Source organism: Cupressus sempervirens, chromosome 6 (genome assembly GCF_028749045.1).
Source record: "Cupressus sempervirens isolate cs-2001-9-10 chromosome 6, ASM2874904v1, whole genome shotgun sequence".
Taxonomy (NCBI): Eukaryota; Viridiplantae; Streptophyta; class Pinopsida; order Cupressales; family Cupressaceae; genus Cupressus; species Cupressus sempervirens.
Window position 1 is genome coordinate 651,057,581 of NC_143123.1, and position 72,089 is coordinate 651,129,669.

Consider the following 72,089-nt stretch of genomic DNA (forward strand, 5'->3'; position numbering starts at 1 on the left):
TAATCAGACCCACCACACGAGTTGGCCTTCCAAAAGGCTCATGTCTCATAGACACAATACACTGTGAGTACAATAATATTTAAAGACTAAAACACTCCCCATACACACAATGTGGGATAAAGGATTTTAGAAAACCTTTGCCCCTATTTTCTCTTTGAGTGGGTTTTGCTCATATGTTGATTGCTCTCTTCAATGGCGTTTCTAACATGAATGTTGGCATCCACCTCTTACCATGGAGCTAAGTTTTTATTTGGTAATATCTTCTATTCACATGCCACAACTAGTCCCCTCGATAGCTTTCTTACCTGGCATGAATAGGGTTGCTCTGTTTTAAATGTGTCAATGCCCCTATTTCTTGCAATCATGTTAATGGTGTCCATTTTAATGGTGTGGATTTCTTTTTCTTTTAATGCAAGATTTCTCCCCATCTTTGTTGCTCTTCCTCACATGGTCTTTGACTGGTGTGCCATCGAACTAGGTTCTTCTACCTATTATGCCACTATTTTCATGGCACTTATGATACTTTTTATGCCACTCTTTTGTATGGCTTTTATGCATGGACCTATTCTCCTTCAGTGGTTTCTATTTAAATGACTGCGACTTCTAAGCTTAACCTTTAACTTAAAAGTGTGCTCCTTTGTTTCCTATTGTAGCTTCAAAATGTGGAGGTCTTCCTTTTTCTTGGTAGCTTCGTCTATCTTTGTTAACATTGCGTGAGGCATTTTTGTGGTTCCCCCAAGTTTGTACAAACAATTTGATAAGGTAAAAGAACATCATCAAGCTTAGATTTTGTCAAATAATCACTCACATACTCATTACCATAAGTAAGAGGAACCGAGGGACCTTTTCTTGGATTCTTAATTTTATATTCCTTGCCTCTCCACATTAGAATATTTTCTTTATCAAGTGAAAGCAACATGCAAGGAACCAGTCCCTTTAGGTTGGCACCTATTCTTCTAGTATAAGTTATTTATATGTCTTGAGTTGTTCGATAAATGGTGTGCTTTCCCTCCATTTTGAAGGATGATATAAGAACTCACCAAAGAGTAGTTCATAACGATCTATCCAATGCACTTATAACAAGTCCACGTAATCTCTGCCAAGATGACTCAAACCCTTCTCCATGCTTTATTTGATGTTAGCAGCATCAACCTATAGTGTTGTTGCATTCTCACGGACATAGGTTAATTTCTTTGAAAAATCACTCACTTTTGTTGCCAAAATTACCTTATTATGAGGTTGAGATTTGAGCCATGTTCCAATAAATTGATTTTTCCTTCCTTGAGTTTTTTTGTCCATTGGAACTGGTGGAATTAGTCACACCCCCAAGTCGGTCTGACTAATTTTTTATTTTTTTTGAACAGCTGAACTTCCAAACTAATTCATTGACCATATGATGTTGATTAGAACTAATTTTGAGCACTAAATGATAATTAAAACTCACTTCCACCCTTTTCTGCAAATTATCAACTTCATGCTAGGAGGTCCTTCGACTGGCTTTAGAAATTGATCTGAACCTCTGATAGGGATTTGAAATCAAACACGTTGATTCTTAGTTCCACATATTTGCACCCTTTCAAGTTTTGTCTCATGATGAATTCTCAGTCAAAATATATTGACTATCAAAGTTGCCCTCTTAAAATCACCTGTAAACAAACAATTCAGAAACCATAAATCATGTTCAGAATTGTTTTCAAAAACTGGGGTGTTGATTTTCTATCATGAGGGAAATATAAATTTAGGATTTGGGATCATGATGAATAATAGGACACATTTGGTGAGTGGTCAAAGTGGGCTACTTAGAATTTGCAAACTGGAAACACTAACAGAAAACATTTTTTGTAAATGGAATTGACTTAGGAAAGTGTGCAAATTGATTCTGCATGATTTAAAAATTGGCACAAGTGAAGTATTTTTAGAGTATAACATAGTGGTATAATCTATTCAATCTCACCTATCATAGATTTAGAGATATGACATCACAAATAGGGGTTCTAATAGATTTGTTCATGTTGATATCGGTAAAAAGTTAGAAATTGCATTTGGAATCGCATTAGAAAACTAATCAAACAGATTCGTTGTAAGCTCAAAATGGAAACATAGTAAGTCTCTAATCCCTCAAATGTAACACAATAGTAATTTTCTTATTCAAGTCAATTGGTCAAAATTTATAACTCATCAACTAGGGCCTCCTAGAATTATGAACAAACTAAATCAGCATGACATTGATAAACAACCAACTTTGAGGCATTCAAAACCTACTCAAACAAACTCAAAATGATTCAAAATATGAAACATAGGCTCTTAGGTATGGATACTAAACACTTCCAAAGAGGTGAGTAATAAAAAAATACTGGGTGTGAGATATTCAAATGCAAACACATATTCCTATTGTTGTTTGACACTTAAAGCAAAAATGTAGATTGTATAAATGCTCAAAACGAGACTGCACGAAATGACTTGGAATGGTAGTTTAACTTCATGAAACACATAGGAATACTAAATGAAAGGTGCTAGAAGCATTAAAAACCTCATAAGCTTCTCAAGTACAATGAGGTACATAGGCATCAAAATGCATTTATAGGGTTTGATTCTCTGATGGTGCTCAAAATCAAGGCTACAATTTTGAGCCCCAACACCTTCCATCATTCCTTTTGTTTCTAATTTTTCTTCCATTGTTCCTTCTATCTCATAATTTTCTATCCATTATACAATACTTTGTTGTATGTCTGAAATTATTGCATAACTAACATACTAGAGTTCTTCTTCTAGGATACTATTGATCAATAGGTGCATGACAATTCTAAGCTATGTATCAAAAGTTGTTACACTTATAACACATGATCTAATTTCTTTCATCATAAGGTCTTCCTTCTCTTGATGTCCTTTCATAAAGAATTACTAAGAGGAGGGGGGGCGGGGGGTAGGGGGGTGAATCAGTAATTTACAAACTTTAGTCACCAATTGAATATTATTTATTACTTTGAATCATACATAAGAAAGTAAACACGTAATGATAAATAGTAATAGTAACCATGCACAAAGATAACTCATAACACCATATTTTGTTTACTAGGGAAACCCTAGCTAAGGGAAAACCCCAGTGGGGATGATACCCACTAGATAATATACTGATATATATGTTCCTTTTTAGATGATAGACCCTATTAGGAGTCAATGAGAAAATTTAGTAGAGAGGGTCCCTATTTGGAGTCTTTGAATCCCTATTAGGAGATTCCAACCCTATTAGGAGTTGTAGTAGAGTAGATGCAAGATGAGCCCACTGACCAAACATGTACTTCCAAATAAAAGAAGAGCTCACTTCCCAAAAAAGTAATTAGACTTTAGATATATAGGTGTTGTAACTTCTTTCTTGACTGATCTCTAACCTCAATTCAATCTTGGATCACAAAATCAATTTCACATATATCACTTAATACAATACAATTGCTCACAACTTCACACTTGAATTCACAGGATGTCCTTTGCATAAATACCATAAATTTTCACAAATTACTACTAGGTTAGCTAAGACCATAATATACTTTTCAAACTTAGAGTAAATATCTAGGATGTTGGCACTAATTGGTCAAGTAATTATTTTGTAAACAAAAGAATTCCTTTCCTTTAATTTTGTTGTTTTGCTCCACTAGTAAAATGTGAATATCTCTTTTCTATATAGTTTTTATTGATGTCCAAGGTTATACACATCATCATCAACAAGTATAATATCTCCATCTAACTTTTCCAGTCATAATATGACATTAGTAACAAGTTACATATATAAAAATACACTGTTCTAAACCAATTTCATACTTAGATAATTTTCTAGGTACCAAAAGCTTAGTATCTTTATTGTTGAGGTTCTCTACAAGTATTTACATCACGTGTTTCCATAAGTGACACCAATAACTATTGGATAATGTTGTCCTTGATGTCACATAAATGTCATATCAGTCATTAGTCTCAAGTTCACCGAGCTCAGACAGTCTACAATGCAATCTATAGTGCCAACCGAGCTCACTCGATCATCAAAGGTAATGTGGAAGATAGTGTTAACTGAGCTAACTTGGTCAACAAAGGAAAGGTGAAAGATAGTGTTCACCGAGCTCACTCCGTCAATGAAGGAAATGTGGAAGTCAGTGTTAACCGAGCTTCACTCGGTCTCCAAAGGGTAGTTTCTACCGAGCTCACTCAGTCATCAAAGGAATCATGGAGAAGTTAGTGTTAACTGAGCTTCACTCGGTCTCCAAAGCATAGTTTCCACCGAGCTCACTTGGTCATCTCAGGAAACTCAGTACTTATTGAGTTCTCCCGATGATTGAAGGATTGTCACGAAGTTCGCTGTATTAACCGAGCTCAGTCAGTTAACATAGGAATTATTTTTTGAACAAAGTTCACCTTGCAGGGTTGGCCAGTATAGGGATTTGCTAATTAATTACTTCTAGCCGACTGATGTAATTGTTTGTTTAGTTAGTGATTTGAGCTAACTAAGATAATCTAAAAGGTATATATGGTCATTCAAGTTATGAATTAAAAGGTGTGTGTGATCATGAAAAAGAAGTTATGAATGTGAATTATAGTATGAAATGAAAAGGTGAATGTTGAGCATAGTCTGATGAAGGATCAGATGTGTTGAAGGAGCTATAAAGTTGCATTTGATCAGTAAGGATCCAATCAAGCATAACAAAGATCTGTAATCAGCAAAGATAAGTTGTGCATTATATCAGGTCACTTCACTATTGCTTTCTAACCATTGTAACACTAAATTCAAAATCTCTTAACAGAGTTGGTTTAATAGCCATTCAATAAATCTTCTAACAAGGTGACAGTTCAGTTGAGCTGTTCTAAAGACCTCTAGCAAGGCCACTCCTAACAAGGTGATTAAATCCTTTAACAGGGTCACACCTAACAATGTTTTTTTGTAACCTTTAATAGGGTTGGCTCCTAACAGGGCTCACTTCAAAAGACTAAAAAATAGTATCTAGTTACATTGGTAGTTTTTCCCATATTGGGTTTCCACATTAAAATTGGTGTCTCTTGTATTCTTAATTGTTGAATTGCTTTGTGCGTGATAACATATCAGTTCTTAATATTTATCATTTGCTACATTATCAAGTTTCAGCATTTTATATTAATCATATCAAGGGTATATTCAGATATCTTAGGGACTATGGAAATTTTTGTAGTAATTGATTCACCCCCTCCCCCTCTCAGTTACTCTATTCTCATTTCCAACAATTGGTATCAAAGCTTTTGGTGCTTGCAAGAAAAGATTTCAAGGATCTAAGCCAAAGATCAAGATGTCTTACAAAAGATAAATTCCAAAACTCAACAGAGATAACTTCTCTGCATGGCAATGATTGATGAGACTTCATCTGGCTATTGTTGGTGATACTGGACTGAAATACCTTGAAGAAAAATATGAAGAACCTTCTGGCACATTGTCTGTCAATGACATTGCTGAAAAGAAGACTCACAACAATATGATGATAGACATAGCATCCGCTCTTAGTTATGAAGAATTTGATGACATTAAGGACTACAAAACTGCCTTTGAGATGTGGAACAAGCTAAAAGAGATCTATGGAAGAGATGATAATGTGAGAAGAGGAAAAGCAGAAAGTCTAAGAGGACAATTTGATCAAATGAGGATGAGAGAGGATGAAAACATTACAAAGTATGTTGAAAGAGTTAAAGCATGTGTGAGTGCAATGAGAGCATCTGGAGGTGATATCAAATGAGAAATAGTTATAAGAAAAGTTCTCAGAACCTTGCTTCCTATTTATGCAATCATAGTTTCTACAATTCAGGAAAGAAGGTGTGAAGCAAATCATTAGATAAATCTTGAGGCCATAGTTGGAAGACTAACTGCATTTGAACTAGATAACTTTGACAACTATGTTCCAGCCTTTCAACTAGGTGTGAATCAGCATTTCAAGCCAAGCTCTCACTCAAGGAGAAAAACAAAAAGGAGAAGGAATCTCAGTCAAAAAGTGAAAATGAATCAAGCCAAAGTTTAAACAGTGACCTCAAAGTGATTGAAGCTCTACTAGCAAGGAAATATTCTAGAGGCAGAGGAAAATACAAAGGTAAAGTTCCTCTAATCTGTTTTTCTTGTGAAGAAATTGGTCATATTGCAGCAAGGTGTCCAAACAAGCAAAATAATGATGAAAAGAAAGATTACAAATGGAATGGCAAGAAAGACTTCAAATCATCCAAGAACAAAGGTAAGAAATCATGCTTCATGGCTGAAAATTCTAAAGATTCTGATAATAGTGAGGATGAAATTGTTTATATTGCCATTAAAGATGATTCTGACAATGATGAGGAAGATAAAATGGCACTTGTTTCTCATATAAGTAAGAATGATACATGGATTATAGATAGTGGTTGCTCACATCATATGACTAGTGATAAAACTAAGTTTGATTAGTTTGAAGACTATGATGGTGGTAGTGTAAGGTTTGGTAATAATGAACCTCATTTCATAAAAGGAAGAGGAAGAATCTATCTAACCAAAGAACTTGTATGTAATAATGCCTATTGGGTTGAAGGTCTTAAACATATTTTTCTAAGTGTGGCACAGTTACTCAATACTGGATTCAAGGTGGAATTCATGCATGGAAAGGCAAGATTGTTGAATGAGCAAGGAAAGCTGATAGGATCTGGCACCCAAACTAAAGGTAAGTTGTTCTATCTAGAACTTGGTGAATGCTCATGTTTTATTGCTCAAATTGAAGAAAGTTGGTTGTGGCATAAACGGTTGTGTCATGTCAATTTTGATAATCTGGTAAAAATAAGAAAATTCAAGAAAGTAAGAGGGATTCCTAACATTAAGAAACTTGAGGTTGGTCTATGCAAGAATTATCAGATTGGTAAAATGGGAAAGACTAGTTTTAAAAGTAAGAACTATCAGTCTGAAGATATATTAGAAATTGTGCATACTGATTTATGTGGACCCATTGGAATAGAAAGCTATATTGGAGAAAAAAATTTCGTTCTTTTTGTTGATGACTACTCAAGAATGATGACTCTCATGTATCTAAGGAATAAATTAGAAGCATTTGAGAAATTCAAATGGTATTTGGCAAGAGTAGAAAAAGAAATAAGAAAAAGACTAAAATGCTTAAGGTCAGATAGAGGTGGTGAATTCATCTCACATCAATTCAACAACTTCTGCATTGAAAAGGGTATTAAAAGACAGGTCTCAGCACCAGGAACTCCTGAACAAAATGGAATAGCTAAAAGAAGAAATAGATCCATCATGGATTGTGCAAGAACCCTGATGATAGAAAAGAGCATTGCTATCAAATACTAGAAGGAAGCCATCAGCACTGCAGTTCATACCTTAAACCAAGTACAGTTGAAGAAGGACTCATTCAAAACTCCCTATGAATTATGGTATGGCTACAAACCCAATGTAAGTTATTTGAAAATATTTGGAAGAAAATGTTATATTTTGAAAGAATCTAGAAAAGGAAAATTTGATGTAAAAGGTGATGAAGGAATATTTTTAGGATATTCTTGCAAAAGCAAAGCATATAGATGTTTAAATCTATCCACTCACAAAGTCATAGAAAGTGCACATGTGAAAGTTGATGAGTTTGCAAACAAATGTAAAGAAGAAAGTAAAAAGGTACTTGAAGATTACAGAAGATTTGTTTACATTGAACCAGATACTATACCAATCATACCATTCACTCAAGAATCCTCAACTCCTGAATCATTGGTAATCGAGTTGCAAAAAGTTCAAATCGAGCCACAACAACATTCAGACATTACCAAGCAAGTGTCTATCGAGTTTGAAGTGCCTGAGCCAATTCTTACCAAGCCAGAATAGCATAACCATGAAATTGAAGCACAAGGAGATAGCAATGAAACTCATTCAAGAGGCAAAGAACCTGTATTAGCTAAATATGTCAGAAGACATCATGCACCAGATCATATCATTGGAGACAAGTTTGAAGGAACCTTGACAAGAAGCAAGCTGAAAAATACTTGTTTAGTTGCTAATTTTGAACCTAGAAGCATTAAAGATGCATTGGCAAATGATAGTTGGATTGAGGCAATGAACGAGGAAATAGAACAAATAGAGAAGAACAAGACATGGACTCTTATACCCAGGCCTAAAAATAAGAATGTAATTGGAACCAAGTGGGTATTCAGAAACAAGTTGATTGAAGATGGTAAGGTATCCAGAAACAAAGCTAGATTGGTATGCAAAGGATACTCTCAAGAAGAAGGCATAGATTATGGAAAAACCGTTGCTCCTATTGCAAGATTGGAAGGAGTCAAAACCTTACTTGCATATGCTGCTCACAAAGGATTCAAAGTTTATTAGATGGATGTCAAGTCAGCATTCCTCAATGGAATACTGGATGAAGAGGTTTACATTGAACAACCTGAAGGTTTTGTTGATCCAAATAAAAAGAACATGGTCTGCAAATTACACAAGGCACTGTATGGTCTGAAACAAGCCCCTAGAGCATGGTATGAAAGATTGCATAACTATCTTATTTAGATTGGTTTTCAAAGAACTAATGATAATAGTAGCTTGTATATAAAGGAAGGATCAGATAATAAGATTGTTTTGGCAGAAATATTTGTAGATGATACTATTTTCATAGGGCATGATGATCTTTGCAAAGAATTTTAAGAAAAAATGAACAAGTAATTTGAAATGTCTATGTTTGGTGAAATAAAATTCTTTGTTGGTCTTCAAATTCAACAAAATAAGAATGGCATCTACATTACTCAATCAAAATACATCAAGGAGATATTGAAAAAGTTTGGTATGGAGGACTGTAAACTTGTTGGAACTCCTATGTGTACTAGATTGAAACTTACCAAAGATGATGAATCCAAAGAGGTAGATCAAACATTGTATAGATCTATGATTAGAAATTTGCAATACGTAGTTCATACCAGGCCAGATATTGCCCTTGCAGTTGGTATTGTTGCAAGATTTTCAGCAAAGCCAAGAGAAACTCACCTAATGGCAATCAAAAGAATAATGAGATATTTGAAAGGAACTGAAGATTATGGCTTATGGTACACAATTGGAGGTAATTTGGATTTGAAAGTGTTTACTAATGCTGATTGGATAGGAAACCTTGATGACAAAAAAAGCACAAGTGGAGGAGCATTCTTTCTTCGAAAAAGATTGGTTTCTTGGACAAGCAAAAAGCAGAATTGTACATCCCAATCTATTGTAGAGGCAGAGTATGTTGCTACAGCAGTAAACTGTTCAAATATTGTTTGGTTTAAGTAGTTATTGCAAGGAATGAAGATGGAAATCAAAGAACCAGTTGTCATGTTCTGTGATAATACTAGTGCAATCAACATATCTAATAATCCAATGATGCATTCCCAGACCAAGCATATTGCAATAAAATATCATTTTGTCAGAGAATTGGTGCAAGACAAGGAGATTAGATTGGAATATGTCCATATAAAGGAACAAATTGCTGACATATTCACAAAGCCTTTACCTAAGGATGTATTTTTGTATCTTAGCGGTAAGTTAGGGATCATTCCCCTATCTGAAGTCCACTAAAAATAAGTTCTAGTGATGCATCAATGCATACAAGATTGAAGATCTATCTGTTGATGTAGTTTAATAAAAAATCATTGCATATGAATCAGTACTAAAGGTACATTATAATTCACTTAACTTCTGTTGTCTTTGGCATGTGTTGTCAAAGAGGGAGAGATTTACTATCATATCCTTATTGAATTTGTGAGATTTGAAAAGTTTTCCATGAAGTCCCTTAATAGAGGGAGAATATTGAAGGAGGGAGAAGTCTGTTATCTTGTTGGACTTGTTTTCAAAATTTCATTCTATTATGACATGTTGTGTTTCTATCAATGCCAAAGAGGGAGATTGTTGGATAATGTTGTCCTTGATGTCACACAAATGTCATATCAGTCATTAGTCTCAAGTTTACTGAGGTCAGACAGTCTGCAATGCAATCTACAGTGCCAACCAAGCTCACTTGATCATCGAAGGAAATGTGGAAGACAATGTTAACCGAGCTAATTCGGTCAACAAAGGAAAGGTGAAAGACAGTGTTCACCGAGCTCACTTGGTCAACGAAGGAAATGTGGAAGTCAATGTTAACCGAGCTTCACTCGGTCTCCAAAGGGTAGTTTCCACTGAGCTCACTCAGTCATCAAAGGAATCATGGAGAAGTCAGTGTTAACCGAGCTTCACTCGGTCTCCAAAGCATAGTTTCCACTGAGCTCACTCGGTCATCTCAGGAAACTCAGTACTTACCGAGTTCTCCCAGCGATTGAAGGATTGTCATGAAGTTCACTGTATTAACCGAGCTCAGTCGATTAACACAGGAATTATTTTTTGAACAAAGTTCACCGTGCAAGGTTGGCCAGTATAGGGATTTTCTAATTAATTACTTCTAGCCGACTAATGTAATTGTTTGTTTAGTCAGTGATTTGAGCCGACTAAGATAATCTGAAAGGTATATATGGTCATTCAAGTTATGAATTAAAAGGTGTGTGTGATTAGGAAAAAGAAGAAGTTATGAATGCAAATTATAGTATGAAATGAAAAGGTGAATGTTGAGCAAAGTTTGATGAAGGATCAGATGTGTTGAAGGAGCTGTAAAGTTACATTTGATCAGTAAGGATACAGTCAAGCATAACAAAGATCTGTAATCAGCAAAGATAAGTTGTACATTATATTAGGTCACTTCATTGTTTCTTTCTAACCATTGTAATAGTGAATTCAAAATATCTTAACAGAGTTGGTTTAACAGCCATTCAATAAATCCTCTAACAAGGTGACAGTTTAGTTGAATTGTTCTAAAGACCTCTAGCAAGGCCACTCCTAATAGGGTGATTAAATCCTTTAATAGGGTCACACCTAACAGTGTGTTTTTGTAACCTTTAACATGGTTGGCTCCTAACAAGGCTCACTTCAGAAGAGTGAAAAATAGTATCTAGTTACATTGGTGGTTTTTCCCATATTGGGTTTCCACGTTAAAATTGGTGTCTCTTGTGTTCTTAATTGCTGAATTGCTTTGTGCATGATAACATATGAGTTCTTAATATTTATCATTTGCTGCATTATCAAGTTTCAGCATTTTATATTAATCAAATCAAGGGTATATTTAGACATCTTAAGGACTGTGGAAATTTTTGTAGTAACTGATTCACCCCCTCCCCCTCTTAGTTACTCTATTCTCATTTCCAACAAATAACATATCTTCGTTATCTAATTGCCAACAATCTGCACCTAGGATCCTTCCACAAAATGGGATTGTTGAAAGGAGGAATAGATATATAATTGACTATGCTAGGCCACTTATGATGGAAAATAATATTTCTTTAAAATACCAAAGAGAGGCTATAAGTACAATTGTCTATCGCTTGAATCATTTGCAAGTTTAGAAAAGTGCTCATTCAACACCTTTTGAATTATGGTCTTTACTCACCCAATGTAAAATATTTTAAGTTATTTGGAAACAAGTGTTACATTCTTAAGGATTTTAGGAATGGTAAACTAGATGCTAAAAATGAAGAAGGTATATTCCTTGGCTATTCCGCAAGAAGAAAAGCTTTTAAGTGTTTAAATACTAACACTAACAAAGTTGTGGAAAGTGTAAATGTGAAGTTCGATGAATATACAGAGGTACATGAGGCTAAACCGATGAAGCAACTTGAGGAGTATAAATCTTTTGTATACTTTTATGAAGATATGCTTGCTAATGAAGGTTTTGTAAACCAAGTTGCAAATCAATACCAAGTTTTAGTGACTACTAAGTAACATTCAATGAATGCCAAGTTACATTTAGCAACCAAGTTACAGTCAAGAACTGAGTTGTAGATAGATACTAAGGTGCATTTTAATTTTAGGATAAGTGTACATGAAAGAGATGTTGAATTACTTGATAGAGAATTGCATAGTGATTCTTAAGTTGATAGACTTAATGAGGAAAGAAGAACAAAACCAAGATTACCAAAGTTTGTTAGAAAACATCACCCTCTTGAAGAATTTATTGGAGATAAAGATGCTAGACCAATGACAAGGAACATGCTAAGAAACTATACATGTTTGTTGAGCATGCATGAGACTAAGATAGTGAAAGATTCCTTATAAAATGAGGACTAGAGTAAAGACATGAAATAAGAGATTGAATAGATTGAGAAGAGAAAAACATGGACTCTAGTTCCTAGACTAGAGGACAAGAATGTGATTGGAACTAAGTGGGTGCATAGAAACAGGTTAGATGAAAATGGTGAAGTCACAAGGAATGAAGAAAGATTTTCTTGCAAGGGGTATGCACAAGAAGAAGGAATAGACTATGGAGAAACATTTTCCACTATTGCAAGATTTAAAGCAATAAGAATTTTGTGTGCTTACTTTGCATACAAAGGTTTCAAAGTTTATCAAATGGATGTGAAATCAATATTTCATAATAGCATATTAGAAAAAGATGTTTATATAGAAGAACTAGAATGATTTTTTGATGCTAACAACAAGAACATAGTATGCAGACTACAAAAAGCTTTATATGGTTTAAAGAAATCCCCAAGACTATGGTATGAAAGGCTTCAAAACTGTCTTGTGAAGATTGGTTTTGAGAAGACTAATGATAACATCAATCTATACTTGAAGATAGAAGGAGGCAAAGGTATTTTACTAGCTGAAATTTTTGTGGATGATATCATATTTGTAGATCAACATACTTTATGTAAGGCATTTGCAAGCGAAATGAAGAAAGAATTTCAGATGTCTATGTTTTGAGAGATAAAGTTCTTTTTTGGTTTGCAAGTATATCAGATGAAATATGGTATATACATCACTCAGTCTAAGTATGTGAAGGAAATATTGAAAACTATTAGATTAGAAGATTCTAAACTAGTTAGCACATTTGTGTTGATAGGACACAAGTTGCCATAGAATGATGATTCAACTAATTAGGATCAAATATTGTATAGGTTTATGATTGGCAAATTGAAATATGTAGTGCTTAGAAGACCTACCATTACATTATCTACTGTGATTTTTGAAAGATTATCTTCTAATCCTAAGTAGAATCATTTAATGTATATTAAGAGAATTATGAGATATCTAATAGGAACATAAGACCATGGTCTATAGTACAAGAAAAATAAAAAATTTGAGTTGAGAGCCTACACTGATGTTGATTGAAATGGAAACATTTATGATAGAAAGAGCACAAGTAGTGGAGCATTTTTCTTAGGAAAGGGGTTGGTCATCTCGACCAGAAAGAAACAAAATTGCACATCTCAATCTACTACTAAAGCTAAATATGCAGCTATTGTAGTAAATTGTACAAACATTGTATGGATCAAACATCTATTCAAAGACCTATGCAGGAGGAAATCACTAAACTAGTGGTACTTTATTGTGATAATATAAGTTCTATAAATATATCAAAGAACCCTATGATGTACACAAAGACTAAGCACATTAAAATCAAGTATTATTACTTGAGAGAGCTAGTTCAAGACAAAGAAATGAGGATGGAATATATGAATACAAAAGAGAAAATTATTGATATCTTCACAAAAGATTTACCTAAGGATGCTCATGAGCATCTAAGAGGTAAATTAGGGGTGATACCCTTCTCCCAAGCTACTTAAGAAGCACGAGTAGTTCCCTACATTAACTAAGTTAAGTGTTGCATCTTACAAACTTGATGCAGTGGATATTACTATAGGAGCTACCTAAATTAATGAAGCAATTGAATTAGAAGATTTAAAGTCACATGAAAGGTCACAAAGGGAGAATATTGAGTTGATTATATCTACATACAGTGATGACACATCTTTGGAATTTTTTTCAAAGAGGGATAAAATTACCTATTCATGGAGAAATGGCCTATTAAGCAAGAAATGACTAAGACATAAATATACATCTACCTAGTAAGAGGGAGAAAGTAATGAGGGAGATATAAGTTAGAGGAAGAAGGAGTAAAGGAACTTGAGAAAGCTCACATTACCCTATATAGAGGAACGACATATACTACATTGATAGAGGGAGAAATTGTAAAGATTTATTTTCTTTTTGGTATTGTTGTTGGTATTGGCTTGCCATCAATGCCAAAGAAATAGATTGTTGATATAAGATTATTTTGAAATGAAGAACCTATAATTAAACATTCATTATTTTTTCAATGATGTCAAACCTACTACTTGTTGGTGAGACAATTTCTTTTTGGTCTGAAAACTATCACTTTGTTGATTGATGAAGATGATTTGAAAAGAAGAGATAACAATAGTACCTAGAGAAAGATTGAGTTATTTGGTATGTAAAAGAAGCACTAAGACCAAGTAAGACATTGATACTATAGTTTATTTTTTATCTACTTAAAGTATAAAATAAAAGATTACTCAAGTTAATACTAGAAGAAGATCAAGTATGAAAAATGTCTGCCAAGCCTTGTTAAGTAGTCTTTTCAAGCTGAGTGGAAATTAGTGGAAGCCAAGTGAAAAAAATCCATGTCGACAAAAGATGAAGAATAATGCAAGCTAAGTGATTCTTAGTATATGTTGAGTAAAGTTTAGTTGATGTCAAGCATCAATAAACTTTAGTGTTCATCAAGTAAACTAGTGTTGGTTGAATGAAAGAACACTATAGAAGTTGAGTGATAACATGTTGATGTTGAATTCCAATATTTATGTTTATTCAAAGATTTGATGAATCTGAGCTTACTATTTTATTTTCTTGAATTATGTGAAGCATGTGAAAGATAACTATGATGAGCTGGTGGCACAAAATTCAAGCTAAACGATTTTGTGGAAAATTCAAGGAATATTGTAGAAGAATTTTCTAGATGAACCAATTGGAAAAGTGGGTAGATTCATTGTATCCTACCTAACCCTAAAATTGATTATTGTGGTTAAGAGGAAAAATATATTAATTCTCTATTTGTAGAGAGAGTTGGTCAGAAGAAAAGGTTGTCATCTATGATAACCTAAGGAAGGCAAGAAGTCTAGGGTATTTCTTTATTTAGTGGCCAAATAGAAGAGATTTTAGTTGGCATGAAAAGCAAGGAGGCTTATGAGTATGAATTATTGAAGGGTGAATGTAAGTTATTTAGAGTTGAAGAGTCTGAATGCCAAGAAGAATGGATGACTAAAACAAAGATCTATAATCTACAAGTGAGTTGTAATTTATTATCATATCAATCCTTACTATTACTTTCTAATCATTGTATTAGTCTAGGGTAAATCCTTTGGATTAAGGTTGACCTAATAGTCATTTGTAAATACTTTAACTAGGTGAAATTCTAAGTGAATGGTTTAAAGTCCTTTAACAAGGATCACTCCTAATAGGGTGATTGAAATCCTTTAACCAAGTCACATTTAACAATGTGTATTGTAACCTTTAATAGGGTTGGCCTTTCATAGAGAATCACTTTAGAAGAGTGAGAATTAGTAGCATGTTACTGGTAGTTTTTTCCAAATTGGGTTTCCACATAAAATTCTTTTGTCAAATGTCTTATTGAAGCTATTATGTTTCATGTTTACATTTCTGCAATATTTTTTTGACCTAGGATAGTAACTTACAAAGTTTATGTATTGTATGATCTAATAGATGCATACATGATAAGGTTTTATGGATATGGGTCTACTAAGAAATTAAAAGTTTTATTTGTACATCTAGAACTTGGATAAATGATTCATTCCCCTCTCAATTATTCTAAAGAATTCCAAAAAAACCATCTTGAGATGGATTATCCAATGATCAAATAATTGTACCAATTAAGAGGACTATGATTCAAAAATATATCTCGTGACTATGTGAATTTAATGGGCCTTCCCCCTGTGTACGTAATGAGGAAATGAAAAATTTCTACATATGTCACTTGTATTTCAAGAAGTTACTGTAAAATGATGATCTTACAATAATTTATATTATGAGATAAAAAATGAGTAAATGGTGAATGTCTTCTATCTCAACATTCTAGAAGGTTATTACTCAAAGATTATTTGGTGAATATCATTGATATTTAGGGAGACCAATACTCTTGATATCAGATGTGATATAAAACCTTTTTAGTACATGGTGAATATAATTAATATTCTAGGATGCCAAAACTCATGATATTAGATGTGATATCAAAGATTTTTTGAGTAATTGGTGAATTTATCATATATTATGGGAGATCAATACTCATGATATCAAATATGATATCAAAATGATGGATATCTTTTGATCAAAGTTATCCTTAATATTGCTAACTTGGTATTACTTTGAGGTAATATGTGTGTTTATCCTGTCTAGCTAAGATGGAGTTTTGATGTTTGATAGCTTTTGTTAGATAAACATATATATAATTATATGAAATTTATGATAGAAAATTACACACACACACACACACACACACACATATGATTAAATATATTATTATATTAATCTTTTGATTAACAAATAGACATGTCCCATTAAGGGACATGCTCATTCATGGCTTATACTCAATATAAATGTAAGTGATTGTTGCATTTGGAAGACATGTACCAAATACAAGGGCACTGTTAATACATTTTCAATTGATCCTCAGAAACATAACAATGTTAACAAATATAGCATGTACAAGGTTGTGTGGGATCTTTGAAAAAACTATGATATTTATGTGAATGACTTCTAGGAGATTAAGTTGGAAGAATAAAAAGTAGAGGTTGAGAAAACATTGGCAGACTGAGGAGAGTGGTTAGGTGATCCTCTCTACCTAAATAGCATCCTTGACATATTTTATGACCTAAATATTTTGTGTTACGTTCTTTTTTATTCATAGATAAGTATTTTTGAAGGGTCTAAAGATATTTTTTGCATCTCTTTATTTTCTATAAGAAGTGGTACCAAGACCCTAGGATAGGATATAGAAGAATATAACAAAAAATATATGTCAAAATTAGAGCATAGTTCCTAAATATACAACCTATCCAAAATTTCGAGTAGATATTGCAACTAGTCATGACTTAATTGTACACTTTTTTTCTCTTCCAACATTGTGCAAAATAATCATCATTAGTGTTCAAAAAATTTTGCTCTTTGATTTATATTACCATTAAGAGATTAAAATTTGATGCAATCTCTTGATAATAAATAATTACAAGCATTATGCTTTTTCTTCAATTGGTCTTCCAAACTTGAAGTTGAAAATGATTGAAATAGGGTTTTGTGTTAAACTTATCTATCTAATGATTGATGGTATGCACATTGTCTCTTAAGAGTTTTGATGTTCTTAAAGTTGATATTAATTTGAATCTATTATGGCCAATTAGACTAAGGAACTAGTCCAATTTTTCTCATTTAGGTCCATTATTAATTAAAGTTAGTGGATTAGTCTTTTATACTCAAGTGTTCTACATTCTGAAATTAATACATACACATTAAGAAATTCTAAGAATTCAAAAGGTTGATTTCACCTTGAGAATAACTTGCAATTTTAAGACCATCAGTTAAGAAAATCTTTTCATAAGGTATACCTTCCTAGGTTGGTAGAGCCTGAAGAGAAGAGGGTTTGAACATTAAGTATCAGTCCTAGTTATTGATGAAATTGTGTTGAATTATTAAGGATTGAGAAAAAAAGGCTAATAGGTTTTTCAAACAAAAATTCGAGGAACTAACATGTTGGAGACTCTATTAGGGAGAGTTGCTCACAATTGACATTGTGAAGTGACCTAGAGTTTTTAATTTTTTTAGACTAGAAGGAGTGAAAGTTTTGAAGTGTACTTCATTAAAAGAAGCCCAAGATATCTACTAAAGAATTTCCTCAAAAAAAAGGTGGCAAATCTATGTAGAGTTTTATGAATGATAAGAATTTTTTCAAAGAAAGGAAAGTTAGAGGGATTTGTCCACAAAGTGTATGTGAGATAGGAGATCTATACATAGAGGAAAATAATTTCTATAGAGGACTCTAAAGAAATGACCTAGAAGAAAAAAGAACCAATCGTAAGACATATTGTATACACAATACAAGTGATTTGTTGATAAGGAAAATAGACCTTTTACTGAAGAAGGTGATAACACTGGTGATAGGACTTCAAAAAGGGATAGAAATCCCTTCTATAACATAAAACCCTTGATAATGAAAATAATCTAGAAGCTTACCAAGTTGAAGATGAAGTTGGAGAAGAAGATGAAGAAGAAAATTAATAAGATACTCATAAATTGGATACAACCTTTTATATAATGTCTAATATTTCACCCACAAAGACAACCAAGGCTTTGAGGTGGGTTCTTAGTGAGATGCTAGAAAGAAATGGCATAGAATGAGATGAGATCATTACTCCTAAATGAGATGATGATAATAAGAACTAGGTGGCCATTACTCATATGAATATAATACACCTCATAAGAATAAGTATTTAATTTTCAATAAAACACTATGTATGAAATAAGTAGAAGGAGGAAACTAATAGACATTGGGCACATGATCGAAATAAGGGAAACAAATGCCATAATAATAAAAACTATAATGTGGTAATTAGAAATAGGAAAAATACTAGGAACAAGTATCAAAACAATCAACAAAATTTAGTGAATAATGAGAGGGGGGAAATTAGTGTCAATTGAATATAGAACAAAAGGCCAGAGATCTTATGGTGATTGAAAGGCATAGGCAGTTTTATTTCACGAGAATTGTGGGATACCCAAATCCTATAACAAATGGCTTAAGGCTTCTGATCCCTAAATTCTATGGAGAGGAGGCTCAATCTATTGAAGCACATGTTATCAACTTAAAAAATACCATTTAATAATTACAATAAAATAATGAGTATGTGTTTATGAAACTATTTTCTCAGTCCCTCACTAAGGATGATGTTGAATGGTATAGAGGACTCCCTAATGGTTCTATTTTAAGTTGGCATAAGTTTGTAGATTTATGTGTTGAAAATTATGGGGATCATAGTGATACATATTATTCTTCTCATGAATTAAATAGAATAAAAATTAATTCCAATGAAACAGTGGTTGAAATCAATAATAGCTTTAATAAAGCTTTGAATAAAAGACCAAGAGATATCTAACTAGTATACACTTTTCTGATAAATTTCCACCTAAGTCCCTTTTATAGAAAAGTTTAGTATGAGATAAGATCTCATAGGCCCACCACATTGCAAGAATATTTCAAAGTTGCAAAAACCATTGAAAATGATAGGAATGTTATTAAAATTGGAAACAGATAAGACTCTAGATTGTTTAATCATAAATATAGAAAGAAAAGTAAATATGTGGATAATATTGATAAGTTGTTGAATACAATCAAATATTTACAAATAAAACAATATAGAAGTGATTCCTTCAAATTTAACAAAAATGACATACCCTTCAAGTTTATATTGCACGATATTCCATATAATACCAATTAGAAGGATGGAAAACCTATAAGGATAAATACAACCCCAAACCCACTAAAGAGGAATAATAATTTTTTGTAAACTAGTCCTTGGTGTGAAATTTTTATGTTTTGACATGCTCCTATCCAATGTTTGATTTCTCATAGTGTTTTGGAAGAGGAAGAACAATAGGAAGAACAACCAACCATTAACACTTTGTTATCAAAACCACTTTAAGAAGATAATGATTCATCAAAAGATGAATACATTTTTAATATTAACATGATGAGAATGAGTCATTGACATTAAAAAAATGTTCTCTTTGATGAAGTGGAAAATCCATGGGTGAGGCACTTAACTAACAAAGAATGATGAGCTTCCACCATTGTAGAAGTGGAAAAAGCAAGAAGTAGTTATAGGTTGAGAAATAGGACTATGAATCTTTAAAATAGGAAACCACTAGGAGTAAGTATCAACCAATAGGATTGCATAAAAAGGATAATTAGAAGACAACATGAAATCAAAAACAAAAAAATTTAACTCATCATCTTAATAATCAAACAATATGTGAGCAGATGGTGAATGCTAACTCATTTATTTCAAATACCTTGTCTCAAATAAAATTTATAGTCTGTTTCTTTGATTTTTTAAAGATCTGTAAGTATGAAAAGGAAATCTTAGACCTCTTCTCTAAAGTGAACAAGGAAGATAATTAAAGAGAATAAAATTTTAATGATGCACTAGTTATTTATTTGGAAATGAATATGGATGATAATTCACCACATGTAGACCCCTTCTATCTAACATTTTTAATCAACAATAAATTATTGAGAAATTACATGATAGATTTAGTTGTTGCCTTGAATATTATTCCAGATAATGTCATGAAAGAGTTTGGTTTAAATATAAACACATTTTATGTGAAGTTTTATGAAATGGATAATTGACTAGTACCAATAGTAAGAATTGTGAAGGGCATTGAGTTTGAGTTTTTCTCATCTTGTAATGTATTAGGATGGATGTTACTGTGATTGATGGGGACACAACCCAAGCACAAAATGGACACAACAGTAAAAGGGAAATTGTATTAATTGTGAAAATAAGCTAGTACATTAAGTACAGAGAAAATAGACTTCAAAACATGCCCTATGGGCTTACAACAACATAAATTTGGATATAATTTCTCCTTTTAGTACCTCCTCTCAAACTCCACTCTGAACTACCTTTTACAATGCCAAAAATACATCCTTAAATAGACCCTGGAGGGTTAAGGACTAGGAGCACATTCTATAAAGTGCTAGTAGGCATCCACTGACCAAGTAGAAGGCTCTAGAAGCTGCGTTAGAAGTTGGTGCAAATCTAGAAGAATCCAAAAATGGTAACCGAACTTCTGGGAGGCATAACTTTTGAACCATAGCTCTGATTGACAAACCGTTTACATTTCTGGAAAGCTCTCGAAGCACTCTATAGCCTTGTGGAACAACCTCAATTGTCCCCCTTTTTTGGCCCTTTTTGAGGTCATTTAATGCCCCTAACCTGAATTTGAAGTACTCTTAGGAGGCCTCCAAAACTCAAAAAATTGCGATAACTTTCAAACCGTGGGGCCTTTTGACCTGATTCTTTTTCTGGAATGCTCTAAATTGCAATTATATTAATTTGGCCAATTTACACCTTCTAGTTCACCAAAATGATGGCCCAATTACATAATCCTATTTTTTTGGCATTTACACGTATCCCAAGGTGTTCAAATACTCTATCCTAGAACACTGATAGTAGAACTATGAGAGTTGGAACCTTTATTTGACCCAAATGGGTATCCAAAAATGAAAACACATGAAATAGAAACTAAGTCCAAGTACATTTTTTTTTGGATGACACAGGATTGCCCTTATACCTCTGGATGCTCCTGCATCAGTGATGGAAATACCAACTTATTATTGTATGTTACTTTCACTGAAATGGTCTAACTTGGTTGGGGGGCACATTGAGTTAGAATTATCTTATGTATTGATCCATGAAAATGGAAGATATGTTAGAATTCATAAGGAACTGAGATTAACATATTTGGTGGAAAGATTCAGTCCAAATTGTAGAGTTAGCTTCTATCAAATTGATATAGACAATTTCAAGAAAAGATTGAGTAAACTAGTTAAAATGCATTGATAAATATAATGAAGTATGTCTCCAAGAAGAAATTAGTGGAATATGTATTTTTATAGAGCTTGTTGTAGGGAAGTTAATGGTGGAGGAGTTATTCTTACATCTCCCTCTAAAAAGATAATTAGATATTCTTTCTTGTTGAATTTTGAATGCACTAATAGCGTTTCTTAATATGAAGCATTAATGATAGGATAGAACTTGATGATGCATAAAATCATATGTGATACCTAGAAAGACAACTTAGTACAAATAAATGAGACATTGCATAGATCTATGATTGGGAAGTTATAATATGTAGCTCATAGAACATCTGATATTACTCATAGATCATATGAGTATTTGGATTTTTGTGACAAATATGGTATTGGCATATCAATATCATCTCCCTATCATCCATAGGGAAATCAATAGGTTGAGTCTAGTAAAAAGAGTCTCTTAAAGATAATTATGAGGATCCTAAATATAAATGACACAAGGAGGCCTCATATTGCCTAAAAGTAATGCATATTGACCTACTCCAAGGTCTTATCCAATCCAAAGTATCCTGCTAGGGATCCACTATATTTCTCCCTAACTATGTCCTCCATCATGGAACATTTGGGAACGCATAACTGATTGTCCTTTAAAAAAAGTCCACCCTACAACACATAATCAAAAAAAATGCATGTTGTTTGATTAATGAAATGAGATATGAAAAATCTTATATTATTATTTAGATCCTTTATAGCCCTATATATATATATATATATATATATATATATATATATATATATATATATATATATATATATATATATATATATATATATATATATATATATATATATATATATATATATATATATATATATAGGCAAAAAGTGGTGTGCCACTGATTATCTATTTATTAAGATAAAGTTGGTTCTATGGCTCATGAAGGGAAGAATATAGTAAGAAACCCTTCAGTCATTACCAAATACAAAAGAGAAAGTAAGTCAAATGATAGAAGTAACATGGACATAGACTAACTAAAGAGCATCTAGAACCCTTATAAATATGGGTTTACATTTTAATTAGCTCAAACAACCCCTAAAATCTCCCAATACAATTAGAACCCTATAAGGGCCTAATATTTTAAAATATTAGCTCATCAATCAAAGCCCAATTTTTCCTACTATATTTCTCAAAAAACTAAGCCAACCTCCTTGCTTATATCACTCATGAAAAAAATTTATTATGCAAACTTTTTTACCTATTCAAGCTTTTCCTCATTGCACAAAAATTTAGCAAAAAGTAGCCCATGCTTGAAATACTGCCTAAAGCCAACCTCAAAAAAGCCAAACATAGCATCCCACTCAAAAATACAATTGAATTTACTCTGCTACAAATCTACCAAACCATTTAATTGCCCTAGCTAAAAACAAAACTGTTTACCCTACAAGATGGTTTAAACTATCTCCCACTCCATTGGTGAAGGATCTCCTCCTTCTGTCAACTCCGAATGCTCTAGTGGATTATCAATTTGCATTATATTTACACTGCTCCTCTCTAAAACACCCAGTGTCTCTCTTCCTACAATATTGTTAGTAATACTCACCAATTCCTCATGAATATTGTTAATTAAATAATCTATAGCCTACACCTTGTCCCTCAAATTTTCTTTAGCTTGTGGAGAAATAACATCTCTATAACTCCATATAGTGTGTTCAACCAAACCTTATTTTTCCTTACCCAACACTTTCCTGACCAATGATAGGAATTGAACAAACTTTGCTTCACCCTTCACCTCCTGACTGGAAAACACTCCCCCAATTGGGACAACACCCACAACAAGGTCATAGTTTCAAATGGCTTCCCTAATCTCTTCCTTCCTAGCAATACTACTTTGAAATACCTTATGTATGATGCTCTCAACTTTTTCATGTCCCGAAGAACATCAACATTATAAGTTAGAAAATAGGGTAAAACTTATAAAGGAAGGATGGTCTGCTGTAGAGATGGATAAAGCACCTTAGATCCTAGAACACACACAATGCTCCTCTAGCAGATATCACAATCCATTTTAAAAGCCTCCTGTAGAGCTTGCTACATCAACCAAACTTGCAATAGAATTTCCCAAGCTTTACCTTGTATTTGGACTCTAAATTCTTTTCTCATGTTCTCCATATTTCACTCTCTTTCAAGCACTTGCCTAACACAACAGTCTGGCTACTCAAAAAACTTGGCAAGAAAAATTAGTTAAACTACAACACCACAACCTTACATAATTCAATCACACATGCAAAATTAAGTACAATCACATTATGTTGCCACCTATCCCTGGCATGATCTAATAAAACAGTGAAGGAAATCCTTTTATTTGTTGTGATGATATGGCATCCCTCTAACTCATTAAACATATTGTATTCCACTGCCTCCATAGTAATCCATCATAAAAACCAAATCCACTAACAATTCTGACTAATCATGACTAAAAATGCCACCTTTCTACTTACTCAAAACAATAAACAACCTATCTTTAATTTTAAAAAGTGACTCACATGTTGATAAGTTCTAATATGAAATAAACTAATTGAAGTAGCACTCAAATTAGTAATACATGCTTAATGTGTGGAAACATAGTTTCACAATCCAAAAGTTTACTTACCTTGAATCTAGTGCAAACCAAATGTTTACAACTCTAAACCCACCTTCAACTATTTATTGACTACCACCATTTCCTTAACTAATCTACCACAATAGATGAGATACTCTATTTTTCTTGAGCAATTTTCCTAAATAAATTAGGAAATCTCTCCAAATAAAAACTCCATATACTTCTTTCTTCTCCATGTAAATCATAGCCTAGATGAGACAAAATGTTTGCTACATGGTTCCCTTATCTCACAGTGTGAGAAAATAATGTAACTTTAAACAAATCTATGATGTTCCAAGCTTTCTTCAAGATATATCCAAACTTCCAATTCCCTAATTTTCTTTGTAAACATGCATTAATCACTAATGTATAATCTCCATCAACATGTATATTTTCTATCTGTAATCTTCTTGCCAGTTCTACTCCAAATAAATTCACCAAAGTCTCTGCACTATTATTTGTACCTAACAGAAACTTTTGCGCCAACCATTCCATGAATCCTCCCAAAAAAGTGTCCTTTCCCCATTATTGATTTTCCAAGATAAATATCTAGTAACCAAATCTTGTGAAGCGACCATAAAATTCTAGATTACTAAACCTTTATGTAACTTTTCTAGAGTAAAAATTTGAGAAGGATTTGAGATATCTAAATACTTCTTTCTACACCATTTTGCTTCGGCTTTTTCATACAAAAGCCAAATTAACTTACCACCAAAAGCTTTATTTCTTAAAGTTAGATTTGGAAAATTAATCCCATTTTCATATTTCACATATGACATTTCCTTTAATTCTACTAATAGAGTTTTCCTCTCCTTGGACATATTCTTTGTCCATAAGAAACCTCGAATTATAGCTTCTATCTACTTAATAATGGTACTAGGTGCTGATAACATAGAAAATTAATAATTGGGAGTAAGAGTAAGGAAAAACTTTCTTAGAAAAATTCAACTAGATAGTGAAAGCCATCTCACCTTCCAAGACACAGTTCTAGTTTTAATCCTTCTAATAATTTTTTTCCAATAGGATATTTTATTACTACACATAAAGAATGGGACACCCAAGTATGTAGAAGTAGTTAATTAATATTATAAATAGATAAAAAGTAATTAAATAACACAAGTACAATAAAATAAGATAAAATAGAAGAGGAATACACCATAACCATTTTAGAGACTTGAACACTTGAGAACTTAACTACCAAGCCCACTATCTACCATCTCACCTATTATACTCATCAAGGACCATGGTAACAAGAATAAGTTGTAAGTTTTAATTGATTAAGATGGAGGAGGAAAAAGAAATAATAAAATGTAAAATGAATTGAAACCATGAACTATGAAATAAGATGGTAGAACTTAACCAATACAACACTATAAATATTTGGACTTGAATCTCCTTCACCACTTAGGTAACTATCAACTAGTGGGAAAGATTAAACAATTTTCAAAACATAAACTAATAGGTTGTGTATACTAAAAAACTAACTATTGGGAGCATTCTTAAAAAAGGAAAATGTTATTTTTAAAATAACATATGCATATATCAAACTCAGGAAACAAGAAAACTTATAAACTTGAGTTTTACAAAGAAATTCAACCAAGGAATATAGTCCCACACAATATCATAGTAGCCCAACTAGGGCACCCAAATAGACATTGTTGGTGTGTTCAAGATTGATGGATGTGGATGTGTTCTCCTTAAACAGAACTATTGAATCCAAAAATTTAATAAATGATATGCAATGTGAGTATGATCCTATCCTAAAATAATGAAGAACACTTAAAGAAAAGACTATGGAAGAAACCATGCTTGAGAGAATTCAAATTAAAATAGAGATGGATGCAAGAATAATAAACTAAAAATATAATACTACCATGAACATGGAAGAACTAATAATAAAATAAAAACAACTACAAAAGGATTATCTCTAAGTATAAAATATCTAAAAGCTCTATCAATAAACTAACATTAGAACAATGCAAATAAGGAGATGTAAAATGCTTGAGACAACGACTCTATTTATAATATTAAGAGAGACCTTGAGGAGACAACATCTATGTGGCATCCACATAGGTTCCACAAGGGAGATACATGGGCTAAATGTCAAGACATGAAAAATTCAAAAAGAACCTTTAAGGTTTGAGTGACTCAATATGTGCTCACACATGTGTGAGAAACCACTTAGGGCCTAAAAAGGGGTTAAAAGGGTACTTATGAGAAATAAGTGGGATTAACTAGTGGGTAGGCTTAGAAGGATAAAAGTGATAGGTGGTAGGCTAGGATTTAGGCAGGACATAGGATTTAATTAAATAGGATTTAATTTAATAGTGAATTTAGAGAATTTCATAATATATGGAGCATTGTGCATTAATAGATTTAATACATTAGAGGAATGCATTTAAATCAAATTCAAATACTTTGGGGAAGTGAACTTATTTAATTAAATAGATTCTATTAAATAAGTAGAAGAATATGAAAAAATAATTATTTAAAGTGTCACATGAAATGTTAAATAAATTAATAAAGTGTTTGGGACAATTTTAAGTGTTTATATTTTGCCCCTCTTTGATGCAGTATTGGAATGACATTGTGTCAAAGAAAAATATATAAAAGTTTCCCTAGAGAAGAGGGAAATGCTAAAAGTCATACTGTAGAAACAAAAAGGTAAGAGGGTTCCACCTCAAGAAAATGGGGGGCTAGAGTTGGGGGGGGGGGGGGTGGGGGGTGTCCATTTTGCCCAATTTTCTTGAAGAAAAAGGTACATGAGGAAAAAGGCATAAAACATCATTTTGCATGACTTGTGAGATAGATAGGGTTGAACAGGGAAAAGATAGGGAATGGAACAAAAAGGGATCCCAAGGGGATTATATAAGACCCTAAGGGTCCATAAGAGGGCTCATTTACACACTAAGAGAGAAAAGTACCAAAGTGGAGGATAGTCCCTATCAAGAGATTACATCTTTGAAAGTATGTCCAGGTATACTAGAGGGTAGCCGACATGGGACCACTGGTAAGTTAACTATGCCAAGTTATCAATTCTTAGATTTAGTTTCATAATTGCCATTTTTTGGGGATAGGAACTAGAGAGAACAAGAGTTGTGTTGGAGACAAAAATTCATGAAATTGTCATTTGCATAGAGGATAGAATAGATGATCAATCTCCTCAAAGATGATAGTTACTAGAATAGAGTTTGCAAAGATGATGGACAATGTGATGCCATCATTGGAGATAAAAATTTATAGGTTTTTGTCTTTGAAATAGAAATGAGGACAATCATCTACATAGATAATTGTCATCTACATAGACACACAATATGCCAAATCAACATTTTCAGTGATTGGCATCTCTATGAATCAATGTCTCTACCAATTTGCATCTAAGCTATTTTGGAATAATAAGTGGATGATGTGGGCTGAGATGGTCAAGTGCTACAAGGTATGATGCCCTACATTAGGAGAGTCAAATAAGTAGGGCTACAAATTGACTATGGATTGACTAGTACATATCCATGTTGTAGGAGCTGACAGTAATGTTCAGATCACGAAAGTGTTATCCTTATGACATGTCACTAGCATACATATTGACATAGGTTGAGTGGTAAAATGTTCAACATTGTGGGCTCAAGCATATCCATTAGTAGTTAGATTGGAGGGTGTACTTGGCATAACTTTCAACATTGATCAAGAGGTGTCACATGATGACCTCCATCTTCCACCTACCGACTAGGGGGACTAAAGATGAAACTGCTAGATGTTTAAAAGATATTCTAAGTCCTAATTTGGGAGACATATCTACAATATTTTTTTGATTCCATATATTTTTATCTATGTGATCCCTTTAGGTGATAGAGACATCACTTGTCGATTAAAAAAAAATTTCTTTCATGGAGGGAGGTAGTGGACTAGAGGATATCGTGACTAACCCTATATCTAGCTTTATTGATCTTGAGGATGGTAGAAGATGATGTTAGGTATGTCTTTCCTATTGGTTGGACTATAGTGTTGAGAACTCTGTTGGGGACACACCATCCTAGCCCATCTATATTATGAGCTACACATGTGTTGCTATAGGACACAGAGGAACATAGGATCAAGGATGATACTATTGTAAATCTTTTCATAGGATCTTATAGAATTGCACAACCTATTTCATAGCTAGAAATATGATAGCCAAGGGAGTCATACATATGTCAATATAGGCCACCCATCCAGTATACCTCTATTAAGTCCTTAGGATTTTATCGATGATATTTTGATGAGATTATCATATTTGACTAGACACCATACATAGGTTGTGAGCATTGGGGGCCACACTTCCTATGGGTGGAGAGGCTACTATAGATGATAATATCTACCTTTACTATGTGTAGTTAGACTATTGGTTGATCAGTCAGGCTGTGCATGTCTATATCTAGTACATATCCTTTAGGGTGTGACAATAGTTCAGATGGATTAAAGATACTATATTATATAGGTAGTTGTATCCATTACTATCTTGGGAGGTGGGAAGCCTATGGGTATGAGGTTATACCATCCAACTAGTGAGGGCCTTATGACATGGGATGAAACCAATACCATTGGTGAGAGGCTAGTTTTAGGTAAATGCAAGGATGATGCTTGCATATACACATTAGTGGGTAGTCCATTACCCCATTAGACTAATGGTGCCAGAGCCACCACCACCAGTAGAGAAGGAAAAAGGTAGAGGAAATGGAGTAGGAAGGGGAGATGGTGGAGATGTAAATAGGGTTGAAGGGGATGGAGTGGGAAAAGGACATGGGAAATAATTTTTCCAGTAGAAAATTCAAGCACCACTATTGCCAATGCTAGTGCCAAGCACACAATAGTAGCCATAGTAGGTACCACATCTAGCTCAACAAATATAGAGTCTACAGGTAGCACCACTATCATAGACAATTTAGGAACCACATGGACCACCTCCTAAATAGTAGGAGGATTATGACATAGTGAGGGCTCAATAGGATAGTTTATAGACTGAGGTATCCTAATTACAATGATTTGTAGTAGCAAAGGACATTAGGGTCAGTAGTGGACAAATAGAGATACTCATATTATAGGTAGAGGTCACCTATCTACAAGGATAGGTATAGGTTGAGCAAGATAAAGAGGAAATCACACATGATTCCTTGTGGCCATTATAGGATAGGATATTTTTGGAGTTTTCAATGATGTGAGAGTATATGCTAATGCAGAGGAGCTAGAAGAGTTAGATGTTCTATTTCAGAAGGTGATCACCCTCCAAGAAGATAGAGGAACCCTATAACACAAGGTGAACTAGTATGGTGGATAGAAAGATTTGACATTGCAAGTGACATAGGATAGGTTCTAAGGAGCAATTAAGGAGGAGAATGTGTCCACACAACACCAGGAGTCATTAGCTCCTATGGAGGATGAGTATTATCGTGCAACTAAACTCACAAAAACCATATTTTTAGGAGACATCCACCTTGTGGACCACTAGGGGCCAATAGAGGTCAGAGAAATAATTCGGAGAGATCAATCCTCTACCAAGAGGAGGCACATGAGGAGAAAGGCCCTCTCAGCCTAACACTTGATCCATAAAATGATAGATTGACATAGTGAAATACATATATGCATGTGAAGATGTAGATATTTCTCCATTTTGGATGTACAATTATGTACTATTAATTATGTAATATTTTTTATTAAGTAAAAAAGGTTTTTTACAAGGGTTCCTAAAACCCACCAGTTAATAACATAAAATAACCTAATAGTTCATGTCTAACTACTAAGCAATAGAAAAAATAATAGGCCAGGCTTGACCAACACACAAAAGCAAAAAAGAAAAGGCCAAAAGCTAGGAAAGTAGTAAAAATTAGGAAGAATGATCAGGGAATGAGATCTTTAGCTAGGTCCTTATTCTTTAACTCCAAACTCTTCTTTCACATTGACCTTATTAGTCTTTGAGTGATTTTCATCTTGAGAAGCCAACTCAACCCTCTTTCTCTTTTCCACTCTATTCCTCTTCTTAGGCTTTCCTCCTACAAGGATTCCTCATCCTCATTCACCCTAGTCCCATCAATGTCATTTTCCTCCTTACCATTTTTATTCTCCTCCATCATTCTGTGTAGCTGAATGATGTTATCATTTAGGCCTTTTATAATGTTAAGGCTTTGATTAGCCAAGTTGTGAAGCATAGTCTCCATCCTTTCCACCCTTTTTTAAATCTTTGAAGCTATAGCTTCTAGATTGCCAAATTTGACATTCTCTCCCACCCCATTTGGCCTATCTCAACCCTGCATTATGTATTTTTTCCCCTCAACTTCATGAAATATCCATTTTAATGACCAAAAATTATCCACAAGGCTCTTTGTGGCATTGTTCAAGAAATTCATACCCATCTCCCATGCATTGTAATTTAGAATAACTAGACTACGATCAATAAGCTTTTCTAGTTAAATAGTACCATCCCTACCCTCGAGCACCTTCAGGTTTATGTGTTCTTTGACTAGCCCCCATCTTGGCTCTACTTGCATGGAAATTCCTCCAAACTATTTTTCTCCCCTTTTCATCCAAAGAAACCATTATTTTAACCACACCCTCTTCCTCCTTCCTTTCTCCCTGAACTTCAAAAAAACCCCCCTTACACTTGCCATAAGCCCTCTCTACCTCCTTATTCCTCCCTCCTTACCTATTGGCCGAGCTTGCCTCCTTCCTACTTGCCTGAGCTGTACTATGCCCAACCTCTCTCACATTTCCTTCCCTAACCAAGTATATCCCCTCTTCTTCATCATTATACTCTTCCTCCAATTGCTCCTATTTTATCCTTTTCTCTAAAGCTCTTCTTTTCTTCTTTTTATTCTTCTTACCCATATCCTTCATGAGTTTTTTCACCTCCTCCTCTTCTTTTGAGCGTATTCTTGCACTATCCTCTATGTCTAATGGGAGGTAAGAGCTCTTAGTTTCTTTGAAAGAAACCACCTTCTGGGCAATAGCCCTTCCATGAGTTTCAACTTTAAAATTCTCATTATACTTTGATTAGTCAAGAAAAACAGATAGTAGGGAATGGAAATCTTGGTACCATACCTAAAATGATTAAGGATAATGAAATGGTGGGTTCGAATCTTGTCAAAGCTAGTGTTGAGCATGATATAGGATATAATTTCCCTAAGGAAAAATCTCCATAGCTTTTTAATAAACACAGCCTCATAATAGGCACCCTTCTTCATAAGCTCCCTCATTTCCTTTGAATCCCTAGCAAAATCATTAACCACATTTAGGGAAATTTTCTTGTCCCTATAGAATTTAATTCCCTAGTTTGGGGAATTAATCATGTCAGCAATAACCTCTTCATTGATCTAAAACCACCCCATCAATCTTTACCTTCCCCTCTATCCATGTCTTCGTCATTAGGTCAATGATCTTCAAGTCCCAGCCATGAAGCTTTTCAATGAAGGAAAAAATAGTACCTACTTCATTTAGTTTCTCCCACACCTTCAATCACCTCTTCTACTTCTTAGCTTCCCCCACTGGCTCTCTTCTATGCCTCTCTCCAACTATGTTATTGCAAATAGGATAGGAACATCTCTAAGTTTTCTAGTTGCCTTGAGGTGAGACCTAGTTAATCTCCCCAAACTTGTACTTGACATTGTCCTTAGAAAATAAAATGCTATAGTAATTACCAAAAACCCTTAAGATCACCTATAAATCATGCTAATAAATTCTCCAATAATGAAGCCTCTAGGTTAGCTTGTGTCAATCACTTAGTACAATATACAACATATAAACAACATTGACTACCATTATTACCCTTAATGATGCCCATTTTCCCTTGAATCCTTTCTAGATCCATAATGATTTTTACTTTTGCCAACAAAACCTCTCCCCTTTCCAATCTTTGTGACATGTCCCTCCTTATAGCCTCATTTCCCATCTAGTTAGCAACCGCATTACCTTCACGATACACATGAGACACAAAGACTTATTGTATGGAGACCAAATCCCTTCCAAGAATTATCCCACTACCTTAGTGATGCAGAGTATGCAGCAAAAGCACCAACTCTTCTTCCAACTCCGATCAGCACCTTAACTTGCTTCCAACCTCCAAACAGCAACTAGGCCTTCTTCCAAGGTTAATGACTAACCCAATGGCTTCTAACATTGGTAGACTCTACCTCAAAGTGGACTCCACTTCACAAGCCCAACCCTCAAACCTAGGGTTCACAAACAACTTGGGACAATCACACCTATTACGGATTCACTAACACAAAATAGGCTTAAAATAGAAAATATTTCTTAGATTGGGTTAGAACTCCATTCCTATGATAGAAATGGTTCTTACTAACTCAAAAAACAAGAAAAAACCCCACTTTGAAGTTTCTCAACACCCAACACTAAAAATTACAAATTGTTACTAGCACTTGTATTAAAACAATTCCTAGTTTCAATGGTAAAACTCCCAAAAAATATAAAGAGCCATAGAATATTTTCACATCACCAAACACCCTTCAACTACTCCTATGAGATTCCAAAAGATCAATTTCCAACTCTACTCCAGCATCAAGTTATGCCCGCTTTGTGTCACAGTCCTAAATGGCCAGTTTAGGCTGGGTTACAAGGAAAGCATAAATAAATGGGTTCAAAGACTTGGTTCAACCCATTGGATCTCTTCTACACCTTTTATTTTTCCTTCTACACCCTTCACTTGGGTCAAATCAATCAACTTGGGAGCGTGATCCTTCGTTTTCCTTGAAAACTAGACTAGACATAAGACTATGTTCAGCCTAGGGCTTGCTGGTAAAAATAGGTGTCCAACTCCTACAGCCCTGAAACTCTTCCATCTTTAATTCACCTCTCCTAACTTGCATTCCACAAAGCGGCATTGAAATCCCACGGTGGGTTTGCAAGTTAGGAGGCCATCTTGTTGAAACCCTCAATGTGCAGCAATTTCAGACCTACCTCTACTAAAACAGGTATAACTTTTAACCCAGAATAGATAAAAACTTCAAACCAATTGCATTAGAATTCTGACTCAGTCCTCTTTCCAAAAATATAAGATTTGTACCACTAAAAATCCGTACAGTCCGTACGGAATTGAAAAAACAGAGAAAATTGCAGAATTTCTGAGTTTTATTCACCAAATGCTGTCCACCCGTCCGTACCATGGCCTTCCCCACTTGTGGAGACCTTAAATAAGTGTCTTCAAACAGTTATAACTTCCATTTGGATGGTTGGAAGACCATACAACTTCCTTTTTTTAAGTTTGACAACAAATTTGCAAAAATTGCTCTTTAGCAACTTTTTGCATTTTGCAACTTTTTGCACCTTTGCATTTTTTTTACACACCTTCAATTCAAACGTGTCCTAATGACTCAAATCCACCTAAAACATCCTAAAAATAGTAAAATACTCAAGAATTCATAAATAATGACTCCTTGGTTACAAATGGTCACTTGGCTTATAACCACACCAATGTGCCATTGTACCTTACAATTGAGTCTTCATTACAAATATGGACCAAATTTCATTCCTAACAACTCTAACGTACTAAACACCTTGAATTCATGCCTAAGAGCCTTAGGTGCCCAGTACCACTTAGGAAGTCAATAGCTAAGCTAGGAGCACACCAACTCATCCCAAAATCTTGACTAAACAAAGACCAAACCTCTCTTGAAAATGAGTAGTGGATAAATAGATGTTCCATCAACTTAGCCTAGTTTTTTCAAAGGACACACCTATTAGGAATAGGAGGTCCCCTCTTGCATAGTTTGTCAATAGTCAAAATTTGGTTTTGGATTAAAATCCAAAAAAGAATATTGATTTTTTGGGTAAGGATAGGGTACTAGGTTTTAGTCCATTCCAGCCTCAAATCCTACTTCATAATAGCTTGGTAACCCAAGGCCACTGAATAGGTTCCATCTGAAGTATACTCCCAAACAATCTTATCTTGATCCTCATTTACAACCAACTAGATCATAATATTCATAAGGGTTTCAAGGTCCATTGAAATGATAGTCAGATCCCTCTAGCCTTGATCATTTCTATACTTTAAAAAAAATCTTCGCACCCTCTAGATGCAAATGCCAACCCATCTCTCAAATTTAGGGATGGCAATAAGAGGCCCTTGAATCAACCAATTATCCTACCAAAAAAAAGTTTCCTCTCCAATCCCAACACACCATTTCAACCTTCTGATAGCTACATCTCTAGAACTAAGAAGACCATTCCAAATATTAGAGCCTCTAGAAATTGAATAAAGTAAAAAAAAAAATTGAAAGAAGGTCTACAAAGATAACTGAGAGGGGGGCTGAATCAGTTATCCAACTGTTATAACATTTAATAATCTTATTAATCCTTAACCATTTGATCAATATAATTAGAAGCCATAAGATAATACACACAAACAATAATACCATATATATTAACAAGGGAAATCATTTATCAGAAGAAAAACCTCAATGGGGATGGTACCTGCAAAATGATGTACTAAAATATAAGTTCCTTTTAAGATGATGGGCTCTATTAGGAGTTGTTGAACTGCCATTTGGCACAGAGCTAAATGACATAAATCCTTTGAAATATATTTCTTGAAAATTTGATCATTGACCAACTCCAAGGTTTTGGATGGATTTTTTCAACTTGGTGGGTAACTCAATTGAACATAAATGTGTATGTTCACAAGGAGGCCTTTGCTAGTACGAACCAACCTGCACATGTGTTGCTCAAATGTAACCATGAAAGAGATATATTTTTGTATTTTATGTTTTATGATGAATGAAGTTTATCAATGTGACTATACAATATCATATTTTAACCAAGTGTTTGAAAAGAAAATAAAAAAGATAGAGTAACAAGAGAATAAAGTAAATTTCTAACAAACATAAGCCAAAGTAACATCATGTCTAGGAACTAAATTACCAAAAGGATTTGGTAGGGAACCAATGGAATTAAGATAATCACTTCCTCAACTCCACATATGCAATTATTGATGGGAAATTTAATAATAAAAAAATATGTTTCATGTTTCATCAAATCATGAGGCCATAGTAGGTGTGCTCACACAAGACAAAATGTGATGCAAGAATAGAGACAATCCTTTCTCAAATTTGTCACAACAAAAGAATTTGTTAATATAAGGAAAACAAAAGAACTAAAATATTACACAATCATAACAATACAATAAAACCATTGGCTCCATTATTATTTGTGAACATGTACTCACAAAAATAACACACTCTAGCAAGAATCACTAAACTCAAAATGAGAGCACTAATAACATATATTACTACATTAAAACAACAACCTAGAGTACATATTAAATCCATGTATTTCAAAAAGCATCTCCTCCCTTTGTGTCAGGAATGGGAGCTCTTTTAATGCAAACTCATGCTAAAAAATAATAATAAAAAGCTAATTATATACAACTTGACTCTCTAAATGGTGCTAAGTAGGCCTCTAACCTTTTTTATATCAATTAATGGGTGCTTGAGCCTTTGCACAACTTTAAAAAATAAAAGAACGAGAAGATAAGAAGATTAAAATTGTGAGATGATCTAGATGTCTCTTAGAGCTCTATAAATGGAAGCTTGACCTTCACTAGGTCTTTCTAGAAATCAAACTATTGTCAAAATGCATTTTTTATGAATGGAATTCCTTAAAATAGCAACTAGCAATTAACTAGTGGTGCACTAGTTCAATATTTTTTCTGCACCTCTAAGAAAAGTGCACTTTCACACCTATGCACCTTGGTGATAGGACCCCAAAATCTTAAAAATATTTTAAGTGTCAAAAGTGAATTTCTAGCATTTGGGTTTTCTTCCCCTTTATACCAAAATGATGTCTGGATGTTTTCCTTTGAACTTATCTATTATTTCCACAACTTCACTAGCCTTTGATAAATCCAAATAATCATGCTTATCTTTAAATACTTGCTAGCAGTTTCTTTCTTCTATTCTTATATATGCAAAATCCTTAAGCTTGGTGTCTAGTTCCAACAATGCTTCTTTAGTTTTAAATGCTTGTTATACATCATCTTTTGACAAAGCCTTCTCAAGTGTATCTCTAAATTGTTGAACAACTATTTGTACTAAGGAGATCTTCATCTTTTAGTCATCTTCAAAAATCTCAAGGCTAGCAATGTCATAGTACTTATCCACTTCCAAAAATTTCTCTCGAGCTTTATTCTTTATCTATTAGATTCATTCATGTATTACATCCATACCCTTATTTCTCAATGATATCTTTGCTATCAATCATCTAGTTTATCCATCTCTTCGTTGGAGTATATCTCTATTATCATCTAGTACCCTTTCCCCTTTATAGATCTAAGTGCTTGCAAGTCATTGGACTAGGTACACACTTCATCCATTATCCCAAAACCTTGGTTTGTAATCAAAAACAATTTACCGAATTAGTTTAGATGTTGTGCAATAGATTCAAATTGCCTTGCATTATTTGCGCTCCCCTCTTCTCAAAATTATGATTCCATTGCTAACATGCATCCAAAAATGGATCTAATTGTGGTCCTCCCTACTTTCTTCCAAGTCTATCTTCAAGAGACATTTCAAGATTATCTAGGTCTATAGGTCCCACCACCTTTTTTACGAATCCTTTGAGTAGCTTGTTCTTCTTTCACAATTTTATTATCTCTTATTCATCTTGATCCATGTATTTGAACACTTTCTTGAGGCCTATAGTAATCAAGACCTTTTTCGTATCCACCATGGGCTTTCCCAATATGACCTCCTTCATCTAGTAATCCATTGGGTTCAATTTTTTGGTGTCAATATGAGGAGGAGGAATGGTGATATGTGCTAGAAGGTCCTAATATTGATTCTTCATAATGAAGGCAAGTGTTCTAGCATCACCCTGAGGTGGATTAGGCTTCTTTATCACTTTTATCAATTCATTCATCCCCTCATTTTTAATCAACTTCATCTACTTATATTGTCAAAATATGACCTCTTTTTTTATCCATGATGGTGTTATCCCCATCAGTGACATGTATTAGTGTTGGTGTAAATAAGTATTCACTATTTACACTTAAGTTTACCTTGGTTAATGCATTAGTTTATTATTTTGCATTATCTTATTGTTTTATTTTGTGAGACAATTAGGAGTTTGTGCACCCTTTTGAGTTCTCATTTGACAACATAGGAGTATGAAACTCTATTTTAGCACATGGTATCTACAACATTGATTTGTGTGTCACACCTTGTAGGCTTATCCTCTCATCATTGCACATACTTTTGTGCTTAATGGAGGATAATCCATATCTAGTGGACATGTGCTTGGTTGTATGACATATCATGTAACTGATTATAAGGAATTCTAGATGTATCTTAGAGGCCTTTATATACATGCACTCCTAGTGTACTTTGAAATTGCATATTGAATGAATATATTTTCATTTTGATCATAGTCTCTCCTTCTGTCTACAATTATGCTTGTGTTTGAGTTCTTAGTTCCTGGGTGAATTTTTCCCTTAGGAAAATTCTTACATGGTATCAGAGCTTGGAGAATTTCTCATCACATAGTTATTCAAGACCATTGTTGCTTCAACACCTCAACCTAAATATAGAGTACTGCAAAAATTGGGAGTGTCTAGAGCCAGATCTGACCTCACCATTATGTCTAGAATGCTGAATCAGTGAAGATCAACTATAAAGTCAATTACCTTGGCCCAAAGTGAACTGTAAGGAATTATTTTTTTGCAAATTAGAACTTGGAGGCCCTAACTTGCAGTTTAGGTATGGTCATTATTTGTAGATTTAATTAATTTTTGAATTTGCATTTTAATTTCTCTGCAATTTTTCGTTAGAATTTGTCAAAAAAAAATTTCCCCTTCAGGCACCCAACAGAGAAATTTTTTTTATTAGAACCAGGCTATTAGATACCAGCTTTTTATAAGGTTTATTATTTGTTCATAGGCTATACCATAAGTTCATGGGCACTGTACACCATTTATCGACTAAGTCTGTGGGCACATCATAGTTAAAGGCCAGCCAGTCCAAAACTTGACAGCATCACCAACGTATAGTTCTCCACATTCGGAGGACAACTTTTCTTCATTGATGACTTCCACATTCATTCTATGGATTTGCATTGTAACTTGTGGCTCTCATTATTTAAAAACCTGTAGGTTTACTACCTGGATGCATATGGGGTTTTATATAAAATTTGGTTGGCTATCAATTATTTTTGGTGGCCTGCATATTCTTCTCTATTTGTTGTAACTATCACAGCCCTTGCCCATTAAAGGTTTTAGCATTTATTTCCCATTGGCAATAGTGATCTTTGATGATGCATAACAAATATTCCACCCATCTAAGCATAGATCTAGTGCCTATAAACAATATTTTGGTGCATAAAACTTTTCAACATCACACCACCATAGACTATACAACTACCATCTGCATAGGTACGACACCATCGTATGGCCAACTTCTACTCCTTGTAGTGCCACATGAAACTCCTAAACTAGACATGCATTTTTAAATTTTTCTAGCACACTGTCGAACATGTGTCTACATGTCCTTCAACCACATTAGTTGACAACATGTAGACACATTAGCACGGCTGATCCACCAACCAAGTTAGCACATGACACATCACATTTACCATACTTTTCCATATGGGTGACATTACCCCTTGCCACACATATAGCCATACATGTCATGTCATCATTCATATAGTTCAAACATTGAGTCAGCTAGACACATCAGCAGGGGATCATTTTTTGCTGACGTCAGCTAGTTACTAGTTTAAATTTGATAGCCATTTGATCATCAAACCTATTCATTTTACAACTAATTTGATGGCCATTTGACCATCAAATTTAAGATCGAAGTTTTCTTGCTAGACCCCTCTCCAAATTGCTTTTCAATTTGGCAGCCTGACTTTGCGAGCCCATAACTTGGTCATCCAGATTCCAATTCAGGTGCAATTTTTTTTGAAATTGGGTAGAATTTCCTGAACTTTCTAGTGGTGTTGTTGTTTTCTAGTTTTATATAATCCTACATTTTACAACTTGAAAAACTTAGTACGGGCACATCTATTCACTTTTGCATGTTCCATTTTTTTGAAAGTGCATTTTTTTGGTCTAATTTCTAGATCTCAAGTTAAATTCTAGATTTGTGTGGACTAAAATCTCACTTTTACAATTAGACCTTTTTTGGCATTGTAAAGCTTTGATTACTTGTTGTATATTTGAGCTATAATGCTTAGTGATAGATTTGGGCCTTGTAAGGTAGTTGTAAAAGCAAAATTAGAAAGTCCACTTTTTTCATTTTGACAAGTGGCCCATTGTACATGCACTACTTATAAAGTTCCAAAAGCATCTTTTTTAGGGGGGGTCTTTTGATTGAGTGAAAAGGGGGATGTGTACTATGTTTTTGTGTGTCTCTATTGCACTCTTTTCATTTTTTGCATCATGGGTTTTAAATATCCTCCTCTAACTTCACGCAACTATTCTACATGGAAAGATATTGCATGGAGTAGATTAATGGAAAAAGGATATAGTCTTTATGTTGATGGTAAAATTCCTAAGCCTATTGATGCTAAAGAACTCATTGAATGGCAAAGACAAGACCAATAGGCTTTAGGAGCTATTAGGAGTTGTGTACATAGGGATCTCCTCTTTCACATTACTAGTTGTTTAGAGTCTAAAGAAGCTTGGGAAAAACTTGAATCATTGTATGGTAAGGTGGATGAAGAAAAGGGATTTCAGATTGAGGATGATCTACTTCTCTTGGATCCAAATAACTTTGACACAATTCAGGATTACATCAACAAAGCCAATGAGTATAGGACACTTCTTAAATATTGTGGAAATCTCATTAAGGATGACAAGTTGGTTCATCATATCTTGAAGAGACTACCTTCAGAGTATGCTTCCTTTGTTTTGATTATCAATACTCATAGGTTGACCATGGGATCTTCTTACCAGAAGCCTACATTTGATGTATTTGTGAAGATGGTGATTGTTAACCAATCTCATATAATGGATTTAGGACTTCTCAAGTCATCAAAGACCAAAGCCTTGGTGGCTAGTGATGAGCACCAATCAAGTCAAGGAGGGAAAAGCAACAAGAAGAAGAAGTAGTGGAAGCATAAAACACAATCTAAGACACAAAAATCCTCCTCTCAACAAGGTAGTTCTTCCAACAAGAAGGGAAGTAATGAAAAGGACAAACTCTTTTGTGCATACTGTAAAAAGCCAAATCATGATGAGCATTATTGCAAGATGAAAAGAATCAATGAGTTAGAAAATCTACTCAAGAAGAACAAGATTCAAGTGCCAGGTACTTCCAAGGATTCAACTCCAACCTCTTCAAAGGGTAAAGGGCAAGCACTTATTGACAACACAAGTTCTTGTTCATAATGGATACCTGACTCTAGTGCCTCTTACCATATGGGTTCTTCAAAGGGAGATTTTTCTTCATTAAAGTAGTTAAAGGTACCACACATCTTTGTGAGAGATGATACTAAAATGGAAGTTGAAGGGAAAGGACATGTGGAAATGGAAAATGGGGAGTTCAAAGATGTTCTCTATGTTCCAAACCTTAGCTCCAATCTCCTGTCAGTTTACCAAATCACTCACCTTGGAGATGGTCATAAAGTTGAGTTCCTTCCCAATTTAGTGATGGTGTGAAGTCTTAGAGATGATTCATTAGTTGCATTTGGGAAAGTCAATGATGACAAGAGGCTTTATTCCTTCTCCCACTTTGCGCCTAAGTCTCCTTCTCAACCCTTGTTCACTCACTATACTTCTCAAATCAACTTATGGCATGAGCGATTTGGTCATCTTGACTTTCGCTCTCTTCAGCAACTTTTCTCAAAACATATTGTCAAAGTTCTACCTAACATCATCTTTTCTAAGGGAGAGTGTTCATCATGCTCAATGGATATGCATCTTAAGGAGAAGGATGATAAAAGGAAGTCTTCATGAGCTCCACTTGTTCTTCAATTAGTTCACATGGTTTTAGCAGGACCCTTTGTAGTAACTTTTTTCAACCAAGGTTGCTACATACTCACATTTGTTGATGACTTTTCAAGATTCATTTGGGTTTGCTTCATTGTAAGAGTGAAGTAGTTCACAAACTTCAAGACTTGAAGACTCATGTTGAACACAAGTAAAGGAAAGCCATCAAGGTACTAAGGGTGGACAATGAGAATAGATATGTAGATAGAAGACTTAGAGACTTTTGTAGACTTGAGGGAATTTTTCTTTAGATCCCACTAGCATTCAGTCCACACAAGACAGATGTTGCAGCAATGAGGATTAGAACTCTCAAAACCATGGCAAGTTTCATGATAAAAGCCAAGTCTCTTGATCCTACACTTGAAGTTGAAGCCATTAGCAGTGCTACTCACATACTTAATAGGTCTCCTCATAATGCATTAGATGGGAAGACTCCTTTTGAGGCATGGTGTAGTAGAAAACCGGTTGTGAGTCACTTCTAAGTTTTTAGTTGTGCCACATGGGAAAACCTATCTTCTAGGGATTGTAAGGCACCAACACCTAGGCCTTGTATCTTCATCAAATATGAAGACAATGTGAAGGCATACAAACTTACGGATCCAGAGACTCATGAGATCTTTGTGGAGAAGGATGTTCACTTTGAGGAAAGTTCACGCAACTTATCCTCTACTCCTCTCTACATTTCATACACAGTGAAAATTGATAGTGACACCAGAGATAGTGCTTCAATAGATTTAGACATGTGGGGTTCTATTGATAGTTGCAGTGAGAGGTCACATCATTAGTCTAGTCCACATGCTTACATTGTCAGAGTGAAAGGTCAAGCATAGAATGGTACATCTTGTCTTCCAGCTATTACTTTAGTTGTCTTAGGAGATAGCATTACAGACTTACATCTTCTCATTGATGCTGATGGTCCTTCTATATTTGTTGCAAGCACTCACTCTGACCCTCATGTCCATTCTCTACATGATCAATCCTCATAGGTTGGTGTGATTGTGGATCCTTATGTACAACAATTGGAGAATGCCTCTTTTTTAGTAGAGGAGATAGATTGTTCATTGGAACAAGTACAATAGACATACTTGACAAATCTACATTCATTCTTTTCAGCACAGTTGGAAGGGACCAACATCAACATCAACATAGGGATACTTGAGCAGGTTTTAGGGTCACCATACATCTTTAGGATTGTACCTTTTCCTTTGTTTCTTCGAAAAGGGAGGAACACCATTCTACATTCATGGACTAGCTTCTTCATTGGAGTAGCTTTCACTTGTTAGCATTCTTCCTTTTGGGGAGGGAGGCTATTTTGTCTCTCTTCCTCCTCTCATCATTCTCTTATTTATATATTGGATGTATGTCATAATAAGGGGGTCTTGATTACTTTATCCATCCATGCATCCCTTTTATCTCTCTTTTTGGGGGAGGGTTTTTCCCATGAGGTTTTCCCTCTTTCTCCACTTTATGAAAGATTGGATTTCATTATGTGCATGGGTACCTAACATGGTCTAGTAGCTAGGACCCATCCTACATCTTCATCCTAGTTTTCATAAGCTTAAGGGCATTCCCCTAAGTTTCACTTAAGGGGGGGTGTTGGTGTAAATAAGTATTCACTATTTACACTTACTTAAGTTTACATAGGTTAATGCATTAGTTTATTATTGTACATTATTTTATTATTTTATTTTGTGAGACACTTAGGATTTTGTACACCTTTTTGAGTTGTCATGTTCATAACACCGGAGTATGCAACTCTATTTTAGCACATGGTGTCTACAACATTGATTTGTGTGTCACACCTTTGTAGGCTTATCCTCTCATCATTGTACATACTTTTTGTGCTTAATGGAGGATAACCCATATCTAGTGGACATGTGTTTGGTTGTATGACATATCATGTAGCTCATGATTATGAGGCATTCTAGATGTATCTCATAGGCCTTTATATACATGCACTCCTAGTGTACTTTAAAATTGCATATTGAATAAATATATCATCATTCTAATCATACTCTCTCTTTTTGGTCTACAATTGTCCTTGTGTTTGAGTTCTTAGTTCTTGGGTGAATTTTTCCCTTAGGAAAATTCTTACAATTAGGCTAAAGAAGTTGGTTTTGAAGTAGGCTCCTTTCCCTTATCACTCCTCTCTAGAACCTTCTATTATTGAGGGAGATCTTTGGAGAGATTTTTTATGATGTGTTGGGCTAAGGATCTAGCCTTTGTATCTAGAAGAACTTGTGAATTTTCTTTTTTATATGTCCTTCTTCAAATACTTCAACATCCTATGATCATTCATATTCTTCTTCTTCTATTTCTTGAATTTTTATTACTGCCTCAATTATTAGAGGAGGTGGTGCTACTGACCCTTTATCCATTACTTTCATGTCCTATGCTGGAGGTGGAGGAATTATGAGAGGTCCTTGAGGTAGAGGGGGAACTAGTTCCAATCCTCTCCTAATGGCTCATTCCTAGGAGTACCCCTTATTTTTTCTCCCATCATCTTGGTGCCTATGGGAATGGAATAAAAATATGAGAGATCAAAATTGTTGGCTCCCTCACCTCCATTTCCTCTATCCATTTTTTTTTTTATCTTCACATGTTTCAACCTAGATAGGCTCCGTAGGAGTAGATGAGGTGTTTGAGTCAAGATTCTTCTTCTCTCCTCTTCTACCATAATAGCTGAGTGAGTTCTTTGATTTGAATTAAAAATTCAAATTATTCATCTTCTTCCTAATCCTCTGCTTGAGGAATGATTTCTTGTACCTCTGATGATGGAATGCTCCTCTTCTTCTTTAATTTCCTCCTTTTTACACCTACCATTATTGTTTTTGTTTGTGCTCTCTTAGGTACCAATGGTCAGGATTCTTCCTCTAAGGTTCTATGTAGTTGGACCCCTTTCTCTTTTGGAGGTTCTACCTATTGTTGCTCCTATTGTTTCTCTAACTCATTATGCTCCAACTCTAGTTGGGATTTTTCTTTTTGGGTCTCAGCCACTTGTTTTATTTCCATAGGGGCTTCCCTTTTCCTCTTACCCTTTCCCTTTTCAATCTAAGAATATGCAACCTCTTGCTCATACTGATGCATCATTTTAGGCCTCACTAGTGATTTGGTAGAGTAGATCCCAATGGTCAGGATTCTTCCTCTAAGGTTCTATGTAGTTGGACCCCTTTCTCTTTTGGAGGTTCTACCTATTGTTGCTCCTATTGTTTCTCTAACTCATTGTGCTCCAACTCTTGTTGGGATTTTTCTTTTTGGGTCTCAACCACTTGTTTTATTTCTATAGGGGCTTCCCTTTTCCTCTTACCCTTTCCCTTTTCAATCTAAGAATATGCAACCTCTTGCTCATACTGATGCATCATTTTAGGCCTCACTAGTGATTTTGGTTCCATTTCCTTTCTTGGGCTTGGATGTAGCCTAGAGACATATGGTTTGGGGAACTAGATCCATCCAAAATGGTTTCCTAATCAATTCCCTTGTAACTTCCACTACATGTCAGCTCCAATGATCAATATCATTATTTTTTTCATACCCAATTTCTATGTTCATGATGGGCCTATCATAGATTTTATCCCTATTGTACAAGGGGTACATTATCTCAGGGACATCTTTTTCCTAGGACTTTAAAGGTATCTCCATGTTTAGCACCTTTTCTGTGAGATGTAGACTCATGTTACAAGAGTCCCTAATATGGACATCATAGTCATCTATTACATTCATCAAGTTATCTTCAAGGGTTTCCTCATGTACAAACTTCTTCCTCACTAGTTGTTGCACCATCCTGATATTATCAAAATATGGGCATGGAGCCCGATAATCTTCCATGGGATAGTGATCCCATTCTAAGTTGAAGGTATAAATATATTTCTTATGCTTTACCTCAAATGCTCTAATTGTGATTGGCCAAACCCATGTTTTCCTATGTTGTTTCCTCACTTTTTCATATGTAGAAGTGAGTTGGCAAGCTATTTCCAGTAGTATGAGTCGATATTAAGGGTACCTTGGGAGCTTCTTGGGACACAAAAGAGTACCAACTACCTAGAGATAGGTAAATGTCATGAACTTGATGTAGTAGGCACCTATTTAAGTTATCCTTGTAACACCCTCTACTAGTGTCCTCTTAGCATAACCACCTTCAATAAACCTAAAGATGGAAAAAATGAAACCATCAGTTATCGCTCTATATTCCACATTTTTTAGTGGGAGCTTCTTCTTAACAAGTTGTGGAGATACCACATAGGGCCAAGAATTTATGTCTTACATACTTCCTTTCCTATATAACCTTGGGTAGTTTATGGTTCTGGCTGCTAGGAGATACACCATGTAAGATGTCATGTAAAAATATAGATGACTCTTGACCAAGATCAGTTTCTCATCTAGATTGGCACTTAGGATGGTGGCCCAATCAATAGGCATCTTATCTATTTTGATGGTCTCAATAAAGTGCACTATCCATGACTCTATGTGACCTTCTATAGGAAGGCCCATGGCTCTACTGAGGAGAACAATTAAATATCTGATATCATCTTTCATGTACCCTCACATCATATTCACCTTTCGTGCTCTCCAGCCTAAGGGTGTCTTCCCAATTAAGAATGTAGATTGCACTAATTCCTTGGCCTCTTTCTCATTTTGTCTATACCATATATCTGCACCTTCATAAGATATCTAAAGGTATTGGTCTTCCTTAGGGATGTGGAAAATTTTCTCAATATTCTTAGGCCTAAGGTCAAGGAGTATCTCTTTAATCATGCTCCTCATGACCTTCTCATTTGGCATGTAATGTTGGGCTAGTGTCATAATTAGCTTAGAAGATTGAACTGATGTAGGGTGTGAAGCAACATTCACTAACCCACTCTAGATCAAGGCTAAAACCATCGTTGATCTTTCTTTTAGATTTTTGCAAAGGGTTAGGAAAACATTCCAATTAATGTGGCTGAGTTTTATGTCCCAAATCTCTTTGTGTTTGTCCTAGAATCTAGACTTTTTTAGAGCTCTTTGGTATTTGAATGCTACTGGTTTTGGTGCTATCTTTGCTTCCATATGAGATGATGATGATGCCATTATATCTACACAAAAGGGAAAATATTATTATCTTGATGTAATAGGACCATAATGATGCTCACCCAAGACTCGAACTAAAAAACTAAGTAAAAACCAACTAAAACTAATAAAACCCCCCTTTAGTGCCTAAAATGTGCACTAGTGCACCTAGCATAGGGTATGCAAATGCCTCCTTGTTTTTGCATTTTAGCACAATTGTGCAATTGCATACATGTGCATGTGCAGTTTCATGCATGATGAAAGAGGGGTGGGGGGTATCTCTTTTATATTCTTTAGTGCAAAGGTGTGCACCTTTTGAGGGTGCATACATATAAATGTGTGCACCTAAAAAGTTGTGTCTTTATGTGGGACAAATTGAAATGTAGATGAGAAAGAAGTGGTATTGCATAGTTGGAGGAGGTGCAAGGGTACATAATTGGAAAGAGAGAAAAGATAAGTGAAAAATAGATGGGAGGGGTAGGATCTATTTATATAACCCTATGAAAGTGTGCACCTACAGAGGGTGCACCAGTGTGCACCTTTGAGGTTGTGCAAGTATGCACCTCCCGAGGGATGCAAATGCACTTTTTAAAGAACTCTAAGCTGAAACCCTCAAAAAACTAATTTTTTTCCCTCTAAACCATGAGACAATCCCTAATAGGAGACTAAGGTTTGAACTAGACCAAGGAGGAGGTCCTAGATGACTGATGTGCCTAATTGGTTGCCTCAGAGAAGTTTTTGAAAGTAGGGGGTCCCTATTTTGTGACTCAAAATGGGGCATGTGTTATGATACCAAAATAAGAACTAATGGAATACATTTAGTATTTATCACTTCCTATTAGCAAACTTTGAATCCTTGTTAGGAGATTCCAACTTTGTTACAAGTTGTGCCAATCCTATTAGGAGTTGTAGAAGGTAGATGGATACACTATCCAAATAGCTTGATGGGCAAGATCACTAAACTCACTGTCCAACTAATATTTGTATTATTCCTAATAGAATAATAGAAATTAATGATCTTGAATTCCTCCATCCAACTTTGCATCCAATAATCCCTTGGATTTCTTACACACTTTAACCAATACTTCACATATCACTCGTATAATTCTCACTTGTACACAACATTCACACTCTTCACAACAAGGAAAATAACCTTCCTTTATACCATATCCTCCAAATAATTCCTTGATTCAACCTTGAGGCTCTCCTAATTAATTATAATAAGACCTCATTAAGATTTTACAATTAGTTAACAATTACACAAAACTATCAACTCACAGTCTTCACAACTTCTCACATATGAAACCTCTAACCTTGAACACTTTCTAACATCAACAACATGTTTTCTTCTATCTTTTTCTAACTATGCTCATCATTATTCCATCCTTGTGAAGTGGTACAATACAAACATTAGAAACCACTTATCAGATACTATGTCCTCTTACTGTCTTCTATAATTCATGAATATCTTTTGTATGACCTCGTTCTCTATTTTTTACTCTACCATTCTTCACAAAACCAATACTATATTGACATCAATTAAAAGAATAGTCATAAATGCAACATGTTAGTCATGCTAAAAATCTCTCCCATACTTAGGATACTCCCACAAAGGAATACCATTATATTTCATGCTAACAATCTCCCCCTTTGGTATTGATGGAAACATAGATGTAAAAACAACTAAGTTCCAAGAATAAAAAATCAAACCCTTTTGTTGCTGATGCTATTCTCTTCTTTTCAAATCATTTTTATCAATCAAATCTATTTGTACTTTCTCACTCTTGGGATCAACATGGGTTGTTCACATTCAATCTTATAGGAACAATTCTCCATTCTTATCTAATTTATATGGATGGAAATAATTTTTTCACAACTTCTCCCCCATTTTTACACATCACCCTCATACTATCAAATTATATCTTTCATATACACAATGTCAAAGGATATTTTAACTCATTCTCTATCTACAAAACTTCATACATAAGAGGTTTTTTACATTCAATCTCTCACCCATTAGCATCAATGATAAAGGCTTCTTTATGTCAATCATCTATTCCAAGTGTTCAACCAACTCAAGATATCCAAAGGCATTATTCAATACCAACTACCAAGATTCCTTGATGACTCTTCTCATCATAGATACTCCCCCATAAAGGAAGCATCAACATTCAATCTAGATAAATAATAGTGCTTTGTACCACTATACTGATACAATTTCTACATCATCTACTCAGAAGTAGGCATGGGCATAATCCAAAGCATACCTCATAAATACTCAAATGTATCCTTAGATAAAATATTCATAAAAATATCTATAATCTTCTCTCTTATATTCACATACTCTAATCTGATCTCTTTCTCTATGATATTATATCTCAAAACATGATACTTAATAGATATATTCTTAGTATTAGAATGAAATACATGATTCTTAGACATACTATACTTTTGTTATCATAATTTATGATAACAAGTTTTGAAAATTCTATCCCAATGTCCTTTAGCATCTTCTTAATCTACATGATCTAATTACAATTCTTTCCTACTACTACATACTCTTCTTCTATTGTACTCTATGAGATATAGTCCTATTTCTTGCTTAACCAAGAAACCACTCTTCCTCCAAGAAAAAATGCTCCACCACAGGTGCTCTTTCTATCATCCATAATTCTTTTTGAATCTACATTAGTATAAGAACACAAAGTAAAATCATTTGATCTATCATACCACAAGCCAAAATTAGGTGTACCTGTCAAATATCTGAATATTCTATTTACTATTTCATAATGCGCTTCTCTAGGATTTGTTTAAAATCTTGCTACTATCCCAACTACATTTTCTATTCCTAATCTAGTGTGAGTCAAATATTTCAAACCTCAAATCATGGATCTATACTTCTTCTACTCAACTATAGGTGTCTCCTCTTTGCTACATAAATTGGGACTAGTTATCATGGGTGTACCAATAGGCTTACAACTTTATAAGACAAATCTTTTTAATAGGTCTTTCAAATACTTAGCTTGTGATAGGAAAATACCATCACTATCATGTAAAATCTATAGACCTAATAAATTTTTTATCTCACCAATCATACTCATCTCAAATTCATTATTCATTTCATCAACAAATTTTTTACTTGCTTCATTATTTCCTCCAAAGATTATGCCATCCACAAATATCACAATAACCAATAATGCATTCTCACTTTCTTTCAAATAAAAATTATTATCTGTTGTATCTTTAGTAAATCCTTACTTTTCCATATATTTGTCCAATGTTTCATACCAGGTTCTAGGTTCCTACTTTAGACCATAGAATGTTATCTTTAACTTGCATACTATTTCCTTTTATTTTGTCAAAGAAAATCCTTCAGGGTGCTCAATGTAGACTTCTTCTTCAAATTATTCATTTAGAAATGTTGATTTCACATCCATCTGATACACTTTCAACTTCTTACTACTTGCATAATCCAAGAATATTCTTACCGCTTCAAGTTTGGCAATAAGAGAAAACATCTCATCATAATCCATGCCTTCTTTTTGTAAATATCCTTTGCATATCAATCTTTCTTTATTCCTCACAACCTCACCTTATTTATTCATCTTGTTTTTGAAAACCCATTTTGTAACTATAACATTATTTTCTTTAGGTATAGGAAGCAATTTCCATGTTTCATTATTCACTATCTGATCTAGCTCTTCCTTCATTACTTGAATCCAATGATCATCCTGGCATACCTCATATATAAACTTTGGTTCAACTTAAGAAATCAAACACAATTCTTCATGTACTCTTTTCATTGTGTATATTTTTGTATTGACTACTTCTCTCCAATTTTTTTCAAATATATCATTCTAAAACATCATGGCTCTTCCTTCTTTTGTTATAGACCTATTACTTCTTTCAACAATCCCATTTTGTTCAGGGGTCTTACATGCTAATAGCTATCTCTCAATGCCATTTCTTCACAAAAGGTGTTAAATTATCTTGGGGTAAACTCTCCAACTCTATTTGATCTTAAACATTTTATTTTTACTCTAGATTCATTCTCAACTATGTTCTTAAACAACTTACACTTTTCAAATTCATTAGAATTTTCTTTAAGAAATGATACACACATCATTCTAGTAAAATCATCAACATAAATCATAAAGTACCTTTTAGCATAAAATCCTCTTGTTCTAGTAGGACCACTCAATTTTTTATGAATAATCTCTGATGCAGGAGCATCCAGAGGTATAAGGGCAATCTTGTGTCACCCAAAAAAATATACTTAGACTTAGTTTTTGTTTCATGTATTTTCATTTTTTGATACCCATTTGGGTCATATAAAGGTTCCAACTCTCACAGTTCCACTATCAGTATGTTTGAAAATCCCAAAAAAAAGAAGCATACAATTTGGCCATCATTTTGGTGACCTAGAAGGTGTGAATTGGCCAGATGAATGTAATCATGATTTAGAGCATTCCAGAAAAAGAATCAAGTCAATAGGCCCCACGGTTTGAAAGTTATTGTAGTTTTTCGGGTTTTGGAGACCTCCTAAGAATGCTTCAAAGTTAGGTTAGGGGCATCAAATGACCTCAAAAAGGGCCAAAAAATGGGGAATGAGCAAAGCTTGTCCATAGGGCTATAGAGCACTTCGAGAGCTTTCTGAAAATGTAAATGGTTCATCAATCGGAGCTACGGTTCAAAAGTTATGCCTCCCGAAAGTTTGGTTACCATTTCTAGATTCTTCTAGATTTGCATCGACTTCTAACGCAGCTTTTGGAAGCTTCTATTTGGTTGATGGATGCCTACTAGCACTTTTTAGAATGTACTCCTAGTCCTTAACCTTCGGGGTCTATTTAAGGAGATTTTTGGCATTGTAAAAGGCAGTTCGGAGTGGAGTTTGAGAGGAGGTACTGAAAGGAGAAATTATCTCCAGATTTATGCTATTGTAAGCCCTTAGGGCATGTTCTGAAGTTTATTTTCTCTATACTATTTGTAATAGCTTATTTTCTCAATTAATATAATTTTCCCTTTTTGTTGTGTCCATTTTGTTCTTGGGTTGTGTTCCCATGAAGTGGTATCAGAGCGAGTTTTCCTAAGTGTGTAGACAGAGCGCCAATTGTGAGGCAATTTGCACCAGGATTGTGTGGTTGTGGGTTTGAGTTAGAAGATGCCTCCATGAAGAGAGTGTGGCAAAAGGTCTAGAGCTATTAATCCTGAGGAGGTTAGATCCCTCCAAAGGTAGGTACAAGCATTGCAAGAGGAGCTCTGTAGAGGAGCAAATGTTGCCACAGGTGACGACAGTGAGGATGAAAATGAAGAAGAAGTAATGGGACCAGAAGGGGAATTTGATGGGGAAGTTCTGAATCATGTAGAGGAAAGGCTTTTTAGGGCCATTACTAAGTTTGGGAAAAGACCCACAATTGAAGTGGGTGTATTTTTAGGAAATCTGAAACCAGATGAGTTGATCGATTGGACCAATGAATTGGAAGAATACTTTGAGTATGAGGATATCAGGGACCCAGATAGGGTTAAGTTTGCAAAGTCCAAATTGAAAGGCCATGCCATAATCTGGTGGCAAGAGGTTCAATTGGAAAGAAATAGAAGAGGAAAGGAGAAGATCACAAGATGGGATCGCATGGTGAAAAAATTGAAGAAGCAGTTCATTCCTGTAGACTACGAGCTTGATTTGTTTAAGAAGATGCATGGGTTAAAGCAAGCAGGAAGATCAGTCCAAGAATATACAGAGGAATTTTACTGACTCTTGATTAGAGTGGGGCATGAAGAAGCAAATAAGGAGAAGGTTGCTCGTTATATCAGTGGGTTGCGACCTAGCATCTAGGAGGAATTAAGTCTGGTAAGAATGACCAGCATTGAAGAGGCATACCAGTTTTCCCTATGAGTTGAAGAGAAGTTGAATAAAAGGTTTGAAGGAGAAGTGGTAGATCATCTGGAGGCCACAATGAAACCCAAAAGAAAAATGAAGTTGTGGTTACTAGCAGGAACCAGAGGAATGAGGTTTCCAACCACTCCAATGATCAAGACTTTGGAAATCAGAGAGGAAGAGGTAGAGGACGTGGACAAGGAAGAGGAGACTTTTGTGGTACCTGTTTCCATTGCAATGAAGAAGGTCATTGTGCCTTTGAATGCTCTCAATGATAAGGAAGGATAGATAGGAGAGCTGAGGGCCAAGCTAGGGTTTCTCATGTGGATGAGGATGCACAATCATCACATTTAGAGGATGTAGAAAGAGGAGAGACCTTGGTAATTGAAAGAGTCCTACTAAGTGGTGAGATTGAACTAGGACAATGGAGGAGTTTGTTCCATACCAGATGCAAGTCTGAGGATAAATGTTGTGACATGATCATTGATGGTGGTAGCACTGATAACTTGGTATTAGAAGAGATGGTCTCTAAGCTGAAGCTCAAGAGGGAGAAACATCCACAACCCTATCGGATTGCTTGGGTAAAAGATGATCATAAGGTCCTGGTAAGTGAACAATGTTTAGTAAAATTCAAAATTGGGAGTTACCATGATGAAGTTCTCTGTGATGTTATTTCGATGGATGTTTGCCATCTATTGTTGGGTAGACCATGGTAGTTTGATAGACATGTAGTGCATGATGGACATGCAAACACATACTCTCTCACAAAGGATGGAGTTCGCCATAAATTGAAGCCCATGAAAAAGGAAGATGAAAAGGTATATAGCAGTGCTAGGATTTATCTTATTAATGGAAGGAAGTTTTTAGATAGCATGAAACATCAGCATATGTGCTATGCTTTGATTCCTATGAAAGATAAAGAAGGTAGTAGTGAAATACCATTTGAAGTTTCAGATTTACTAGGGGAGTTTGGAGATATTATCTTTGATAATGTTCCAGATGGATTGCCACCAGTAAGGAAAATCAGTCATCAGATAGATCTAATTCCAGGAGCTAGTTTGCCTAACAAGGCTACCCACAGGATGACTCCTACTGAAACAAAGGAGCTAAATAGATAGGTTCAGGAGTTGTTGAGGAAGGGCTTGATTTGAGAGAGCTTGAGTCCATGTGCAGTATCTGTAGTACTCGCACCAAAGAAGGATGGAGAGTGGAGGATGTGTACAGATTCTCGAGCTATAAATAGGATCACTATCAAGTACCGATTTCCTTTGCCAAGGATGGATGATATTATGGACTGCTTGAGTGGAGCTCAGTACTTCACAAAGATAGATTTGAAGAGTGGTTATCACCAAATACAGATTCGAGAAGGAGATGAGTGGAAAATAGCCTTCAAGACCAAGGAGGATCTTAATGAGTGGTTAGTCATGCCCTTTGGATTGAGGAATGCCCCAAGCACCTTCATGCAGCTCATGAATGAGGTACTTAAGAAGTTCTTGGGAAAATTTGTTATTGTCTATTTGGATGATATTTTAATTTTCAGTAAGACTTTGGAAGAACATTTATTGCATATTCGTAGTGTCCTTGAAAGGCTAAGGGAAGAGAAACTGTTAATTAATCTAAAGAAGTGTAACTTTGCAAAAAGGGAGTTAGTCTATTTGGGGTTTGTAATATCACTTGAAGGTCTCAAAATAGATTCGGAGAAGGTAAAAGCCATCTTGGAATGGCCTACTCCAAGGTCTGCTACTGAGGTAAGATCATTTCATGGTCTGGTTAGTTTTTATAGGAAGTTTATTAAGAATTTCAGTGGCATATGTGCACCCCTAACTGATACAATAAGAGGGGATAGAAAAGAGTTCAAATGGACTGTAGTAGCTGCGAGAAGTTTTGAATTGCTGAAGAAGAAGGTGACAGAACAGCCTGTGTTGGCACTTCTAGATTTTAGAAAGGTTTTCCAGATGGATTGTGATGCTAGTGGCAGTGCTATTGGGGCTGTATTAAGCGAAGAAGGTAAGCCTATTGCATATTTTAGTGAAAAATTGAATGATGCAAAGAAGAAGTATTCTGTTTATGATCAAGAGTTCTATGCAATAGTTCAGTGCTTAATGAAATGGAGGCATTATTTATTGCCAAAGGAATTTGTTTTGTATACTGATCATCAGGCATTATAGTACCTAAATAGTCAAGGTAAATTGAATTAGAGGCATATGAAGTGGGTAGAGTTCTTGCAGTGCTATACATTTGTGTTGAAGCATAGAAGTGGAAAATCTAATAGGGTTGCAGATGCACTAAGTAGGAGATAGTTGTTGCTTACAGTAATGCAGGTTGAAGTAGTTGGGTTTGATGAACTCAATAATTTGTACCTTGAGGATCCTGATTTTGCTGAAGCATGGAAAGCTTGTAAAGAACCTATTGCTGTAGATAGAACCAAGTGGTTAGAATATTTGATTCAGGATGGCATGTTGTTCAACGGTAGTCAATTGTGCATTCCAAGAAGTTCCATGAGGGAAAATCTGATTAAGGAGAAACATAGTGGAGGGATGGCAGGACATTTTGGTCAAGATAAGACCATTTCCATTCTTAGAGAACATTATTTTTGGCCTCAAATTTCAAAGGATGTGAAGAATTTTGTATAGAGTTGTCAAGTTTGTCAAGTTGCTGAGGGATTCAGCCATAATACTGGACTATATCAGCCATTGCCTATTCCATCAAGGCCATGGGAGGACATAAGTATGGATTTTGTTCTTGGATTACCAAGGACACAAAGGGGTAATGACTCAATATTCGTGGTGGTTGATAGGTTCTCCAAAATGGCACATTTCATTCCATGCCACAAAACTCATGATGCTGTCCATATTGCAGACTTGTTTTTCAAAGAGGTGGTAAGACTACATGGTCTTCTAAGGAGTATAGTTTTTGACAGAGATACTAAATTTGTGGGGTATTTCTGGAGGACATTATGGAAAAAGTTGAGAGCAGACTTAAAATTCAGTTCCACGCATCACCCACAAACTGACAGCCAAACAGAAGTGGTAAACAGGAGTCTGGGCAATTTGCTGAGATGTTTAGTTGGGGATAAGCCCAAGGGATGGGATTTGATTCTACCACAAGCAGAGTTTGCTTATAATAATTCTATAAATAGGAGTACTGGAAAATCACCATTCCAAATTGTATATGGGAATAGCCCACAGACTGCACCAGAATTGAAGAAGATAGAGCAAGGGGAGAGGACAAGTGCTGAAGCGGAAGAATTTGCTGAACATATCAAGCGTCTACATGAGGAGGTTCAAGCACACATTACCAAGATGAATCAAGAGTATAAAGCTAGGGCTGATCAAAGGAGAAGACATAAGGAATTCCAAGTAGGGGATCTAGTCATGGTGCACTTACGAAAAAAAAGATTTCCAGTCGGGACTTACAACAAGCTGCAAACGAAGAAATTTGGCCCCTACAAAGTTTTGAAGAAACATGACTTAGGAAATGCATATGAGGTGGAGCTGCCAGATGGTATTCACATTTCTCCCATTTTAAACATTGCAGATTTAACAAAGTATCATGATGATGGTGCAGATGAGGAGCTGGTGTTAGAGCCATGTCCAATTCCTACTTCTAAGGAGGAGATAGAAGATATTCTAGACCATCTTGTGGGTAGGAGTACCAGAAATAGGCAGTATGAAGAGTATTTGGTCAAATTGAAAGGACGACCGATCGAGGACTCAACTTGGATTTCAGCAGCTGAAGTTTCCCATTTGGGATTTCCTCTACCATTCATAAAGTGACAAGGTCACTTTTCAATCTACCCTGGGTGTCTGATGGAGGAGCATCCAGAGGTATAAGGGCAATCCTGTGTCACCCAAAAAAAATACTTAGACTTAGTTTCTGTTTCATGTATTTTCATTTTTTGATACCCATTTGGGTCATATAAAGGTTCCAACTCTCACAGTTCCACTATCAGTATGTTTGAAAATCTCAAAAAAATAGGAGCATGCAATTTGGCCATCATTTTGGTGACCTAGAAGGTGTGAATTGGCCAGATGAATGTAATCATGATTTAGAGCATTCCAAAAAAATAATCAAGTCAATAGGCCCCACGGTTTGAAAGTTATTGCAGTTTTTCAAGTTTTGGAGAACTCCTAAGAATGCTTCAAAGTTAGGTTAGGGGCATTAAATGACCATAAAAAGGGCCAAAAAATGGGGGATGAGAAAAGCTTGTCCATAGGGCTATAGAGCGCTTCGAGAGCTTCTCGAAAATGTAAACGGTTCGTCAATCAGAGCTACGGTTCAAAAGTTATGCCTCCTGAAAGTTCGGTTACCATTTCTAGATTCTTCTAGATTTGCATCAAATTCTAACATAGCTTTTGGAACCTTCTATTTTGTCGGTGGATGCCTACTAGACTTTCTAGAATGTACTCCTAGTCCTTAACCCTTCGGGGTCTATTTAAGGAGATTTTTGGCATTGTAAAAGGCAGTTCGGAGTGGAGTTTGAGAGGAGGTACTGAAAGGAGAAATTATCTCCAGATTTATGCTATTGTAAGCCCTTAGGGCATGTTCTGAAGTTTATTTTCTCTGTACTGTTTGTAATAGCTTATTTTCGCAGTTAATATAATTTTCCCTTTCTGTTGTGTCCATTTTGTTCTTGGGTTGTGTCCCCATCAATCTCAAATTTTTCTTTGGTAGTGAGCTTCTTCCTAGGAAAGGAAAGTTTCTTATGCTTAGCCATAACACATTCTTTCCACACAACATTAGTAGACTTCACACTTCTAGATAGATCTCTAACAAAAGATGTACTACTAGCCTTCATAATATTATCAAAGTTTATATGACAAAATATTCTATGCCTTAACCGATTTTAATCCATCTTTGCAACCAAGCAAGTCATCTCTATAGGGTTCAATTGAAACACATTACCTTTGGATCTTGTTATAGCTCCAATAAACTTACCATCTTTATCCTTGATAATTCAAGTATTCTCTATGAATTCTAATTATTATCCTTTTTTAATCAACCATCCAATGCTCAATAGGTTATGCTTTAATCCATCAACAAAATAAACATCATCAGTGTTGGTCTTTCCATCAAGAGTAATAGATCCTATTCCCTTGATATGACAAGTTGTATTGTTACCAAATCTAATAATTTGTCCATCATGATTACTAAACTTAACAAAAATTTTGATGTCTCTAGTCATATGATGTGAACAACCACTATCTATAATCCAATTAGTTATATTTTTAACTTGTGAAACTAGGGATTTCTCTTCTTTGAATTCTTTTTCTCGATTTTCTTCTTTTACAGCTACAAATTCTAATTCATCATCATTTTCACTCTAAATTATTTCTTCAGACTCGTCATCTTCATTTGTATATAAAAAATCTCTAGGTCTTCTAGGCTTGAAAATTTTCTTATAGTTTTGCTCTCTTTTAGGAAACTTATAAGTATAATGAACTAATTCATTACAAGTCCAACATTTAAATATTCTCTTCATATGGTACTCTTCTTATAACCACAAAATTTTCTTTCTTAGTTCTTTTATCATCCTTAGATCTGGATTTGTTGGTGTTAGCATAATGAGGGATAAAATTAGTGGTGAATATTCACCAAATGGAAAATATCACTCATTTGAGACCCTACATTTGGTGAATTGTTTTGTAGTTTTGGGGTGGTGATGTCACTTGCACTTAATGAAAATTGGGTTCCATGCTAAGATCAATCACCAATAATGATACATGCTCATTTTTATTTTGGCAATGGCTTCACTAAAGGAATCTAATCTTTCCACATGGTATATTAAATATTTTCACCCAGAATTCTTGAGGCTTATCTTATTCAATGGTCACATTCACCAGTATATGATAAAACTTTAAGTTAGGTTATATGATTAGTACATATAATAGATACTTGTGTTGGCATAATGATACATTTTTGTCATTAGTTACAACACTTATTGGATTCTGAATGCTTACCGAGCTCTCACCGGAAGCCAAGCTTTACCTAGTTCTCAGTGTTTACCGAGTAATCAAGGTGAACAAAGAAGTCAGTATTTACCGAGTAATCAAGGTGAACAAAGAAGTCAGTGTTTACCGAGTAATCAAGGTGAACAAAGAAGTCAGTGTTTACCGAGTGATCAAGGTGAACAAAGCAACCAGTGTTTACCGAGTGTTCAAGGTAAAGCAAGGAATCAGTTTTGACCGAGTAAAGATGTACTAAGTAATCGAGAACTTCATGATAACCGAGCTCCTGAGGTTATCAAGGAAATTAATTTTTATCGAGCTCAGACGGATATCAAGGAAACTAACTATCACCAAGTCACAAGGTTCTATCAAGTATTTCCTTTGATCACCGAGCAACAGTTCAGATAGAAGTATTCACCGAGTGACATCTCTTCTACCGAGTCTCCAGTGGTTACCGAGTTCAGAACTACTTGAAGTGTTTAGTATGAACCATGCCTTCACTTCTACCAAGTGCATGACGATGCTGAGTAACGCAGTGGACACCGAGTATTAGAAGGACACCGAGTCAGTTCAGTGAACTCGAGCTTTTACCTTGGGCCAACTTTGTATAGAGATTTGCACTTATTGTTTTAGCCGACCTTGCATGTATTGTTTATATGGATGGTATATATATGCAATGTATTGTATCATTCAAGGATAGTTATGGCAATGGTAATGAGTGGAAATGTGAAAGTGTGAAAGTGTGAAAGTGAGAAAGAAATACATGCGTGCGAAAGTATATGGGCTGAATTGTGAAGATATTCAGCAGGTCAAGTTTTGAAGCAGAAAAGTTTTTATCTATCACATCAAGGTGAATCAGAGCATAGCGGATCTTATCAGCAATCAGTTGTAATCAGATCCACTATTTCATTCTAACAGGTGAATCAGTTTTTGTAAATCCTTTAACAAGGTAGACTTAACAGTCTTTTGTAAATCTCCTAACAGAGTGCATACTTTATTGTATGTTTGGAAATCCTCTAACAAGGTGGATCTAGCAATCCTTTGTGCTCCTAATAGGGCAGATCACTAGAAGTGGTCATTGTAAGCCTTAACCGGCCAACTTCATACTGCAGTAACGAAGCTTGTGGGTTTCATCCCCACCCCAATTTTACTTTCTATTTGGAAGGTTTCTGGGTCACCAAATCTGTGTGTTCAAGTGTTGCAAATGATTTTGTTTCATGCTTACAGTAGGTTACTTGGATGAATGGTGAATATATCAGTATACAGCTTTATTGTTTGAAATTTTAGAAGTTACTGATTCACCCCTCCCCTCTCAGTAACTTGTCATATCTTGAATATTTCCAACAATTGGTATCAGAGCTATAAGGTTCTCAAGATAAAAGCTTCACAGCTTGAGAAAAGATCAAGGACAATGGAGATATTCAGACTTGACAAAACTATTGAGAATGAAAAGCTAGATCTGAAAATGGCCATGGCTCAACTCAATGAAGCAAAAGAGCATATTTCACAATCCTTGAAAAGAAGAAAAGAACTTGCAAAGCAAATGAATGACCATCAGTATGTTGAAGAAAAGATTGAAGATCTCTCACCATCAAATAGTTCAGATGAAGCTGACAAAGCAATCAAAGAACTCTTAGAAAAGAATGGATCTCTGCAGGAAGAAGTAAGAAAGCTCAAAAGGGAACAAGGAATCCAGTCCATCAGGCTATGCAAAATCTTGGAGCAAAGGAACAAGGTAGCTGAAGACTTAGAGGTAAGGAATAATCAATCCTCTCAGCTTGCAAATCTTGTAACTCAATTATCTAATGCAAATGAAGAAATTATGAATCTAAGATCTGAGAATGAGATTTTGAGAAATGACTTAATTACTGAAAGACAAATCAATGCAAGCTTACAAAGTGATCTAATCTTTGAAAAAAAAGTCAATGAGAGAATGGTAAAATCTCAAAGAGACATGGATCAATTGAATCTGCAAAATGAAGAAAACTTTCATAAACAAAATGGTAAAGGAGGCCTTGGATACAAGGAAGAAGGTGAATCCTCCAAACAGGGTACTCAAAAGAATAAAAAACCTACTTGCAGCCACTGTGGTAAGTTAGGTCATACATCTAACAGATGTTGGAACAATGGAAAAGGCAAATTTAATGAAAAGTGCTACAATTGCAATCAGCATGGACACAAAGCCAATGAATGCAAAAGGAAACCGAAATTTGAAGGTAAATGTCACAAATGCCAAAAGCAAGGTCATAAGGCATCACAATGCAAATTCAAATCTTTTAATCTAGCTGAACAACTTGTCAAAGCAATATTTGGTTGGGACTACAAAACTTGGTGCAGATGTCATTATTGTGAAGAATATGGTCATACTGGCATAAACTGTGCAAGGCATCACCTAAGAAAAAGGGATACCACTGTAAGATGTTATACATGTACAGAACTTGGTCATATATCTAAAAACTGCATGAACATAAAGAAAGTCAAGGATGAAAAGAAAATCAAAGTAGACAATATTCGAAAACAAATGAAGCAGCAATGGATTCCAAAGTCTACGGAGCCAGATAATTCAAGTGATGGAATGGTCACTCAAGAAGTGAGTGACTCTCCCATTTCCAATTAAGACTCATCAGGATAAGACCAGGACTGTATCTACAAACAATATCCTAAGCAGTCCTAGAATGAAAATATGATCAAATCAGTATTTCAGATACATTAGGATCATGGTCGGTACATGACCTTACCGAGCTCAGTCGGGTGCAATAAGGCTTCTTTCACCAAGTTGCACTTACCGAGTATGGTTGATTCTTCTCTTACCGAGTTAAGGGCGGATTAACCTATTTTCTTTTGGTCACCGAGTTGCGAAGTTTAAGCCGAGCTAGTGGATGACAGCCTGTCGATCGCAGCTACCTCCGTGCTGAACATTAATGACGAATTTTTCATCAAAAGGGCAGATTTCAACCTCATTTTTCACTGCGAATTTGAGATTTACAAAAAGAGGGCTTTCAAGCGAATTCAAGTGAGTTGAAGAAATTTTCCAGCAAAGTATTCTTACGAAATCTTCTTACTCACCGAGCAACAATGGCTTCCGCAAGCACCAGCAGCAGTAAGGCAAAGAAAGGATCCGAAATGCTTGTAAAGGGAACGGAATGGAAGGCACCAACGTTCAAGCTTGTTCCTGCCATCGCTGAATCACTCGACCCGCATGGAGCTCAATCACAGATTCCTCCAAAGGTACTTCTAATCAATGATATTCGTACTCATTTCAAGTGTACTGTGCAAGAAATAGGGACACTAGATATGGATAGCACCCTAGCCGAGTTATGCATGGATGGAACCCTAAAACCTGAGTTCAAACATTTGGAAACCAAAGGCTTAACCCATATCCTGCATCTGCCAAGAAGTTTCCAAGTGAAATGGGTGAGGTATATCTTGAGCCGAGTACATAATGGTCAGTTGTGGTTGGAACAACTAGTTTTGATAACCAAGAAGATGATTCACAAAATCACGGGTCTCCCAATGCTCAGCAAAGCCAAAACCACTAAAACCCTAGGACGAGATGAGTTACAGAAGAAAACCCAAGCCGAATGGGATGGCAGAGGTTTAAAACTCAACAATGTTTTAGATATAGAACTGAAATTTGGTATTTATGTTATTGCATACAAACTGTATTGTTCTAGCAAGCTGAATAGTGTACCTTGCGAAGCTGTAGATTTGGCATATAAAATTGTAAAGAAAAATATGGAGTTTGACCTAGCTGATGTGCTATTAAAACAATTCAATAAAAACATGGAAAACATAAGGACTGCAAAGACAAACCCTTGTAAATTTGGTTCTTTGCTAGTTTGTTTATTTTTCTATATATAGAAATTCTTTCCATCCAAAGGTACAGTTGTATGGAGGAAAGATACTCCAATTTTGTATCAAATAAATGAATTCATAGTAGATATGGGTATGAATTTTGACAAAGTAATGAACAATTATTTTGAAGATTTCAAGGAAAGGATGAACAACAGATTCAGAATACCTCCAAAACTTGTTGAAGAGTATAAGGATGATGTATGTTTCATGGTTGACTGTGACAAGGTATACATACAGGTAGTTAGACCCCGAGTTGCATGGGTAAAACCTCTTCCATATGAGGTAAATATTGATAAAACTAGGGATATCATTGAAGCACTGGTAAATGAGCCAGTAGACCCCAGGCAACGAATTTTTGGTACTTATGATGAAGCAAAGGCTAGAATTGAACTGGAAATCAAAATTCCACAGGCCATCAGCAAAGGTAAAAGGAAAATGGCCAAACTGAAAATTGAAATGAGTTCTCTTATGGTCACCGAGGGAAAAGATGAAGATAAAGAAAGTGAAGAAGAAGAAGAAGAAGGAGAAAAAGAATCAGAAAAAGAGCAATCGGCAAAGAAGAAAGGCAAGGTAATCATTACCAAGCCCAAGAAGCAGCCTACTGCAGTATTCACTCGGAGAACAAGAAAAGGTATTCAGGAACCTGTATTGGTCAAACCTACACCTACATTCGAGCAAAGGCTCAAAAAATTGGAAGAAGGAGCTGGCATTGCAAATTTCAAGGCATTGAGATTTGAGACAAGGACTGATGTAGAGAAAATGCAAATTGAGGAACTGGTACTTAACAAAATGGGAAAATGGAAATACTCCCCGGACCAGATTGCTCCTCATATCTCTAAAGAACTACTGGAGAGAGTACAGCCAAGATGGGAGTTAGCCACCAAGATGGTAAAAGATATATATGAGCAATCCCTGAAGAATCTTCGGCCTAGTCTCACTGGAGCAGAGGTAAAATCTGAATTGAAAACCTATGAAGGTAAAATGATGATCAGATTCCACACTTGTTTGATTTTGATCAAAGATATAGAGCATGTTGTAAATGATGCTACAAACATGTGGAAAAACATCTATCATCTACATAAGCCCAGTGTAGACCCAGTAGAAATAAAGGATGATGATAGCGGCAGTAGCAGTGATGAATCAGATAGCACTCATCCATCACAGTTACACCAGGAGAGTTGCATGCAATGATGGAAGAAAAGGAGGAAGAAGACAAAGAGGAAGAAGCTGAAGAGGAAGATAAGGAGGATGATACGGTAAAAATTGCAGCAACAGTTATTGCATCCCTTCCTCACTCCCCAGACAAACCTGTGACATCATCAAGGTTGGAGTCAGCTTCAGCAGGTTCATCTACACCAGTTTTACCATCTACACCTACCATATCTCAGCTCCAGGTATCATCAGTGGAAGTGACTACCACTTCATCTACTGAGCTGCACCCCTTTTCATCTACCGAGTTAGCCTCCTTGACTCCATCATCATCAGTTGGTATTGCTGTAAGTTCTCAAATTTTGACAACTCAAATTTGTTCTACAATTTTGTCGCCATCTACTTCAGGCACAGTGAGCTCAGATACTATATTACCGAGTGTATCACCATTTTTGGCTTGCACTCAAATTTTTGACCCTGTACATATTTCTATTGGCACTCAAACCTCAAACATCCCAGTTTTTACTGCTAGTCCTTCTATCTCTACTGTTGTGTCTATTCCAAAGGTCAAACCAGTCATCTTAGAAGTCAAACAAAAGCAACCATTAAGACTTATGATCACTGGAAAGGAAATTCATGAAGACATTGACTTGGACATAGAGATAGTAATTCCAAAGATTGACTTTGATAATGCTACCATTGAAGAAATGAGGTATGCTAGTAAACTTATTGAGAAAAAGGCTACTCAGATGCAGTTAAGATCAGAAAGGGATAAGGAATATAGGATAATTGAGGAAGCCCGGAACATAATTAATAAGGCTATAGGTGTTGATGTTGATACCTCTCAACACATTTTGATTCAACTGGAAGAGGAAATTAATAAATTCAATGAAGATGCCTCAGGACAAGAGAAGCTAATTGAGCGTGCAGAAAAAAATTTTGATAATAAGGTATTAGGGCACATTGCCCAGAACATTGTAATAAATCAGGTTGCATTAACCTCAGTTTTGGCAGATATGGAAAATTCTTTTAATAATGTAACATCTCTTTTTGCTAAACTTTGTGATGTTACCGAATACACTAAAGGAATAAGAGAGAAACTAAATAAAATTGATGAAGATCTGAAGGTAAGTGCATAGAACTTGAAGCTTGACCCCAGTTCAAGCTCATCTCATCACCTCAGAATCAAATTTTTGTCAGAGAAGCAGGTAGAGCTGTTGAAGGAAGAGGCAAGGATCCGATCTACATTGATAGATATCCAAAACATGATCCTTCCCATCATGGATTCAATGCAGAATCATATTGCACATTCAAAGACATTAATCCATGATAATAACTTCTCCATTGCAGATCATGTGATTGAACTTTCGGCTAAAGTTCAAATAGCTCTTTCTACCTGCAAAATTTTGCAAGAGAATTGGGATAAGACTCTCCAGCTTATTCTCCAGGTACATTCAGAGTTCATCTCTCATTTTGGTGTTTCTATATAAGTATATATATTCTTTATTCTTTGGCATTATTGTCAAAAAGGGGGAGATTATTGTTGGATATGTATACTATGGGTGAATAAGTGTTTTCAAAAAAATTGTACAAAGGAAGAGATATACAGCTCATGTAAATAATGTATGTACATTCTATGGGGGAGTTGTATATAAAAAAGCTATTCTATGGGGGAGTTGTATATGGAGTTGTATATAATGAAGCTATATATATTCAGAATCAGTCATCAGCATGTCAGATAAATTTTGTCTCATAAGTGTTTTTGTCACTAATGCCAAAGGGGGAGATTGTTGGCATAATGATACATTTTTGTCATTAGTTAAAACACTTATTGGATTCTGAATGCTTACCGAGCTCTCACCGAAAGCCAAGCTTTACCTAGTTCTCAGTGTTTACCGAGTAATCAAGGTGAACAAAGAAGTCAGTATTTACCAAGTAATCAAGGTGAACAAAGAAGTCAGTGTTTATCGAGTAATCAAGGTGAACAAAGAAGTCAGTGTTTACCGAGTGATCAAGGTGAACAAAGCAACCAGTGTTTACCGAGTGTTCAAGGTAAAGAAAGGAATCAGTTTTGACTGAGTAAAGATGTACTAAGTAACTGAGAACTTCATGATAACCGAGCTCCTGAGGTTATCAAGGAAATTAATTTTTACCGAGCTCAGATGGATATCAAGGAAACTAACTATCACCGAGTCACAAGGTTCTATCAAGTGTTTCCTTTGATCACTGAGCAATAGTTCAGATAGAAGTATTCACCAAGTGACATCTCTTCTACCGAGTCTCCAGTGGTTACCGAGTTCAAAACTACTCGAAGTGTTTAGTATGAATCGTGCCTTCACTTCTACCGAGTGCATGGCGATGCCGAGTAACGCAGTGGACGTTGAGTATCAGAAGGACACCGAGTTAGTTCAGTGAACCTGAGCTTTTACCTTGGGCCAACTTTGTATAGAGATTTGCACTTATTGTTTTAGCTGACCTTGCATGTATTGTTTAGCCGACCTTGCATGTATTGTTTATATGGATGGTATATATATGCAATGTATTGTATCATTCAAGGATAGTTATGGCAATGGTAATGAGTGGAAATGTGAAAGTGTGAAAGTGTGAAAGTGAGAAAGAAATACATGCGTGCAAAAGTATATGGGCTGAATTGTGAAGATATTCAGCAGGTCGAGTTTTGAAGCAGAAAAGTTTTTATCTATCACATCAAGGTGAATCAGAGCATAGCGGATCTTATCAGCAATCAGTTGTAATCAGATCCACTGTTTCATTCTAACAGGTGAATCAGTTTTTGTAAATCCGTTAACAAGGTAGACTTAACAGTCTTTTGTAAATCTCCTAACAGAGTGCATACTTTATTGTATGTTTGGAAATCCTCTAACAAGGTGGATCTAGCAATCCTTTGTGCTCCTAATAGGGTAGATCACTAGAAGTGGTCATTGTAAGCCTTAACCGGCCAACTTCATACTGCAGTAACGAAGCTTGTGGGTTTCATCCCCACCCCAGTTTTACTTTCTATTTGGAAGGTTTCTGGGTCACCAAATCTGTGTGTTCAAGTGTTGCAAATGATTTTGTTTCATGCTTACAGTAGGTTACTTGGATGAATGGTGAATATATCAGTATACAGCTTTATTGTTTGAAATTTTAGAAGTTACTGATTCACCCCTCCCCTCTCAGTAACTTGTCATATCTTGAATATTTCCAACAACTTGTCTCTATTTTAGAGACTTTTCAAGTAAGTTTTTATCCTTTTAAGCTTTGGCCCAAAATGGATTTGACTATAGACATGTGTCCTTTTTTTGCAAACTTTCTCTAAAACTTGTTGTCCTTGAACATTTAGGTCTATAATAGGATTTATACTATCAATTTATGATCATCTAATGGTTATTAAAATTGGGTACTATGTTTTAGATGATATAAAATATGGTTTCTACATATTTGTGCTTTTGGTTACAATTTTCTTCAATAATTAAAGATTCACTAGGTTTTTACAAAATTTTCATACGATAGAAAAAAATCACTAATGAAATTAATTTTTTTCTAAGTTTGAAAAAAAAATTTCCAATAGAAATTAATATTTTGTGCCTAAAATAATGTTGGATTTGCCAACATTTTGTACTTCTTTCTAAAGGGGGATTTTCTTAAAGTTATCCCTGACCTCCACTAGTGCTTGCACTTCTTGATAAAGAAGAATGAACACTTAATGGACCAAAATATGTTTCCACTTTGGGAAAGTCTCTAGATTTCTTTAAGCTTACTTCTACTACTTCTAATCTTCCAAGTAGAGTCTCTTTGGTAAAATTTCTAGTACAATATATCACTTGCTCAATCATCTATGATGTTTGTCTGAATGGTAGTGTCAAAATTTTCAAGATCTTCCATATAATCACATCTTCATATTTAGATCCACTAGAAGACTTAATTCTTGCAACAATTTTTGATATTATACCAATATAGCTTCTTAAATAGATTCGTCTTCCATCATTCTATAATCTTGAAACAAACATATCCAATTCTATAGTCTAATTCTTTTAGCATGTTTATCACCTTAAAAAGTAGAGTCTAAAGCTTCCCAAATTGCATGAGACATCTCTAAGGATTTTACCTATTTGGATTCATTCTCAGGAAGGGATGAAAATAATGCTTCTTGGGAAAGCATATTGCACATAAATAGATCTCTTTTAGATTCACTTCAATCTTCAAGTTTTCTTTCTTCTACAATCTTCTTTCCATTATTTGTCATTTTCCAATATCTTGGACCCATATAAAACAAATTATTCTTCATCTTTAGGACTTTCTTTCTTGAAGTGACCTGTCATTGATCTCCTTAAGTTGTTATGCTTTTTTTCAAGGAACTGATGCTCAGATACCAATTTTTAGAAAGTAATGTCCACCAAGATAACTAAGAGTAGGGGGAGGGGTAGGGGCTGAATTAGTTATCCAACTATTATAGGATTTAACAATATTATTAATCCATAACCATGTGATCAAAATAATCAAAAACCATAGGAAGATACACATACACAATAACACAAGATATGTCAACTAGGGAAATCCTTGATTAGATGGAAAACCCTGGTTGGGATCGTACCCAAAAAATGATGTACTAATATATAAGTTCCTTATAAGAGGATGAAATTGGTTAATGAAATACATTTAGTACATATCAGTCCCTGTTAGGAAACATTAAATCCCTGTTAGGATATTCCAACCCTACTAGGAGTTGTGTCAACCCTATTAGGAGTTATAGAAGGTTGATGGACCCATTGTCCAAATAAATTTAGGGGCAAGATCACCAATCTCACTATAGAACTAATCTCTATATTTTTCCTTGTAGAATAGTTGAAATGAATGATCTCGATCTTCTCTATCCTCTTAACTAGACCAATCCTCTTCCAATATCAATATTAGATCACCAACTTCACATCCAATAATCCCTTGGCTCACTTACATGTATTTACCAAATACTTCACATATGAATTGTATAATTCACACTTGCACACAACATTCACACTCTTCATAACAATGAAAATACATTTCCTTTATACAATATCCTCAAAATAATTCCTTGAGTCATCCTTGAGGATTTCCCAATTAATTACAATGGAAACACTAAAAACCACTTATTAGGTACCTTTTCTTCTTAGTGCTTTCTTCAATTCATGAATATCTTCTGCATGTCTTCAATTCCCTATACATGCACTTGTCCACTTAATTAGGATACAATGTATAATGTATCCTCAACTATGCTTGACTTGATTATCAATAAACAATTTTTATGATCTCATTTTCTATCTTTTACTCTCCCAGTCTTCATAAAAATAATACTATGTTGACATTAATGAAAAAAATAGTCATGAATGCAACATGCCACTGATTCGAACCACCTATCTAATGCTTAGGATAATTCCCCAAATAAATACCATCAACATTCATTCTAATATATCCTATATGATTATTTTGGACTGTGTTGGATCTTAATTTAACTATGTTTGAATAGCCAAGTAACTGAGACAAAATACATCTAAGGGTAGCTAATTCTAATGATGTATTTACTTGGACAAAATTTGGGCCAGCCCTAAGGCTATTTAGGCTCTACAAAACCTAGGTGAGTAGACCTTAGACTCATTAAGGTCACCTATACAAAAACACAAATATGAATCTAGAAAAATAAGATGATACCCTTAATATTTTATACTCATAAAATGTAATAGGTATGCATTAGCTAGTTACATGATGTAGGGATTCATAAGCTAAGTGGTGGTGTTATTTTTAACTCTACAAATAGAAAAGGGAAAATAATATTTTATTAAATATTGAATTCAAGAAGAACTAGATATGAAACAAAAATAAAATGTGATCTCCTAACTAATATTAGTTCCTATTCAATTGGTCGTTTACTCAAACCAACACATACACTAGGATATTTATGATCTATCCATTTACTTTGAAAATATGACATCAAATTTCACAATGAATCTTCTACTCATCACAATCCCTCCATTGAAATCTTCAACCTTGTATAAGTACACTAAGAATTTACTCAATTCTTTGAATCAATAGAAAAATATACTATAAGACTAAACCCTAAACAAGTGGCAACTAACATACACTATCTTTGTTCATACATCACAAAAGATTGAAAAACCCAAAGATAGGAGACAAGAATCAAAATGATATTATTTCCATTCATGCTTTGTATATATTTCTTTAAAACAAAATACATCAAGATGGATGTAGTAACTCATGAAAACTCAAAATAAACCATAACTATGACTATGAATTCATTATTTCTTATTCATACAGAGGGAAAATGTAGGATAATGGTGGAATCATAGCTTGAGAACTTTTTTCTTGTCCTCAAACCAATCTCGTACAATGGAAGAAAGTAACAAGATATAGGAGAATGATAGAGGGTCAAATCTAATCTAAAAGTGCCAAATGTCCTCTTCAAATTCCATTTGATGTTATTGAAAATATTCTCTCATCTCTCCTCCTCTGCTTAAAAAGCAAATCCCTATCATTGCTATTGAAAAAAAACTTGAAACTTCTCAATAATGAAGAAAAATAACTTCGTGGAAAGATGCCAAAATGTTGCTAAAACTCTTTCCAAAATCCTTACCAAATGTATACAATGGTAAAACATCATTGTTAAGCACATTCTTTCCAATTTTGGAGAGAAAACACTTGACCTTTTGTTCTATAAATGCATTTGATGTTCCATGGAAAAAACAAAAAGTCTTGCTGAGAAGGCCCCTATTTTACAAATATGAGAATAAATTTTTCCCTATAAGACCTATACACATGTTGTCTTCAATATTAGATTCTTTGTTCTTAGACATTTCTGATGATATATAATAATTGTATCTTTAGATAAAAATCATTCCCTATGTGCTCATTTGAAGTTGCAAGAGTTGGTAATGAACAAACTTTGAAATGCATTAAAAGACTTCAATTTATTATATAGTTAAAAATATATAGTATAGGGTAGGATATTTAAAATGTATGGATAGGCACATAAGTCTACCTGATTGGTTAGGATTTCATATGTGCCCCACACTGTAATGCCCTATCTAGAGATCCTTGGAACAAGGATGAAATATAAGCAAGATAAAAAAAAATTCTTAAAACAAGTATGAAAACAGGTAGTGCCTCTCGTGTTTGTAGTTTTTACCTTATTTATTCTGATTTGAGAGACACTTGGTACTCTTATTGTTTATGTACTTTGAGATGACCTGAGGATTAGATGTTATACTTTGATTTAGTACCATAGATGCTATACTACTATGCTATTCATTTTATCACATTCACATGTTGATGCTATTTTGAGATGACAGTAGATCTATGATGATATCTAGTTATATAGTTTATTTGGACATATTTGTTGGTGATGTTATGTGATGGATTTTTATGCTATGGTGATTTACTTCATTCTTGTATTTTTACACTTTCTACAAATGTGAGTAATGTAAATGGATTAAATAGATATTTTAATACATGTTGCTTCAGCTATGATATTATATACAATTGCACTTGATCATGTGTTTTAGTGTGCAGGAATTATATCCCTGGTAGTGGCACATGGAGATAGTGATTCAGCTATTCATATTTTTCCAATGTCACTCCTGTATGGTCGACATATCCTTATTTAGTTGTTTAAATTGAAACCTTTTGGTGATTAGTAAATCTAAACTCATCTGCAGTATGTGTGTCTATGCATTTAGAGGTTCGCTCTATTACAAAAGTGTTAAGTGATTTTCTGTGATTTTGGGTTTTCAAGTTTTAAATCTTTTCAAATTTAATTTTTGGTAGCTTTCCCTTAGGTGAAATTCTGTTATAGATAATAACCCTTTTTTTTTTTGGATTGATTCAAAGTCTATCTATGCATTTAGAGGTTCACTTTTGTTACAAAAGTGTTAAGTGATTTTTTGTGATTTTGGGTTTTTAGGTTTAAATCTTTTCAAATTTAATTTTTGGCAGCTTTCCCTTAGGTGAAATTTTGTTACAGATAATAACCTTCTTTTTTTTGGATTGTTTGGGTCAATTCGGAATCTAGCTACTTTAGTTGGCTATTTTGCCTAATCAACTATTCACTCAAAAAGTGATTTTACTATTCACTTCTCACTTTTTGAAATAGAAAATTTGAAAGCTTTTTGAGAATCCTCTTTTGAAGGATTGGAATTATGTTCATTCTGGGAGCTATGAGCATGGGTTTTTCACAAGGTTAGTCTTGTTGGATCCAGCTCGAGAAGTTCTTGCTTTGCCATCACTTTCAACAGTTTTGACAAGATATTTATTTTATTTTGTAGGTTTCAATTTTTTCCCCGTTTGCTATCAAGTAGGGCCTTTTCATTTTTTTGTTTTGGCTGTATTTCAGCTTTTGTTTCTTGTAGCAGTATGTTAGGGTGTTAAAAACTAGTGTTTCCCTCTATTTCTATTTGCTAGTTCTACCTAGTCGGTTAGATGGGAACATTTTCCCTACTTTTAGGATGGGGGTTTGGGGTTTTGAGCTGTTATGCTGGTCATATTTGTATATGGTGTCTAAAGTCATTTATTATTAGATTTTTAGGGTTTTTGTACCCAAAGGTCAAATGGGTTTTAATTTTAGAATTTTTCCAATTTTGGGGTTTTTACCTCATTTTGCATGCCACCCTATTTTCTCAAGTTTTCTTGGCATGAGTTAAGTTATGGAATTGGATGATCCTTTTAGATGTCAATTGAATCACTATTGTACTTTTATTGTTGCATTGGGATGCATGCTACATCTATCATCCAGTCCTTGTGCTTTGATCATTGTGATGGTGATGCACCACAAATGATTATGTGTGCATACATTTACTAAGCAACTTGTGAGCCTTGGTATTCCATGATATTTCTAAAAATAAGATGATTGGGGTTGGGTTGGGAATCTGTATGCCTATGAGCACTCATTGTTGGATGAGCATGGGTAGGGTAGGGTAGTATATGGAGGGGCTTCTATCTCACAACCTAGTGACCATTGCCTAGTTGGTAGAGGAAGTTTTATATAAGTGATAACTAAATAAAATACTAGGTGGTAATAAAATATAAGATAATTAAAAAGTTGGGTTTGTGCACCTTTTGTTGGAAAGAGTTGTCATCGTGAGTGTGCATTTTTCATTAGGG